This window comes from Chelmon rostratus, chromosome 11 (genome assembly GCF_017976325.1).
Source record: "Chelmon rostratus isolate fCheRos1 chromosome 11, fCheRos1.pri, whole genome shotgun sequence".
Lineage (NCBI taxonomy): Eukaryota > Metazoa > Chordata > Actinopteri > Chaetodontiformes > Chaetodontidae > Chelmon > Chelmon rostratus.
Window position 1 is genome coordinate 1769938 of NC_055668.1, and position 60948 is coordinate 1830885.

The following is a 60948-nucleotide window of genomic DNA, read 5'->3' on the forward strand; positions in this document are numbered from 1 at the left end:
TTGTGTGGAGTCTGCGTACCTTCATCTCAATCAATTTCCTATTCTCAAACAAAATTGGAAAGTGAAACAGTTTTTTTTTAATTAGCAATATTGTAAGTATAATAATATTATATATGGAAATAGAGCAGTTTTCCAGTTAATAAGATAGACTTGTGTTGTTTCCTTATTACAAAATTTCATATAGTGAGCATGCGCAAGGAATCACAAAGGGCTTCTCATTTTTGGTAAAGTAAAAGTACTTGAGTGAGTTAGTTTTCTTAGTAGGTAACACGATAACGTAAGTTACTTTTTAATGGCAGTGATCTTGTAACATGATGAAAAATAGACAATTTACTTGTCAGGGATGATGTTTTTAATGGTTGGACTCTTCCATTTCAGCAGATAGATGTCAGATGAGATTTAAATTAAATTACAGGGAGATTAGACGGTCGAAGGGAACTGTTGGCTGTTGATAGGATCTGTGGCCAATGTGAATGTTACACATGCAGACTCAGTGGGAAATATAATTTCTTTTTAATATATGTCTTGTCAGAGAGATTTGAGAGTAACGCAATTTCGATTCTCTGTTTGTCGTGTACATACTGCAGAATTGACAATAAAACTGACTTTGACTTTGACATAACACAGAAGTCTTTTTTTTCCTAGCTAAACATATTTGAAACTTTTGTGGTGATATGTAAAGTAGTGGATTTGGAAGCCTAACATACTGTGCCCATCGTTTTCATTCAATCATACTAATTTATACAACATATTGGTATATTAACTACAGGTATATTAAAGCACACATATAACATATAAACATGCAAGGACATGAAGAGGGAGTGACAGCACCCGGACAAGGGCTAGAGATCTGACCCACAAACAGTTTATAGTTTATACTAATGTGCAGTGAGGATACAGCTGTCAAATGGAGGAGACGAGCAATGTCTAAACCATCATCATCATCATCATCAAAAGTACCTACCACAGCAATGACAGTATTCGTGTGACTAGTATTTGTAGTAGTTCTTGCAACAAGAAACATTATGTGCTCTCATTGATGAGTGTTTTTATATCATCAGTGTATGCACTTCTTATTTTGCCCGCTGAAGGGGAACATAGAGCCTCATCGCTGTGCTCCTCCCGATTCAAAGCCTGTTGTATGCTATGTTGCATTCACTTGCCGTCAGCAGTATTGTAATTCCGCATTTTTACTCCTTATAGTAATAAAACTAAAATGACTGACACGCATTTTTCCGTTAAAGTTAGGGGTTCGTCATTCGTCATTACTTTTGTATCCTTAAAATGTAATCGTATCCCACACATACTGTACATGTTCCATACATGTTATACATAACTGTGCCTCCTTTTTAGATTGACGAGTATTAATTATACTTATGCGAGAAAGAAACGTGACTTAGCAATCAGTCCCTGCCTTATGACAGGGACCTTTACCAATGATCTATTTTATTAAAAGACTTGTGCTGCTGTGTTTTAACAGGATGAAGGAAGTGCAGGATTTGAGTAAAAGCACGTAAAGGCAACGCGGTTGGAGAGAGGAGGAGGCACCGACAAAGCTCCTGAGCAGAGAGCTAGCTACAACAACCGGACCCCCCCAGCTGAGCTGCGGCGGCGGTAAGTACCTGTGAGCTGTGTTTAGGCACTGAGACAGGTGTGTTACGGCTTCTAGAAGAGTTTGTTAGTCTGACTGCATTGATTGATTTTGGACAAGTCAGCACTGGTCTGACTTCCGCCTACCAAACAGATCGGAATGGGCGGTGGAGAAAGTGGGAAATACTTGATGTAAGAGATTTTCTCAACCGGCTTGGTGGATCCTAGTGATGCCGAATTTACGAGAAGATCCCAGACAAACGTCCTTAGTCGGTTTCCAGTGGATATGTACGTTTTTTGATGAGCAGGGACGCATCCAATTTCAGGATTTTTGAAATGAGTTTAACGTTAATAGGCTACGTGTCGCCCATTCCTCTGTTAGTGAACCCCCCCAGGCAGCAGTACCGCTGCTGCTGTGGTTCTCCGCCGTGTGCCGTTCGCTGTGTGTCGGCTTCAGGTGTTGTTCTGTCGTTAGTAGCCTCGGCCAGCTCTGGAGACAACAATGGCTCCTCGCCTGCTGTAACGTTAGAGCTCTTGTGTTTGGTGTCGGTGCTCGTTGCTGTGGTTTCCTCCACAGTCCCTCTCTGACCGCTGTCCTCTGTGTTTGACAGACAGTGGGTTCAAGCCTGGACACACTGATGTACTGTGTACTGTATGTACTGTCATGTACTGTATGCGTTATTTGAGTAAAACCGAAAATGCAATAATCCAGTGTGCATTTTTGTTTTCACATGTTCATATGGCCTGTAATGACCATATTAAAGTGGAAATGAAAACGCTGTTTCGTTTAACTTAACCTGCTCTGAAGTGGACAATATTCTAATGTTTTTGTTTTTTTAACACAGCTGTTTGCAGGATGTATAGCAATGAGATAATGTTTAAATAATACATAAATTTGGGGCTATGCAAAACTAATAAGTATCATTTGATGATGGTGAAACAAAAAGCAGAGGTTTTGTATGACACACCTGTCCAGGCAACCTGTTCTTGAAGTACAAGTTAACCTTTCCTGTCTGTGTGGGTCTCACCAGGCCTTTAGCTAACTCCATTATAAGCCCACCCCTATTCTCCTATTTTCTTCTATCACTGCAAGAGAAGTATTTGCTCTCCGGAGAATTTTTGTCTTTGTGAGTTGCTTTTTTTGCATTTCTGAATGACCCACAGGCCACACATTCCCCACCCCTGGTTTAAGGATTTAATGTCTTTAATAGTGATCTGCTGAGGTCACTTCTTCTATTCAGGGACCTTAATGTGGCTGTGCACGTGGGTGTCTGCTGCTGGACAACACCACAAAGGAAACCTGGCACACCATCTCAATGGTGGGTGGTGTGAGATGCTGACCCACTACCCCAAATTCTTAGAATAATGAGACAGGAAAATATATGGTGATCCTGGCTGCATTGCAGAAGGTTTGTACCTTTTTAATAATAAACTTGTGATGCTTTCAGTGGGCCAGCTCCTCATGCACAGTGCTAGGTTTGTCTTGACACACATTCAAGGTACAGCAGAGAAGAGCTACCAAGTTACCCTCCTTTGTAGTGGAGTGTAGGCAGAAACCTGACAGGCAAGTATCTCCAAACCTGGATAAATGACACAAAAAGCAGCAGGGTATTTCTCCGATAACAATATTATTGATTTCCGACAAAATACAGAGACATTCTTTTGATGTAGAACTCTCAGTAGCTGTTGGGGTCTCCTCGTACCCAGCCGGGTGCTTCTGCTTGAGGCTGCTTGATAAGTCTGCTGTATCGTCCTCTTCTGTTGGTGCAATCTTCTAGCACTTCTTGCATATTACTGGTGTTTGTTGTGCATCTGATCTTTAGTGACAAATCCAGTTCCACACTGCTGAGGTCACTCGCCCACAGCAGCTGCTCCTCCACCATTGAGCCAGCAGCAATGTTACTTTCACTTTCACACTTGTTGCTGTGCATAATGGTATGACATCATTGCTTTAACAAGTTGCCATATTGCCATTACTGTCATATTAATTTTTAAAGGTAGATTCCTCTTTTTGCCACGTGGAGTGGGCAGAGTGTCAGATTGCCTCGTACAGATTACAGTCCAGTGAAAGGGAAGTGATGCTGCAGAGAGAACAAAGCACAATGCAGCCGGCTTTGTATTCAAACAGTCATCCTAAGGCAGCAGTGTTGCTGCCTGCAGAAGGCAGAGCTCAGTGCCTTCAGACCATTCAGTTTATTCACACTGGACTATTTGACGTGTAATCAGCCCCTAAAGTCAGAGTGTTTTAATCTGTGGTGATGCCTGTGCCAGCAATGGAAACAAGGTTTTAGATGGACCTCTGTTTGTTCCAAACAACTTCAGTACACAAGTTTGTGATCGTGGTCAGATTTATTTGTCTAATCCGCTGTATCACTGCTGTTTTTTGCAGCAGCACTGTGTCAACTGATAGTGTATCTGAGTTGAATGATTACTCGGTCAATCAATTAGACGATTGACAGGAAATGAATTAGCAACTATTGTGACAGTGAATAAAGTATTCAAGTCATTATTGAAGGTGGGTCAATCAATGTGGGACTTTGGACATATTAGTTTTGAGAAATGTGTAATGGGCATGACCACACAATTAACTGGGTTCCCATGCATCCTGGAAAATCTGGAAAACTTTGAAACAAACGACCAATCTTGCAGTCATGGAAAAAGAAAAATGTCCTGGAAAATGTTGTTTCCCTGGAAAATGATTTCAGCATCCTCCTATCTTCCTTCAGCTGAGAATGAACTGCTAGGCCATCTATCAGAGCTCCCTAGCATGGGCGGGAGCTCCCAGTGATCTGCCAATCATTTTTGACCCATATTCAGTTGAATACATTACAAATACAGTACAAGATCATTAATGTTCATTCTGAATTTGATTTCAGAAACATTTCCTATAAAACCCTCAGATGGTCCTGACTTGAGTATATTTCACACAGCTGGAGCTCAATGTTTGTACTTGGTGTTTAACAGACCACTCAGTCACATTTGTGAAAAATCTTTCTTTTTGGTCACTTTTTCATATTTATCAGCAGAAAATGCAGCCAACACTGTTTCTACAAGACATGAATAGATTGCACGATGGTCTCTGAGTTCCTGACATGTTGTGACCACAGCTCCTCCCACGCTGCTGCTGCCGTGGGTCAGCAGACCCAATGGACAGGCAGCGTTCTTCCCCCTTGGTCCGGTGAGCACCGGCAGGTCTGAGCATGCAGTCTTAATGAGATCAGTCAGGTGAGGAGCGAGCATATCGTTACACTGCCTGAACCCAACTGGATGCTGCTCAGTCCTGCTGCTCAGTGATCCCACATCAAGGTGGAGACATTCCACTCACTAAGCAACTGCAAGTGCATACAGTATGTGCCACTTACATGTGTGTGTTCATCTGGATCCGATGTTCACAAGGACTGCCTTATTTATTCACAGCTCTAATCTCTGCATATCTGTATTCCTGGGTGCCCCTAACATTATAATTTCTAGTAATTAAAGCACATATTGTGGCTGTTAACATATTGCCTGTTTAAAGCTACACTCTTATTTTTGTGTTAACAATGGATCAGATGATGTGTGTAGTATGAAAGGTGTCCCTCATAGTACTGAAACCACAGTGTATCACCATCAGCTCTGCAGTTCTACAGAGCTTTTTAGTATCGCCCATCTGATACTGCATTGTTACTGCAATTTCCCAGCTTGGGATAAATAAAGTATATCTATCTTTCTATCTATCTATGTTTGAGGCAGATAGTGCTGTTTACATTTTGGATGGTCTGCCCTTCGGCTGTTTTTTACTGGCTCATGCATGGTTTGTTGTTTGTTCATGGTTGTTATTCTAAATTTCCCAGAGCTGTAAGAGAGCTGTTTTGTTTGACCAACAAGTTGATGATATGAAATACACAAGTAGCAAATCCTCTGGAGCATAAGAATGTGTTTCAGGATAAATGATGAATTGTTTGAGTGATTTATTAGAATTGCTGCCCTTTAGTTTCCTGCTGATGGACTAATTGTTTTAGCTCTAGCAGCTTTGCGTCCCTTGGTTGCGTTTGGGGCTGTCTATGACAGTAGGGTCCACTCGGGTTGAGCCGAGTTTGACTAGAATATTAACTTTAGATAAATGGCACATGTCAGATGTTGTTTCGACTTGTTCTGCAGCCAAATGGATTTATGCAGTTTTAAAGCCTCTAGGTGTATGAAGACAGTAGAATTATTCTGCTCATAGATTCCTATTACATAGTCCCTATGAGAATATGAACTATAACTATATGATCTATGTGTTGCTTTAGGTCAGGTTTTCTGCTTTTTTTTACTTTTCAAGTTGTCTGTGAATGTGTTGCTGTATGTCTTGCAGTAATGTACCTCTTTCCTGTGTCCTTGCAGTGCTCCTGTGTGCTTCAACTGAGCAACATGATGGTCATAATTGAAAAGACACTGGACAAAGAACTCCCCACAGCTCCTTTAAGGTGCATGAACAAAACCAAATGAGCCAGGTAAACCCCTCTTAGAAAGGAAAGTCTTACTTTATAACACTGAAGGTTACTAAATTGTTATGCTCCTTCAGTTGACAGTGTCCTCCAACATTTCCTTTGCCCAATGGAAGCCAAGGGATTCAGCGAGCGATGGAAGATGCATCTGCCAGACTTTAAGCACAGCCGGAGATTTCAGGGTCCGACCATAGAAGACAGTGAAAGAGGCGAGGCAGAGAGAGTAAGAGACAGAGGAGGGCCACAGAAAAGTGTTACTATGGCGCCCACCTCCAGGTATCTGACAGACAGACAATATGTCATGAGAAAGCCTCTGTTCTCTGCAGACCAATATCCATCTATCTTAAAGAAGACACATCCACAGACGCACACAGAGAAGGTGAGGAGGACGGAGAGTGAATTACATCATTTTTTTTCCTACAGTTAATAATACTGCATGTATGGAATTCTAGTTACTACAGACCGTTCCAGCCATGTGCTCTGTTATGTAAATGTGATGGCAGTTTCATGTGTCGGTCTCATGTATGAATCCCAGACCCAGAGTCGCTGTTCTTCATAAGTGACAGCAGCAATCTGACTAAGTCGGCTCTAATAATATTTCCATAACACTTTGAACACTAGTCAGACTCCAGCTCCTAAATACACACACCGATATTAACTGTGTGTCTCGTTCCATCTGCTTAGTTGAATGACAGGTGTTGCAAAAGGGGGCAAAGTACTTGAACTATCTTTGACTGAAAATTTGGGCCACTGTATAATATTTAGGAAGGCTCGAATCTCAAGAAAAAGTCATAATATGAAGAGTGAAGTCTCACTGCATTGTCACTGTTTTAAGGACCCGGCTGCTCTCGCTGAAGTAGTACAATGGACGGATAAAATAAATATCTTATAATATTCCGTTTTCATGTCAAATTAAAACATATTTCTTTCACATGTTCTTCATATTTCTTTATTTTTGAATGATTTTATTTTTTCTTTCTTTTTTTTAGTCACAGTACCCAAATACTCTTAGCACTGTTGTGATAATCAGTTTCCCAAATTATTCACCAGTTGTAGAGTCTGTCTGCCTTGGCAGCAGAATTGTCTGTTGATGAGAAAACGTACGAGTGGATTCACAGTGGAACTCTTGTCTCCATGTCATCACTGTGGAAGTCAGCGCTGTTCTCCAGCACTAACAGCACTCTGTGGAGCAGATACTGAACATCACATGAGCATTCAAACTCTCCCTGTAATACTCCTGTCATGTTTGAATAGAGCCCTTACAGAACGTTCACTTAACAGTATATGTCTGAACTCTAAGAGAACGGTGAAGCAAGCAGTGTTGCTGTGCTTGTTTAATCCTGTCACTTTCTTGCCTTATAGGAGAAACCGTTAGCTGTAAGTAGAAGAGAAGAAAATCAGCAACTCACTGACATGAACTTCCTGACCAGAGCAAGAGCAGAGCTGACCTCAGAGAGCTTCAGCCTCTCTCACAGTGACATCTCATCTCCCTCAGCCTCTAGAGAATACCTCGGCTCACCCATGGCTGTCTCAGAGCCCAGTCTTTGCCATGAAGAATCATTTCCTGGCAGGAGATCAGCTCAGCGGAGCCTCTCGAGCTCCATCCTGGAGGTCCAGAGACTAAACCCTCCTCTGAGGCCGCTGCTGACCTCCACTGTCCTGCATCCTACCTACACCCCTCGCTCAGGGTACTCCAGGCCAGGCCAGACTCAGCTCAGGCTGCGTGGGAGGGAAGAGGGAGTTGGAGGGGAGACCAAACTATGCTCTTCTGGACGACACTCAGAGGGACAGCCAATGTCTCCCCATCAGGCGAACTACTGGGCCTGTGCCGTCCCTAAAGCTTTGCCTCCATCTCCAGACAGGCACTCTGCAGGCTGGGATCCAAATAGGGAGTACCAGGCCCTGCTGGACTACACCTACCCTCTGAGACCTGGAGAGGTGGTCACGGAGTGGGACAGCTCCCCGCTCCAGGGAGACTCTCTACTCCAAACAGATCCCAGCTTGCAGGACTCGGGAATTGAACTGGACCACCTGTGTAACTCGACCAGCATGTCAGGGGCGGGCTTTACTGAGAGCCGCACAGGGCAGGCAGGAGAAAGAAGCACTCTTAGCGTGGGTCATAGGTCACCTGACCTGCAGGCTTGCACCAAATCCTCGGATGGTACCTCCCTCTCCCTTCCAGACCCTGTTGGTTTGTCCTTGGAAAGTCTAGACACCAGTAAGATTGAAAGTGGAACGAAACGTTCCAAAAGTGATGGCCACCATCATCAGCACCATGCACTGTCCTCCTCCACCTCCACTGCTTTTATCCGCTCCACCAGCGTTCTTCCACAGTCCAGGTGTCTGTGTAAGGACGTGGACGAGGAGTTCTGGCCTCTTCCAGAGCAGCTGGAGGAGCTGCAGCTGCTGTCCAGACAGGTCAGTTCAGTGGACACACATGGACCTTTGATGCTGATGCTCTCTACATATCAAACATAGATGTTTTTGTTTCACCATGGTCTGAAAAGCCACCTGCAAGGAGCTCACAGCTGGCTAAAGTAGCTGTTTCCTCATAATGAAACATTCATTGCCAAAAAAAAAGTGACCAAAAAATATATTATCTTGATTATTACAAAGAGATTTTAAAAAGGAGTGTTTCAACAATCGGGGCATATTTACAACATTTGCAGAGCAAACATTCATTTTTCATGGATGTATTTGTAGTGTATTTGTCTATATTAGAGGAAGCATCTTTAGAGCTGCCCTTATCACCAACTGAGTAAACTGTGCTGAACACTGACCACTGGCAACATACAACAGAACTGATGCCTTAGAAGTTGCAGGGGTGGAAGTAACAATTTACTTTTATTCTTTATTCATTTCTCTGTACTGAAGTACATTGCAGCACAAACAGTACAAACATGTCTGTGGACATGGAGCTCTGGAATTTGTAGCTTCTTAGTAGTAGACTGTCGTCCAGTAAAACTGGCTGTGCTGATATTGAGCTTCAGGTGTTTGATGCTGCTCCATGTGATGAAGATAGTCTCTAAGTGAAGACGGCATGTTTCTCACTGGAAATTATTAACACCTTTTATTCTGTACATATATTATATGAGGACAGACATGGATGTAACTGCATGACTTGTTGGTGGAGGCAAAAAACAGCAAGTTTCTAGTTTCTTCCCTGGTTTGAATTCCTCCTCATGGTGTAACACAGATGCATATCCTATTCAGAATACAGTTACAGTTACATGTCTTCTTGATTCTTGACTTAACGCACTATGACATCTCTAAGGCTGTAAGGATCATCTGGACCATCATCAGCTCTGTCAACAAGAGTTCAGACGGACACAGTGGGTCAGTGTTACTCAGCTTTAACGTGCAGTGGTGTCTGTGTGCAGGTGAGGGAGGTGACGGCCCAGCTGAGCCGGCCTGTCACAACCAGCTGGGAGTCTCTGGGGCCAGGCACTACCTCCATCCTGTCCTCCACCACTCTGCCTGAGAAACAAGAGTCTGAGGGCAACAATCATGACACAGATGGAGGAAAATATGAGCTGGATAGAGAGAAGATGAGTGCTGCTCAGACAGGTATTCATTGTATAAGTAGTTAATGGATGTTTGGATTTTGGGCATGTGCACTCTTAAAGGGTATTTCTGTGCAGGTATTTTCTGTTTTCATTAGTCCAGGTTTAGAGAAATCTGTCAGTGAGATTTCTGCCTCCACCCCAACACAAAGGAGGTGTGTTTAGTTTAGTTTAGTTTCTGGTACTAACAGCACTGAAGAAATGACATCTTAAAAATTCCAAAATCCATCAGCAGGTGATTCCAGGGACTCTGATGCAGGGAGGAGGAGTTTTGGAGCCTGGGTGGAGCCTGTTGGAGGGGGACTGAGCCGGTCCAGTCTCAGGGAGGTGGAGGCTTTGGTGGAGCAGCTGTGTGGCCTCACCCTGCCTCGTAGCCAGAGGAGCAGCCAGGAGAACCAGGAGCAAAGTGACTCTCTGATGCAGCAAATCCAGGTAGAGACAGGATCTGATCTGCCATACAACAGTCTGCCTGTCAGAGTGCAGGGGTCTTAGAACTGACAGCACGACACACTGGAACATACTGCCACCTTTGTGACATACAGTCCTTTGACTGTATTTCAAATCTGGAATCTGCAGGGGTGTATTTTTGATCCACACGTTACCATCATATAGTAAAGCCGCTGTGAATGCTGTGTATGTTCCAGGTCTTCTGTTCACACCTGGAGCTGCTCGTGCAGCAGCTGTATACAATATCAGAGAAGATGGAGCTGCTGGCTGCGCCCACTGTGGACATAGACAGTGTGAAGTCGTCTCTGGCTGAATATCAGGTGAGAGCTGAGCCTCAGGGCCCTGTAATACTCCATACAGGCTTCAGCTCTGGGTTTGCTGAAAGAAACTTTGCTCATTTCCGTTTGCCAGCAACACTTTCTCTGCTGGGTCTTAAAATTCAATTATTCTGACAGTTGCCTGACAGTGAAGTGTCTGTCCAGTATCACTTTCACTTTCACATGTTCTCTTTGGCTCTGCATATTTTAACAAGGTGTTGATCAGTACTACGCTGAAGTTATTGTACTGGTTGTAAAATCCCTCTGTAGGGAAAACAGTGTATATCCTCATATGTTGTGAATTAAACACAGCCAGCACTGAACCAGCGTTTCTTTCTGTGTTGGGTCAAGGATCAGTACAGTGGAAAAGAATCCTGTTTCCTCAACTCCACATTATAACTTGAAAAAAAAATCACCTTTCACTCACTCACCTCATGCACATTGTGCTCTGCTGACAGTATAATGTCTTGTTGTCAGAGTTTTCAGAGGGAAGTGAGCAGCCATCAGCCCCTGACCTCCTGTGTTCTTCACACCGGACAGCTTCTCCTCAGCTGCATCGACACCACGTCTCCATGTCAGTCTGTAACTTTATGAACAAACACGAGCTGAAACCTTCATCATTCATCCTCTAATTTCCCCACTAAAGCTTTTTGCACTCTCTCTCCACCTTTCCAGTTTTAAGAGACACCCTGCTGTTGATTGAGAGGCAGTCTGGAGCTCTGGAGAGCCACACAGAACACTTTTTTTCCTCCATCCTGTCTGCCATGGACAGCCTGACCCAGCCCAACCCAGTCCAGCAGAACAGAGAGGAGGACGCAGGCTCCACTTTGTGAACAGACTGCAGGATGCGTTTGTGTACAGCATATGATTTATGTCACTTATTTATTTCTCTGTTGTCTTACTTCCTTTTAATAATTCTGTGTTTTAATACAGGGTTCTTGTTTGTGTTTCACATAAAGCACAACTGACTTTTTTAAGCATTGGCTGGCCATGTATGCCTTAACATGATATTTGCTCATCTTTGTATCGGAGAGATTTCAAAAAGGTTTCATGAAGGAAACATTCAGGACCAGCTTAGCGTCTAAACTGAACTGATCACATTGAATAATACAGGACCTTGAAGTGCTCTTAAAACTCTGCCTGAAGAATTATGTTTTATCATGTCTTAATATTACACTGCCTGTTACTGTCACCATTGTATTTTTTAAGCCCTGCTCTGATCACCGTTTCTATCACTGTAATGCCTGTGTTTAAATGATAAATTAGCTTATTTTTCGAGTGGAATCACACACTGAATCTCTGCACGACCTTGTCTTTCATTTTCCATCTCTCAGTGTGTCTGGTGTGCTCGCAGTCACACTTTGCATTTTGGCATGGTTTTCATTGACGGATGTCTCTTCTGTGTGTGAGCAGTGTGCCACCTGAACCTGAAATGAAGGTAAGGCCCACAGAGCAGCAGCAGGAGCTCTGATTGGTCAGCTGGAACATGTAGGCAGGAGCTGTGTGTGTGTGTGGGCTCAGAGCTCAACAGGAATGACAAAGAGGAACATTTGGAGACCATCACTTTATCATTTAATAATAACAATCATTTTATTTACGTAGCACTTTTCAAGCTTCAGCACAAAGTGCTTTCCAGATTAAAGGATTTACAGAAAATACATATCAGCAACTTGTGTAAGCTCTCCTTGTATCAAGCAGCACTGACCCAAACATAAACAGATGGAAGTGCAAGAGCAAATTAAAGAATTAAGTTCATTTATAATTAAGTAAAATGTGGATGAAATAAATACGCTATAAAACAGGTGGAATTTGAAACAAATAACCACATGAATACAAATAAGATGCAAATCTGAAGGAGATGATGCCAATGGCAATCAAATTTACGACAGATGAAAGTATGCCATATAAACATACTGAAATACTAAAAGAAGCACAATTACGATATGTAATGACTAAGTTAAAACATAAAATAGAATGAAGAGGAAATATGAAAGTGATGTAAGAATGGAAAAGGAAAACATACACAAACAATGTAGGCCATCTTCTCTTGTGACATCAGACAGTTCAGTCAGTGTTAGGGGACAAACAGCTCTGTCTGGCGTGTCCACATTTTAGTCATTTCAACGTATCAGGTTTGCATCTGTCTCTGAAGGGAGGTGGACAGTTACAGTCTTGCACCATGCACTGTAGGAGATGGTTACATGCACTGTGATATGACTTTTTACAACCTGAGGTTCTCACAGGGATCAATACATTTCCAGTGCTATCTTATCAGCTGGTTTAACAAAGTGATCTCATGTGCAGGACAGGTGGTCAGATTTAAAGCACACGTTGGATCTGTTCTCACTGACGTCAGTGTGGCGTGTTCTAATGTGAACAAGCGTGTTAACTCGTCAGCTTTCCCACCCTACAAATAATAATAAATAATACATTATCCCTCCTCTCTCAAGTCAGATACTTTTGGTTTTATTGGTCCAGGTTTGGAGATTTCCGCCTCCACCACAGTACAATGGAAGTAAATGGAAATGAGTCTGTGGTGCTCACAGTATTGAAAAATGATCCACAACAACATCTTTCCAGAATCTGTCTTCTATTACTGTCACTAGTTATAACTCAAACTACTTTCTTCCTAAGATATACCTAAAGACAAAATTGGACAAATAGGAGAACATGGACATGGCTGAATATGTTGAGTTTTTACAATGTTTAAAATCATGTTTCTGTGTCTGCTTGCCATATTGTGTGCTGTTCGTTATGCTCATTTAGTGAAAACTGGAGAGTCTGCTTCATTGACAATCCAATCAGATCATAATTTCAAAGACTTTGGCAAAGACTCCCTTTTGGATTAATAGAGGACGTGCATCATTACCATGCACACTCACACTGTAGTTTAATTTGACTCAGTCACTCATGCTCCTTCCTGCTGCTCCACATAATCACAAGAGCACTGTACGTGTAGTAGGTAATAAAATGAAACAGAAAACCATAACCAAAAAAGAAACATGTCTAATTTCTGTCTTTGACATTTTCTCAGGATTGTGAATGTAACTTTCCTTCACCGTGCGCATGCGCTGAAAGTGATCACTGGCCGTACCTCACGGGAGTGCGCACAGCAAAAAAGTAGATAAAATATTTTAATTATTTGGGAGGAGATTCAGTGTTTACAACAGATGAGAACCTTTACATCTCATCTGTAGCATGTGATGTCCATCCCTCGACGATTAAGAGCCGCCATGATGACATGAGGAGAACCCACACAACATTACTATCTGATTGGTGTACATACAGTATATCCCATGCAGTAGTTAACTTACAGGTATTAAATTACTAATGAAGCTACTGAGATGACCGTGGCCACAGGGTGCCGCTGTACGACGTGAGCGTATCAAATCAAAGAGTCAGTTAGGAGAACAAGAAGGTCATTGGCGCTTTCTCTTAATCATGCATCACGGGGTAACAAAACTATCCTTAAACACACATCGGTGAAGAGGAAACATGATGTGAGGTTTACAGGTTTAATGCAGGAAACCTTGAACACTGTAGAGAACTCTGTGTATGTGCACTGGTTCACTGCGTTTACATTCCGTGTGTCATCACTGATGAACCAGGTAACCACCTCTGATTAACAGTATTTTTTGCAGATTTTTTCTGTGAAATTCTTTAATTTTTAAATTTTAAAAATGCTTTCCAGTTGTCTCCATTGAACCTGCGCGTTCCCCCGAGGTAAATGCACGTTTCATACAAGACTGCGCATGCGTACAACAGAGATATTTACAACAAAATAAAAGTAAGACTTCTTTTCTTGTTTATTAGATATTTCTTTGATATAAAAATAAAAATAAAAACAATTGAATGATCGGAGGATAAAACAGGATGATGCACTAGAGGGACTACAGACCCTATTCCTCCTATTCACACCAACTCGTAAAACCAGTGATGACACTCAAGGCACGCGCATAAACTCAGGAAAGACATTTCTGGATCATTGGAAGATTTAAAGTGCACAGTAGAATTGGATGGTGACCTAAAGTAACCTAGGCGTACTGAGGGCTGGTGTGTCGGTCAGATGTAAGGTTGGGTCGGAAATAACAATAATGTCTTCTCAATGAAAGCCTCGTCATTGAGAGCAAGCAAACTGTACAAAAACACGTCGTTGAGGTTTATGATGAAGCATATCTCCGGAAGTTGTGTATTGTGTGTAGTTTGCCACGGGGTACAAGCGACTCCTCTTTGCCACGTTTCACTAAATGACGTAATCTCTCACTGGGCTTGACAGTTCGCTGTTGCGGTAACGACACACACTCAGCAATCGGGAGATAAAGGGGCCGGTTAGCTAGACTTTTAGTCATATCTCCTGTTTATTCGCTGTAGGCTTCAGTTGTAGAACGAGTTAACTGACTGTCTCACAAGACAAGATATCCATAAAACAGAGCCACGTATTTTTGTGTTATTCCTGACTTGGCTAACCAGCTGGCTAATGTTAGCTGTTTCCTGGTTGGAGTTGCAGCCATTTTGGATTTTTACAGAGAAACAATTAGCCGGCCGTGGTTTTGGGACCAGTGTAAGCTAGCCACCGTTCCCGTTTTCACAACTTAACAGCGCTGCTTATCTACGGAAGGGAAAAGGAGACGTTTCACGAGAGGGGACACACTGTAGAACGAGTCAAAAATGAATCCCGAATAGTGAGTATCACACTCCACGCTGTTATGCTACACTATGATCAGGTAGCTAAGGTTAGCCATATGCTAACAAGTAAGTTAACGTTAGCGTTGGCAAACAACTTGATATTAGCAGTTGAGCTAAATTAGCGGCTAACATCAGCTAACATTAGCCTTAATGTCCACCTGTACCTGCCAGAGATACTGTGGACATTTTCCAGGGATATCTTTGGATGTTGGTGTGAAATGCTTATCAGTCGATTGATATTTCTGACACACAACAACGCGTTCCTGATATCTTTATTACATGATTTGCAAGCTGTTAGGCCAGCGGCAGTAGCTTTACTTATTGGTTTCGGTTCGCTGCATTTCACGCTGAGATGTAACGTTAAATATAGAACAAAGGTGCCTTGTTACATTTTGACTGGTAACTGTAACGCAAGCCTTTTTGTCTTTGTGCTCAACAGTTGTCTTTATTTTGCTAAAATGCATTATTGTCAGCGATATTAGTTAGAATTAGTTAGTTGAATTCATAACATATGACATGGAAATCATGATTACTGTTGAATATGACCCGATAGCAGGATCCGGAGTTATATTTTTTGAAAGACATCTTTTAGCCTGCTGCCGATGTTCATACTTTAATCTGTGTGTGTCATTATGACAAGCTACTTATTTCCTCTCTGCCATTAGTAAACAGATACTAAAGCCGCAGCCATCCGTTGCTTGCGTCCAATAGGTTTAACGCTTTACCTGGTGTTGAGCATGACTCAGTTTTCGGTCATGTTCTAGTATTGCTGAGGCAGCCCCTCCACAGCCTGTCAGTCATGTGTAGGTCACATGCCACAGGACAAGTCATCGATTTCACCACAGCAGCGTTGAGCAATCAGTCACTTCAGCTTTCTCCCTGTATTTGATTTTCCATTTCTAAATATTCACTTGGATGAGATGTAGAATTTTTGGAGCGCAGGTTTTCCTTGTTTGGCAAGATGTTAAATGGTCCTGCTTTTAAATCTAAATACTGTGTAGTCCTTTTTTATCGTGTCATTATTATGAATAGTGATACTTGATCTCCACTCCCCCTGCTGCTGACTGCTTAATCTTGGGTTAATGATTCACCTCTTTGGTATAGACTAGCTACTCTTACACAAGGTCCAAGATCTTACTCAATGACAGTCAGTGTCAAAGTGAAGACGAGGCATCTTTGCCCCACATTATGGTTTAGAGTATAATTCAGTATGCTGAAAACCACACTTCCAGTTGAAATGACAAACAATTGAGAGCCTGTAGGAATTTCTAAATTGTGGATGTTTCTGTAGTGGATACAACTGTGAATAGACCAGAATTAGGAGTGTGATGGTAATTGGTATTTGCACATTTGAGGTCAGAGAAACATGTTGCATTGAGTAAGGTAACAGAGTTGACTTGTTAAACCCCAGATTTTTTCAGTCTCTTGTTTTTGGTCAACTTGGTATTGTTGTCAGAGTGCTCAGCCTCGCACAGGGACGTCCATTGTCTACAGTCACAGGCCTAATAAAGAGGGAATGACTGGAATTTATTACAAGGAAAAGTAGAGGAACTGAGATGGTCCTGGGAGGCAGGATAATACTTATACTGCAAAGCTTAGCTGAAGTGTGAGAGTTAAGTCGTACATTATTGCTTTCCCTCTGCTGATATCGATGGTGCAATATCAGTAGGTTCACTGCCAAGGGCCAGTTGCTACTTTTACTACAATAATTTATCTTGCATGATTACCAATATCAGACACGCTCCATCACTAGGCTGTGTCTGATATAGACATGGCTTGAAGATCCTTTTTCTGGAAATAATAATCTGCTGGAGAAGTCCTTGAAACTGAAAGAAAGGTGTAGAAGTTGTTGTTTTGTAAAGGCACAGGATCTCTGCTTATGTTTCTTTTTAAGTTTCTAGCAGTGTGGCACTGCAGAGGATCAGTACAAAAAGGAATAAACAGAACAAGGTTGAACACTACCAGGTTTTGAACAAACCAAATATTAGACAAGCAGTTTTTTTTAAGTTTGTATAGCTGCACACACAGATATTCCCCTGTTAGTGTGCGTGTTTTGGGGAAGTTAGAGATTATCATTATATTGCTTAATTTTACATGCATGTAATTGTAGTTGTGCAGGATGTAGTTTAGACTTATGCTGGCTGCAGGCTCTCTGGACTCGCCTTGTTGCATGGTTGTTTTAATATGTTTTAATATGGGTCATTGGGATAAACTTGCGCCACATCCACACTAACGCCCGGAGCGCCGTGGGCTACCTTGCTGAACTGCTGTGTGCACAGACGGTGTTGCTGCTGCAGCCATATCTTTCTACATTGAGTTAGCCGGTATGTCAATATGACTATTAACTGATAATTTTTACAGTCTGTTTCTGCTGAGAACCATGCACGTCACTAGTCAAAAATGACGAGACTCAGAATCTTTAGATGATGTGTGGTTGCAGCTACACATGAGCCACACTGCTCTCAGGTGGCTGCTGTATCCTGTTGACATGGGCGCCGAGATGGCAGTGTGTCCTGGGCGTAATGCGTTTCCATTTTAACACTCATAACTTTTGCTATGTTTATGCCTAGCATCCTCACGACTTTTAGAAACACTAAAACTGAGACTTTTGGAAACACTGCTAGTCCTGGTGTAGTTTGACAACTGTGGGATTTTGTTTTAGTCTGGAGGGATGGAAACAGAGACTTTGGAAATGATGATGCGGATGCCCATGGTTTCTTCTTGTCTTATCCGTCGTGACGTGTCCTTTTCTAATTTGTCATTTCCCTATCACGTGACCTATTTCCAGAAAAAAACAAAGACATCAGCCTTGACTGCCAGTGGTTAATTCAACATAGATAACAAATTATAGGCGTTGCTGACCTTGTTGCCTATGCTAGCAGCTGCTGTGCAGTTAAATTCCTCATTTTATAATGCGACTACTGCTTCCATGCACAGGAGGCAAGCTATTATTTGAGTGATTTGCAGCAATTCCTTTGTCCTAGCATTTATCAGTACATCTAGATACAAATGTATTATTAAGTTTTACAGTAATAATACATTAAAGAGAAAAGGTGATTCTGCTGTAAAGCAAATACAACTCAAATGCAGTTTAAAGAATAGCCCAACAGGGCATGCAAGTATGGATGCAGATTATTTCTTAAATGGTGCTAAAATGCCGCTGGTTGGAGATGATTTTTGTTTTAAAACAGGGCTGTATGTTAACCTTATTGCCAAAAAATTGTAGACTGTGTATAAAAATCTGTTACCATCTCTATAAATGACCACAAGTAGTGCAGTGTCCAGACAAGACATTAATGTTGCATACACTGCAATGTGCAAACCTTAATAAGAAATGTTTCAGACAAACATTTTTCTTAAATTGCGCATAATGGTTAAATGCAGGGAAATGCACTTCTTGCTAAAGAAAATTAGATAAATAAATCACACAGAAATTACATGGAATATCATATATATTAAATTCATATTGATAGTTCAGTATAAAGCTGATTTTGTTCTTAAGATTGTAGCCATACATTAATAATTTTTTGATACCACATGTTTAAAATGATGATATATACATGCACACACACACACACACACACACACACAATCACATGATCAGCTGGCTTCCTGCACTTCCTTCTGAAAATGTGTCTTAGGGTTCATTGTGCTGAATGCTGACTTTTCAGCCATTCCGCCAAATGATGGAGTGACAGGAATGCTGATGAGCATATTTGCCTCTAAAACATTAAATCAAAGATTATTTTTAAGTAAAAGGCCCATCACTGCTTTGAATAAACAAATCAGACTTCTGTGTTCTCAGGCCCTTGCTATTGCAGCCATTTATTTAGTTGAATGGATAATCTGTAACTCCCATACTTGGTTTACCATTTGTGACTGTCCTGTAACTAAAGTTTTTTTTGTTTGTTTTTGTGTTCTCTCACAGTGACTATTTATTCAAGCTGCTCCTGATTGGTGACTCTGGTGTTGGAAAGTCTTGCCTTCTGCTTCGATTTGCAGTAAGTTTCCCCATAATAGCTCCTATAATTTCTTTATATTAACTATGTTTTCCCCCAGACAGGATTCAGTCTTACAGTGCTTTTAGCTATGCTGAATGTAGAAAGCTGTCGCTAGTTGAGCAACAGTATACTGTATCTTAGCTATGTAAACTGGTTTTCTTAAAGGTGTGTGAATACATTTAATATATATGTGTACATATTGTGTGTGTGTGTGTGTATAATTCTTAAATGTTCACATTTTTATGTGTGCATGTACACACACATATACATATGTACATATATATGTGTATGTGTGCATTGTGTATATAGTACAGCACTAAGTGAACAGAATGTTTGAGCCATCTAATTCTAATTTCTCTCTGCAGGATGACACATACACAGAAAGTTACATTAGCACTATTGGTGTGGACTTCAAAATACGAACCATAGAACTAGATGGAAAGACCATTAAACTTCAGATTGTAAGTAACCTACTGCTTCATTTTAGCTTTGCAATGTGCCTTCATATCAGTTTCCGTTAGCAAAACTTGGCTAACTCAGACAGTTTAGGACAGGAGAACTGTTTTTTCTTTATTCAGCATTTGTAAAACTGGAAAACTTAAGGGATAAGCTTTCCATCCATGTTTTCTTGTTAACAAGTCCCACATAAATACCCACACAAACAATGTGTTTGTGTCCATTTTTCAATACTATTCCTTCTACGTCTGTGGCTCTCAGCGCCAGCTCCACTGGTTCCTACTGAAGCTATAAACTTTCAAAAACGTGTCAGTAATTTTCTACAACAGCTGCACACTGTAGTTTTAAACAAACGTTACTGAACAGAAGGAATAGCTCTGGCTCCCTTGTAATTCATATGAGTTTTTGGGACTGCCTCAGTGTGTAAATGGCTGCCCCAGACTGCTTGCTATGCACACCCGTGCACCATATGATACCTTACTGTCTAACAGTTGAATTGGTTTTCCCTTTGTTGTTGACTAAAGGCTCTCTTTCCATCACTTTGGCTCAAACTGAACTAAACATGCCACAGCCTGGCTGAAAGTGAGTTTGAGCTTTTAGGAAGGGCCAAAGTACACCGCTGTAAAGGAGAGGGGTGTGCTGGATTTATAACACAAGTGAAAACGAGAGCATCATTACAAAACAGAATGCAGTACAATAATCATTCTATCTCTATCTTTGATTAAGCGCCCTACCCTGGTGTGTGTGGGATTAAGTCAAAATAAACAGATGCAGTCATTAGCAAACAAACTGTTTACTGATAATGGTCTATGTAGTAACATCCTTTATGCAACATGTATTCACAAAGTGGTAAACCTCACTCCGTCCTTGTTTGTGAATGACTGAGCCTTTTGACGATGCCCCTTGTAATACCCAATCAGTATACTATCTCCTGTTACCAATCAACCTGTTTACCTGTAGAGTGTTTTAAACAGGTATTTTGGAGCATTCCACAACTTTCCCAGTCTTTTGTTGATCCTGTCCCAACTTGTTGGAAATGTGTTGTTAGCATCAAAGTCTGAATAAGCAGATACTTCCAAAAAAAACAATGAAATTAATGAAGTAAAACATTTATTGTATTGTCTTTGTAATGTTTTTAATATGTCAAAAATGATGAGTAAATGATCACATTCTGTTTTATGTGTAATAGTTTTTGGACAACAGTGGGGCTCTATTGCAAACAGGAGTAATATATCAGGCTTTGATACACCCAGTACTTGTTAGTAGGATAATTTCAGTGGTGGTTTGGCTCTGCATGTGAGAAGAAAATAAGTAGAAATAGCCATGTGAAGAGTAGATAAATTCAATGAACTATGAACGCTGCATTAAGTTGTTATCATGGCTTGGTGGAGAATTGTAATGTTCCTGGAGACTTTTTGGCTCACAGGAAAAATAAAGAAATTCTCTTTGGAGGCCATTAAGTAACTACTCTTTCCTTGACAGTGGGACACGGCGGGTCAAGAGAGGTTTCGAACAATCACGTCCAGCTACTACAGGGGTGCTCATGGTATCATTGTAGTGTATGATGTCACAGATCAGGTACGTATCACACTACACTATGTCATACCTATTAATTAAGAATACATGTTATTTTTTTAAGTAATTGTTGCACTTGTTACCACACTCATGAGACAGAATCTAATTGTCCACTTTCTAATGAACTGAAATCCAGAGAAATAAGTCGTTCTTCATTTTGCTGGGGTGTCCTAACACGTGGAACTCTGTTAGATGACACTATTAAATTTTTTTAAGAACTCCAAGAGAAGAGCAGTCTGCTTGTTTCTTTCAGTAAAAGCTGCGAGTCTGTAAAAAACCAAAAAAAACAGCAAGTTATTTCCATTTGAGAAAGAAGCTGGTGTTCAGCTTATTCCCTGATGAGCGAAATAAGTCATTCTTCCTTTTCCTCAAGACATTCTTGGTTTTTGAATGTTGGTGGTGCCAAATATGAAAACTTGAAACACTTTGTGCTGTCAAGGTTTGTTGTTGCTGCACTGGAAATTAGGGATGTGCGATCTGACCTAAAATTTCTTTCACAGTATTTTTATTTTGTTTTTACCGTGATGATATTCTATCATGGTATCACAAAAATAAAAGGGATATTCCACTCCACGGGTCTGGCTATGTGAGACTATTCAAAAAGCTGCATGAAAAAACAGTTTCCCACATTCAAGCTACTCCTCTGGTTATTTAATTGGCTTAAAATGACACTTAGCATTCACAGTTTCCCTTGATTGTCCCTCAGTATTAAAAAGTACATGCTACCAGCCACATAAGCCACTGTGCATGCTAATGGAAACTTCAACAGGCTTACCCTACAAAATGAATAGTAAAGCAACATGAAAATGTACAGGTTTTAAGTTTGGGTTAGGGTTATTTTCTCTATCTTCTCTATTGTAATACTTTACTTAAAATTACATCTGTAGTGTCAGTGTATTGCCCAAAGTTGTTCAGCTGTGGTGTCATTCTGCAGTGTTTTCTGATTTGCTCTCTTGTGTCATGTTCTGTTCTTGCAAACAAAAATCACATCATTATTAATGGCCATTATCAAAGGCAAACTAGGTGTAGAAAGACAAAGCTGGCAGTAGCAGCAGCAGTGCTATCTGTGGACACCACATCAGTTCAGCATGGTAACCGCACGCAGAGGTAGAGGTCGCCAGTGTTTTCTGCCAACTTAAATTCGTCTCTGTGAAAGCTTCTGATGTCCCGTAGCAGATTTAGAATGGTACTAATGTTTGTCTGTTTGCTTTTGCCAGGAGTCCTTCAACAACGTCAAACAGTGGCTACAGGAGATTGATCGCTATGCTAGTGAAAATGTCAACAAGCTACTGGTTGGGAACAAGTGTGACCTGACGACAAAGAAGGTGGTGGATTACACAACAGCAAAGGTAAGGTACTGGGGTATTTAATCCCACAAACAAGCTATTTCATATGAACTTTTTTATGCTTTTAACACTTTTTGTTGAGGATTTCCCCTTGTTTTCTGTGCTGTGTGCTGTCTGGTGGCAGGGAGTCAGTAACCCCTATTACTCAGCCTGTATAAGGCAAGAATGTTGTGCTGTTTCGCCATTCCATATAAAACGTATTAACATGGTATGGGGGGCGTTGTTATCACTTTAATGCGGCAGTTGAGGTAGTGACAGAGCTGAATTAACGTCTGTAAAAAGGGTGAGCCAGCAGGACAGCAGATGATGCTGTTGTGTTACATGTTCACTATCGGTTGTGATTGTGATTTAAAATCTGTTCTTATTCCACATATCCATATAAAGCTTTTACATCATTAATTCCTAATGTTATCATCTCGAAGTATGATTCGAATGAGCCGAGCAGCAGCGTCCCCTGTTGACCGGTGTGGAGAAATGCACTTCTGTTTTCAATAGCCAGGCTCCTGCTTGTGAGAGGGTTGACACAGTGTTGCGATGCTCTGGACTCAGTGTCACATTTCATCTGTATCTGGAAGGCCAGCAAGCTATCAACGCTGGTCTGTTTAGCTTAAGGTTCAAGGTAACTTTATTGATACCCGTAGGTAGATTTGTTTTGCAGTCTGGAGAGGGCATCTCAAACATTATGCACAACATTTAGAAACACAGGACACATACGGAAGACAGATTAACAGCAGACATTGACAGGTACTCCCAGCAGCTCACTGATCATGGTTAGAAGACTTAAATAAATAAATAAAATAAATAAAAGTAATTAAATATCACTAAAAATGCCAAGGTAAAGACCTGTTAAGAGCATGCTAAGAAAACATAAGAGCATGATACGAGGGACAGTAAAACAATAATAAATAAGTAAGTAAGTTAAGACCACGTTAAAATAAGACAGACCTCATTTAAAAGAGAGACAGCAGCAGGAACAAAGCTGTTCCTGTAGCGAGTGGTCCTGACTCTCGGGACTATGAATCTCCTTTTAGATGGTAGCTGCTGGAACTCACTTGCCAGGGGATGGGAGTCATCAGTCGAGATGGAGCTGGCCAGTTGCTGTACCTGCTTCGGGTACAGCGACTGTAGGCACAGCTGTGACTCCCCAATGAGCCGACCAGACCATTTAATGATCTGGTTCAGTGAGTTCCTTTCTTTTACAGGCGGGTTTCCAAACCATGACACAAGTGAAAAAGTTAACTCAATAAACGCACGATAAAAAAGTGTCATCATGGTCCGATCGATGTGGAAGCGGGACAACTTCCGCAGACAGAATAAACGCTGGTGTCCCTTCCTGCTCACAGCTTCACAGTTTAATTTAAAATTCAAAGTGGAGTCGATGATAGTCCCAAGATACTTATAAGACTGAACTTGCTCAATGGCTTTTCCCTTGATTGTGATGAGTTCAGGTGTATTGGCATTTTTCCTAAAATCAATGGCCATGTCTTTTGTCTTGGCTTCATTGACCTGTAGGTGTGAGTCCTCACACCACTTGACATAGTTGTCAACGTCAGGGCCGTGACTGTTTTCTGTTCCTTGGAGCAGGCTAACAATAACCGAATCATCTGCGTATTTTAAAATGAAACGATTTTTAAAAGTGCTCTGACACATATTAGTGTACAGTATGAATAACAAGGGTGAGAGCACGCACCCTTGTGGTGAGCCAGTGCAGGAGCACACCTTGTCAGATAAAAAGCCATTAACTCTGACCCTCTGTTCTGTTTGTTAAAAAATCTAAAATCCAGCCCACAAGGTTATTGCTCAAGTTAAAATGCTCTAGAAGTCTCTGTGTTAAAATGTGCGGTTGAATTGTGTTAAAAGCAGAGGAGAAGTCAATGAATAAAAGCCGTGCGTGACACCCACTCCCTTCGGGGTGTTTAAAAAGCAAGTTAAGGAGAGTGAGTGTGGCTCAGATGCTGTGAGTGGGGCTGTAAAATTAATTCAGCATTGTTTGGTGGTGGAAGAGTTTGCAATGCCTGTGTGTTATGTTTGTGTTAGGAAAGTAAGTTATTTAATGTATTAATTATAGATGATGAATAGAGCTGACAACACAAAGCCAAACTGCTTTCACTAACTCAACCAGCCCAATATATACACTGTCCGAAACAGCACTGCTGTTCTGCCCCTTCCAGGCTACAAACTTGAATATGCTGTATTTCACATTGTGCCACTTTCAAAATAATATTAGAAATAGATCTGAATAACACTTGTGGCGTCTGTTATTTCACACAGTCAGCAGCATGTTTCAGAGTATGGAATGATATTATTTTAGCAAACACCTGTGTGACAAACTGCTATGTCTGAAACCACCTGCTTCACCCTCCAGACTGTGGTCAGGAAGCACAGGAGACTCCTTCACTGCTTCAGGGTGAAGTTAACTAGCTAACTTCAGGGCTGTAACTTTCACATCACCACACTCAGCTGCTGATAAATTCACCTCTGAACTCTGCTTGGTTCTGCAGAAGCTGTGGCATTTACTTTCTGACCAACTGTAGCTCACATTGAACATTCACTGTTTTGTTCATGGTTAACTGTTTTTCCTGACTCCATCCAGCACACCTGCCAGCCCCGAGCTGCAGATACACTGTCTCCCACCTGCACACTTGACACACACACACACACACACACACACACACACACACACACACACACACACACAGGCTGTTATCTTCTACTGAAGCCAAAGTGGCCCATGTAACTGACATGACAATTTTTTTGTGTACCAGCCCTCTCTCATCTGCACACACCAGTGTTTTCCCTGTTATTGCATGTGGTGTTTATCTTAAAATTGCATCTTATTTTGTTTTGCACTAATGTAAAATAAAAAGGTCACTGAAAATACGATTCCTAAAATCCTGCTCTCTGTCCCTCCTCCATTGTGTCCAGGAGTTTGCAGACTCTCTTGGCATCCCCTTTTTGGAAACCAGTGCCAAGAACGCCACCAATGTGGAGCAGGCTTTCATGACCATGGCTGCTGAAATCAAGAAGAGGATGGGCCCTGGGGCCACAGCTGGAGGAGGAGAGAAGCCCAATGTGAAGCTGACCCCTGGCACTACTGTCAAGCCTTCATCAGGAGGGTGCTGCTGAGAGAGAAACCACTTCCACTTTGACACCCCACCCTCTTAACTCTGCAGGCCTGTCAGTCTGGCCGTCATCCCCTCGAAACTCCACTGTGTCCCTGCAAAGCCCCACCACAACCAGACAGGACAGGGAAGACATGCTTCACAACATGTCTATGTGAGAACAAGATGAAGTTGCCTGTATTTGTACTGTACATAATATAGCCGCACTACCAAAAGCAAATAAAGCATCCTTCTTGTCATACTGTCCTATTATTGATGACAAATTGTAAGGATAGGTTGTCATTCAACCTGGCCCTGACTCCCCATCATCCCTTATCTCAGACCTTTCAGAGACTCCCTCTGAATGCAGGTTCATGAGGAGTGTGTGTGTGTGTATGTGTGAGTGAATGAGAGAGAGAGTGATAGAATGTGTCTTTCTGTTTCTCTGCATCCCTACAGTGGGGTTGGTAAAAGAATCAGTTTCACTAAGGTTTCTGTTTATATGGACCTTTTCAGTTTCTCTTTTCCTTTAGTGATTATTTTGCTGTTTGTATCAGCATTTGTATGTCTGTCCCCATTTGAAGGTGTTTTTTATTTCCCTTGCCAGTCTCTGCACAGCAGTGTCTAACAGTCCAGCATCTAAAATCTAGTGCAACAGTATGTACATAAACATTATGTATATATTATGTTAAATCTGATTTGCCAGTTCTGTAGTGTTCAATATGTTCTTAGGATATTGTCTTGACTCTTTATCTCTGCATTAAATTTGTGGCTGAAGACGACTTCAAGTTTGTTGCTCAACATGTAACACTTCAACTGAAAATAAATATTGTACTACCAGACTGTATGAAATGGGAGGATCTGTCTACGATTTTTGGTGAGATGTGTAGAAAACCTGTTGGAATTATTTATTCTTCATTCATTTGGCATATCTACTGCCAGTTACATAGGGTCTGTTTGCAAATTGCTGTGTAATCTCAGTACAGAATTACATATATAAAACACAATGTTCTCTTCTTTTCATAATAAAGGCAACTGAATTCAGTTTGAAAGGAACTCTGGGACCAGTCTTTGCTGTATGGATGAGAATGTTAGAACAGTGCTCCATTGTACAGCTATATATGAAGGCCAGGTCATAACAATGTGTGTATGTGGGAGTATAAGCCTATCCCTAGCTAGTTAACCTCAATCCTAAACTGCTAGAATGTGGCCCACTTTCTACTGAACAAAAGGCAGCCGATTTCACAGGAAATCACACAAAGTTCTAGCTGTTGGTTTACATAACTGACTGAAAGAATAGCCTGAACTGGAGTGTCAGTTAACCTAAGGAGAGAGGATGTATCAGAGCCAGCACTTCAGAACACGACTTCCTAAATGTTGCATGGAACACGTCACCAAAGAGAAAAACACTGACCACATCTGATCAGACTTCCCAGAAAGCTTTAACGCAAGCTGTTCACCCAGTGTTTAACAGTTATTCCTGCTTTTAGAATGTACATAAGGTTAAATGGGAAGTTATGCTGAACATTGTCAGAGCAGATACTTCCTGCTAAAGACAGCCTGAGGCAGTAGTATGATTCATAGGACTAGTATGTATGTTGCAAGTACTTTGAAAGGGATAAGACAGTTAAAATTCTTTATTAATCCCAAGAGGAAAAGTTGTATCAGCTATGTCACATGAACTACAAGAACAAACTACAGGTAGATGTTAAGTATGAAACAAAGGAGGAAAAGGGTAAAGGTAGTTTGAGAAAGAAAAGAGGGAAAGGAGACAAGGAAGAAAAAAGGAAAAGAAAAGGGACGACAAAGAATGGCATGAAGAAAATTAAAGAAAAATAGGATGGAAGAAATGGGACAATGGGGTCAGGTGAAAGGGAAGAATGGACGGAGGAAAGACAAGGGAAGATTGTACTGAAAGGACAAGGGAAAGAAACAAACAAGGGGAAAATGAAAATGGATGGGGAAAGAGGAGTGTGCTATTCGACAAGCATCTACATTGTACATGGATATATAGACCTATGATAAGTCATTTTTCTTCATGTTTTACCATATGATCTGATTCTAGCTCCTCATAGTGACAGATATCATCTAATCTTTAGGGACCTCTGTTGGAAACAAGCAGAAACTGCAACAGCACAATCAGCTCAGAGTGAAGCCTCAGCTGAAAAAACTGAGAATGCCAACTGATCATCATGAGGAGATACAGAGTAGACAGCATAGGTATAGTAGCAGTAGTAGGGAATGGGATTAAAGGGGCATTCCAGCAGTTTAGTATTGTACTTCTGTCACGTGCACAAGCAAAGCAATTTGTTTTTACGCAGCGCATTCTGATAATTAGACTTAATGTACTTTACATTACATTTCTAAGACAAACTACACAAGAGCAGGGATGGAAAGAGTTCTGGAGAATTGTACTCAACTAGATGAACTTGTGTGTAGTGAGTGGTCTGTCATTCATTTATAGATATTTATAAACACTTCTTTTTTTTGCAGCTCATTTTGAAATCATGGAAAATAAATGAATGACAAATACTTCAAAACCAGTCTGAAATATGATGACCTTAATAACCCTATACATCCGGCAGCCGACATTCGCGGCAAATATCAGATTAGGTGGTTCACATATTTCCACTCAGAGGGGTGGCTGCCCCAAAATGTCTTCTCTGTGCGTGAAATGCTCTGTAGTGTGTTACATTTTTTTTCATTTAATTTCTAAATGATTTAGACTTGTCAACTGGAGTCTGATTGTGGTATTTAACGTTACTTCTAAAATACACTAGAATCTACACCTTAATCATATATTACCCTGTTGTATAAGCAGTGGTTTCGTCCCAACTGGCGCGAAATGAATAGCCCCTCCCACAATCAACCGCCTATCTGCGTCAAGTGAGCTGAATTCTTGTAGAAAATGGCCGAAGTAAAGCGATGTTGCCTTCAAAATAAAAGATAAGAGCGACCTCTCCAACCAATTCTCAGGTGTATTTTGAGTGAGTTCTTTTATTTTGAAAGGTATTTGCCGGAGATACATGCCTTGTTTCTCTGTACATACAATAGTGTAAGACACACGCCGTGCTATCTGCAGAGTGAACACTATCCTGGAATTCAAGCGAGCTCTGTTATACAAGTTTGCACAGTTTTAGCTAAGGCAACATTTTCGGAATCCATACGATTCTGTGGTCCTACACACTGAAAAACTTAATTGATAACCACTAGCCAGCTAGTTTAGCCTGTTACTTGAGAAAGTTAACGTTGTATGATTGCGCGAACAACCTGCTTTTGTAACTGAAGTTGCTGATTCGTCGATACGTTTTCTATCAACGTTGGATACTTAGAAACCTTGAGATAGTCATATTAACGCTATCGTCCACTGCGCTGTCGGCAACAATGAGCTGGTAAGTTAAATAATGTTTCACAGAAGACGATATCACATACACTTGACGGAGTGTGGGATGACTTATTGTCCTAGTTTTGATTTTTCACGTTTTATTCATCAACTTTACTGTAAATCTCTTTATTAAATTTCCTCACATGAGGGTCTAAATGCTGAAAGCCTCATTCACACTATCCTTTTGCTGACCCTGGAAGTAGTTCCATCTAATTTGCTGTTTCTATAGATACAATGTATAGATGTATTACATACCCACCATGTGTTGTGCTTGCAGAACGTTAACGTCGTCTTACAGAACCTCACAGACGGTACAGCTCTTCGTCATGTTCTCGCTTAGTGCCGTACAGATTTAGAAAAAAAAAGCCGTCTTTGAAGCTTTAAACGTGTGGATGGAGTTAGTGAAAGCAGCAGGAAACGTTCACCTTCTGGATCTCATTTGTGTTCTTCCGCCTGCTGATAGCGCGAAGGAAGAAAGTCGAAGTGCGTCCCCTCACTGCCCGAAACCAGACGAATCCGAGGAGCCGCTGGGCACAGCCATGGAGACTGAAGCTGCAAACGGTCAGTCACAAAGGACCCCAGGCCCAACACAGGATCTGACTGGGGGATTTCATGAGCTAATCCAAGTTTGATGAATGAAGTCCTGCTGTCATGTCCTTTAAGACTGAGAAAACGAGGGAATGATGCTGTTTAGACTGGAGGCTTTAACAGCTGTCCAGTAGGAACAGGGCACCTTGTCACTTCATATCTAATGAAAGTTGATCAACTTTGAAAAGATAGAAACTTTATCTGGAAAATAATGAAATGTGGGGTTCGGAGTCCCTCAGATGATAACAATCAGTGTTGTTTCTTTGAAGATGTCAGTGTGAAATCTGAGAACATGAAGTCTGAAGTGGTCATCACGAAGGAAATGGAGGAGGAAGAGAAGCAGCTGATGGAGGAAGGGGAGAGGAAAGAAAAGGAGATGATGGAAAAGGTGTGTTGCTCATTAATGCTTTACGTTGGATTGAATGCTGGGTCATGTCTGGGGCTGGGTATTGAATTGTCTACAGTACTATCGATAAATGTCAACAGCCCAAAGCAGCAAATGTCCAGATTCATGATCTTGTTGACTTATTCTTTGATGAAATAGTTCCTATTTAAATATAACATTTGCCAATTAAGTTTTCTAATTTCAGACTGTATGTTATTGAGACGAAGTTATTGTGACAACATTTAACATCTGAGGATTTTGTCTTTTGTTAAATGAGAAAAGGTTTTGTTTAATAGGGGAACATATTCTTCAGAGTCAGGCATTGCAAAAAGAGTGGTTTTGATACAGGTGCAAGGAATTGCATGGTATTGTCACTAGTATCAAAACTGTTCAAACCCTAATGTCCAACACAGTCTCTTTCATTCATGTATTGTTTTGCAACGCTCACCACAAGGCCCGGGAGTCATTGGAGAGGGATTCTCATGACATGCGCTTCAAGAGACTGCAGCATTTACTTCAGAAGAGCAACATCTACTCTAAATTCCTGCTGACTAAAATGGAGCAACAACAGAATGAGGTAGGGTTTGTGTGAACACGTGAAACAGTAACTACCTGTGATGTATTTGCACCTGCTGACTACAGGCTGAATCACTACTAACACGGTGTTTTCCTGTCGACTGCTTCAGGAGAAACTCAGGAAGGAGAAAACTGACAAGAAGGCGAAGAAGGTGAGGGGAAAAACATTTTATCTTAGCACGAAAATGCAATTCAAACCCTGTTCATACAAGTATGTTTTTCTTTTAGATGCAAAACAGAAATGGTGCAGAGCCAATGAAAGGTGAGTTGATCTTCTGACGTTTCCTCTTCTACTACAACCCAGATTCAGAAAATGCTCTGAATAAATAAGTCAATAAAACAGAATGTCATAATTTGGTAATCCGTTCTCACATGCACTCAAAGACAATATATTTAATGTTCGACACCGTCAGCCCTTATTCTGAACTGAGCAGCAACACGTTTTAAACAAGTTTGGACAGGATCAAACTGAAAGCAAACAGGTGATAGTATCATGATTGGCTATGAAAGGGCCTCCTCAAAAGGCTCAGCTGTTCACAAGCAAGGATGGTGGGGGGTTCACCACTTTGTGATGAATGATTGTATAAAGGGCAGTACCACAAGGATGTCAGGAAACACAGTTCATTCTGTTTTATTTACATTTTACACAGCGTCCAAACTTTTTTTGCTATCAAAATACCAAATACAGCACGAAAAGCTGTTCTTTAAGTTAGTTACTCTTCCAGTAAATACTGACATTTACAAGCAGTTTAAATGCGAAACGTTGGTTATGTAAGCTTCCAATCTAAATATGTCTTAATATGTGTTAAGTTTTTGTCTCTATTCCTTGTTGAACTAGATAAGAAGAAGAGGAGGAGGGATGAAGACTACAAAATAGCAGATGTCATGTCAAAAGAAGTAAGGTCTTATTTGACTGTTTGTGTGTTTTGCAGAGTTGTCTTTTACAGATCTGCTCACATTAGTTCTGCTTGATTTTGTCTTCCAGGAAATAATGTCCCAATCTAAGAAAGCAAAAGTGGAGGAAGAGGTAATGGTTCATTTTTGTCTTCCTCTGGGTAAATGAGACGTGAAGACACTTTAATAATCCAGAGGGGGTAATCGACAACAGGATAGATTTTAAAATCAATATATAAGTTGCCGCTAGTCATTGAACATAGCACATCCGAGCACACTTGTCCGTAACATATCAATCATTTGATATCAGGAGGAGGCACTGACCCAGAACAAACTCAAAGCCGAGGATATCGAGAAGATGAGCGATTCCAACCAAGACATCAAGAACCGTCTGTCGGAGACTGTGCGAGACAACGCCAAGCATCTCCTGCACCCTCACAGGAAGGTGAACGGCCAGCCCGTCCCTGCCCAGCAGCCAGAGCTCTTCACCGGAGGGGTCATGAGGTGGTACCAGATTGAAGGCATCGAGTGGCTGAGGGTGAGTTGGGCTTGATCGATGTGGGATTGTGGGAAATGATTTATTCATTTGTTTGTTTTCCTCCCTCCCCGTGCAAAGTAGATAATGTTTCAGTGAAGTTAATGGTTAGTTAATAAAACACTTCAGAGCCTTTAACAGATTAAAATGAAGCTGAGGTTCAAAGTTAATTTTGACCCTGGAAACAGCTGACAGAACAGTCCACCTCAAGTTGTTCTGGAGCTTTCTCTGCTACAACAGGATCTTCCATTAGAGATGGAGTGTGTCCAAATTTCCTTTTTTCCTGAGCTCTCTTAAGGACATTCATGTTGGCTGTAAAGGTTGAGTTTGAAAGTTGACTGAGGTTTTGCAGACAGTGAGGTCCTGTGATGTCTTTCACTGTGTGTTTTGTAGTAAAAAGCCTTTAGTACACTGTTAGTTACACCTGCAGACTGCTCCCATGATCAGTGCAATTAGTCAATGTTGGTCTTAACAGACTTTTGTGTGTGTGTGAGTTTGTAGACCAGCAACCCCTGTTGTTCCCTCTGTGCTGTCAGATGCTGTGGGAGAATGGCATCAATGGGATCCTGGCTGATGAGATGGGACTGGGAAAGACCATCCAGTGTATCGCTCACATCGCCATGATGATAGAAAAGAAAGTAACTGGCCCCTTCCTGGTGGTCGCCCCTCTCTCCACTCTGCCCAACTGGATCAACGAATTCAAGCGCTTCACCCCAGAGGTAGGAGGACGGGTTGGCCGTGGTCTCGTCCGGCTCGTGGAAGCTTGAATCACTTTATTGTCTGACAGGTCCCTGAAACACATAAAACTCACCAGTGATGAAATTAAATTGCTTTAGGCAAGTTTGCAGCTAAGTTTCATTGGAGATGTGACAGGATTTTACTGTTTAGTAAAACATGCGAATGATTTCACTGATCCAAACAGTTACCTCATCAACCAGCTGTGGTCTGAATGACAGAGACTGACCACGATCACTGAGTGTGTTCACGTGCAGTGTCTGAGCAGTGTCATGTGTTTGTCCCAGCTGTCAGTGCTGCTTTACCACGGCCCCCAGCCAGAGAGGGCCAAGCTACTGAAGCAGATCCGCAGGCCCCAGGGGCCCCTCAGCATGTGTCCTGTGGTCGTCACCTCCTTTGAGATCTCCATGATTGATAGAAAGTTCCTACAGGTATGCTCTCTGCTCATCCAAAATAAAAATAAATACCAACGTACACACGAGTTAAACATTTTACAGGCCAAAAACATTTTGTTTAATCATATTTCAATTTCAAGCGGTCAATTTTTGGAGGTCCTGAATAATGGATTCAATAATGATGCATTATTTTAAGTACTTGGACCAGAATTTGAAACTGCACGACTTTGTTTTTTGCTCCAGCGCTTCCAGTGGAAGTACCTGATAGTGGACGAAGGCCACAGAATCAAAAACCTCAACTGTCGGCTGGTGCGGGAGCTGAAGATGCTGCCCACTGACAACAAGCTGCTGCTGACGGGCACGCCACTGCAGAACAACCTGGCTGAACTCTGGTCCCTCCTCAACTTCCTCCTGCCAGAGGTCTTTGATGACCTCAAGAGGTATGGAGCTGTGTGTTTTCTGAGTGCTGGTCACAGTACTGCTACTGCTCAGACCGAAGACGCATTACAAGGTTTTGGCCTCTGAGAACAGCTTCATGTTTGTGAAAACTAGAAAATCAGGACTTTCGTATCAAATTGTAGCCAAATGCATCGTTGGTTTTAAGACTAATTTAAAGGGTAACTACACATGACAAATCTGCTAGCTCCCTCCAGTCTCAGCATATGTGACAGATGCAGGACAACTACTGGAGGCCATATGGCTACATAGTGTTGCATACATTTCTTCAAAACAAACAAAAATAATATTCATGGAGAAACAAAAATTTACTATCAAGGAACATGTTTTGTTTTCCTCCCATGCACTCTGATACAAGTATTGTATTTGGTTTATTTAACCACAAACAGCGGCAGACTAATGGGAAGATCATCAAGTCTGCTGTTTGTTATCTTTCTGATGTCTGAAGTACAGTGTGCATCAAAACTCTGAGAGAAAAACAGAAGTCTCAAAGATGCTATTATGTGTAGTTGTGACATGTATAATTATATATGTTGCTAAATGTTCAGGTTAAATTAATTACTAATGATTAACCTCTTGTTAACATGCTTGCTGTCTAGCTTTGAGTCCTGGTTTGACATCGACACCCTTGGTGAGGCTGAGAATGTGGTGGCTACTGAGCGTGAGCAGAATATCCTGAGCATGTTGCACCAGGTCAGTCCTCCAAACCATCACCACACAGTGCACTCATTAAGCCATGTACAGCCACTTCACATCGTGGAGTGTTCATTTGGTGTGTTTTAATGTGGTCATTTAAATAAAGCAACTTAAAACTTAAAACATTTTATGCAGACTTGCACCATCCTATTTATCACCTCTAGTCACTCCTGTCACACCTGTTTGGCGTTTGTTCTCAAAAGCCAGTTTCCTGACTTATTCCAAAAATATATAAACATCAGTAGGCTGTCGGACTTCCTCTTACCAAGCCCTGTCTTTAGAATTGTCTTCCTACCAATATTTGACAGGTTAACTCAGTCAACCCATTTAAAAGTAAACTCAGAACTCATCTTTTCACATGAGCCTTGAACCTCACATAGTCGCCTTAGTGTTCATTTGTTTGGGGGACGCAGAAAAAAAACCTGCATTTTCTAAAGGTTTTCTGTTGTTTCAGATTTTGACTCCATTCCTGCTGAGGAGGCTGAAGTCAGATGTGACACTGGAGGTTCCTCCTAAGAAAGAGATCATTGTTTATGCCCCTCTGACTGCCAAACAAGAGGCCTTTTACACTGCTGTGGTCAACAAAACCATTGGCAAGATGCTGGGCCAGGAAAAGGTAACGCCACGCAGCATTTGCTAATATGGTGACAGGTCTGGACTGTAAAATCCGTCAGTCACACAGTGGAGTCTCCACAGCATACAAGGTCAAATCTGTTCAAAAACACCAGATTTAAAACATGTTTATCAGTCTGTGTATTCAACCTTTTGAGCTGAGCCTGGCATATTGCAGGTGCATCAGTGTTTACGTCCCACTCTGTAGATGTTGTCAGTTGGTCCCTAAGTAGACACTGGTATCATTCAAATCCTGTGAACGTTTTTTATAATATCACCGTGTATTTGTTTTATGTCTTTATGTCTTTGTATGTCTGTGTAAAGCACTTTGAACTGTGTTGTTGAAAGGTGAGCTAACAATAAACCTGCCTTGTCTCATTTGAGGAGTTTTTAAGTAGTTGAAGCAACAGGTGACTGAGCTCTGCCTCATCAGTACAGCCTTCTCCTCTCTGTCAACTCCATCATGTCAGAGGTTAACATGAGAGATTAATAATGGGATGGGGTCACTTTCTACGTGCCTACTGGTCAGTTTAAACAGTTTAAAGTCACAAGTGATTGAACTTGTCTGATCTTGTTTCATTTAGACGGAGGCTCCTGTAGCGTTGACATCGAGCGGCAGACCGAAGCGTCGCAGTCGAAATTTGGTGAACTATAAAGAAACAGATGGGGACTCGCCGTATGACCTGGAGAAATATCTGGAGAGGGTCCGGGAGGAGGTCGAGCAGAGGTAAATTTAATTTTGCTACCTTAGTAATGTCACTTGCGTATTTATTTTCATTTATCTCAATAGTCAGTTTTTGTTCTCTGCTGTTAATGTATGTTGCAGTCTTTGTTAGAAAGTTAGAAAGTTTTGAAAGCATGTTCTCTCCAGAAATGACCCCCCTCACTGCATGAGAAACACAAACTGTGGCTCTGTGTCAGGCTAACTTGAAGCTGCTCACACTTCGTTTCCTGTCATCTCCTCCAGCTCCCCTCCAGTGCTGGAGGTCCAGAGCCCGCTGGATGCCCAGATCAACCTGAAGCTGCAGAACATTCTCATGCTGCTAAAGAGATGCTGTAACCACCCCTACCTGGTGGAGTACCCCCTCGACCCTGCCACACAGGAGTTCAAGGTAAGCCACAGTCACCAGTCCTCCTTTGGTACAGCAACGTTGGTGCTACAGCTGCTGTTTAACTTATTCCCAGTGTTTGTGATTCTCAGCTGTTGCTCAGAAGCATGGCTGGTACAATATGTTTTTCAGTACTGATGCTAAAGCAGCACAGTTAGTATGACTCCCAGTTCATTGTGGTTCTCTTCCCTGTTGTGTTCCTCACATACTGTATGTCCTCTGGTCTTCCCTGCAGATTGATGAACAGCTGGTGCAGAGCTCTGGGAAGCTTCTCATACTGGACAGACTGCTGCCTGAACTGAAGAAAAGGGGACATAAGGTGAAAAAGCACACTAGGAGCCGAATATGTTAGGACATGTCACTTCATCAGCAAACAGGAGGATTAATGAAGTATTTTAAACTATTGGCTAGTGGCCCTGCTGAGTTGGCACCAAAGTGCTTATGCCCTTGTCTGATGGTGTCTGGTGGTTAACATTATTAACCTACCTCTAACCCACCACTGATGATCTCCTTCAGGTTAAAACACACAGTGGTACACATGCCTTCCCCCCGGCTAACACAAAAACCATTGAGGTTGTTGCTGTTGGTGGCAGCAGGTGAGGGCCTATAGTGTTTCAGAGCTACTGGTCACCCTTTCCAGGGCCTCTCCGAGGCTTTCTGGAGCCCTAACTCGGCTCACAGTTTGGTCATATGTCTGCATATTCATGACTTGATATTAAGAAAGCAGCTCATTACGCAGTCAGCTCCTGCACTGATCAACCTCCACGGTCCTGCACTGCCAGTGAAGGAGAGCTCAGAGGTGGGATTGCTATGAGATCACTAAGCTCAGAAAAGAAACAACATGGTGATTTAGATTCCAAAACATTTATTTCAGCCACAGTTAACTCTACCCGAGAAAAGCCACTACTATTACTCAAACTTACGACATTTTATCCTGTAGCATATATCTAATTGTTGAAATGTAGGAAACATATTAGATAGCATACAGGAAGCAATAAATATGTTCATGGGAAACAAAAAGGAAATAAAGTGATAAGACAAATCAGAGGTACACAAAGTATGAAAATTCTGTTTCATGCATTGTAGATGATTCAGTCCTGGTAAGTCTGACAAAGGATGAACTTCAGCAGATTAAATATGTGCCATCTGCCTGCCAAATACTTCAGAACGTTCCAAATGTCAGGGAAATAAGTGTCACTTTACACTGGAAACACATCCAATACAAATTTGTTCAGAATGCAATTATTTCTGGTGGTATTTATAATGCATATGCACGTATAAACGGTGCTGCTTTGTGTCAGCAGTCCTCTACCCACGCTGTTGCCTTTTGGTTTATTCTGTGTCAGCCTTCCTCTGACGTGTATGTGTGATGGCTGTTGTGCTCCAGGTTCTGATCTTCAGTCAGATGACTTCGATCTTGGATATTTTGATGGATTACTGCTATCTGCGGGGCTTCCAGTACAGCCGACTGGATGGCAGCATGTCCTACTCCGACAGAGATGAAAATGTGAGTTTTTAATGAGTTGAAGAAGAGTCTCTCTGTCTCTGTGTGCGTGCTGCTTTTATGGTTCCCACCTAGGCTACGAAATGTCCATGCTACTGCATCACCAGGTTCTTCTTCTCCCCCAGATGACCAAGTTTTCCAAAGATCCAGAGGTGTTCCTGTTCCTGCTGAGCACCAGAGCAGGAGGGCTTGGGATCAACCTCACAGCTGCTGACACTGTCATCATCTTTGACAGCGACTGGGTGGGTGCAGATTAAAACTCGTGTGCACTAAACAGCGTTACCATTCTAAGTGTTCCCTGTACATGTACTGTGTTTAGTCAGTGTGTGGTGATGTTTCCTTGCCTTCTCAGAACCCTCAGGCAGATCTGCAGGCTCAGGATCGCTGTCACCGCATCGGGCAAACCAAACCAGTGGTGGTGTACCGCCTGGTCACAGCCAACACCGTCGACCAGAAGATCCTGGAGAGAGCTTCAGCCAAGAGGAAGCTGGAGCAGATGGTTATCCATAAGAGTGAGTGGCTTCACTTCAACACAGTACCTCCCCTAACTCCATGCACTGCAGGAGTAGATTAGTCTTATTTTTCTGTGTACGTGCCGGCAGCGGCCGTGACCCGAGGCATTATGTTTCCAGGTGTTCCGTACGTATGTTCATCCATCCATCCCATTCTCGTGAACACGATACTTCAGGAGCGCCTTGAGGAAATTTCCTCAAATTTGGCACAAACATCCAAATGAATTGAGTAGATTTTGTTGGTCAAAGGTCACTGTGACCTCACAAAACACATTTTTGGCCGTAACTCAAGAATTCATACACACACACAAATGCCAATTAGGATAAAATGATGAAGTGATGACATTTTGTATCCAAAAGGTCAAAGGTTAATTTCACTGTGGCATCATAATGTTCTGCAAAAGCACTTTCCTTGGCCATTATTCAACACCATAACTCAGGAGATTGAGACCATATTTCCCAGTTGGTCAGATATTGAATTGGTGACACTAATCTTGGTTGCCCACCTTGTGCTTGAGGTGGGTGGTGCCTGTCGAAGCAGGACCCGAGGTTATTAGTGGTATTCACTTCTCCTGTTCTGGCTGATCGGTGTTTATGTGTCTGGACAAACATGAATGTAAACTGCACCTTGACTGGCTCGCTGAGGCACACAACCACGAGACAGTAATTCTTGTCTGAAACACAAAGCAGTCTGATTTTATCTTGCACCACATGTTGGATTGCGAGCACTGGATCACTGGTGGTCTGAAATATGTTGCAAGTGTGAACTTCTGATGATAGCTTATTTTGTTTTATTGCTTTCCTCCACAGATAAGTTCAAAGGCGGGAAGGCAGAGTTGAACCAAAGTAAAAGCTGCATTGATCTGGATGAGCTGATGGAGCTGCTCAAAGCCAGAGGCACTGAGAAGTAAGAAATCATCCCTCGCTCCAACGACTTGTAATGTGCAGAGAATGGACGGGTATTTACTGGGACTGAACTTCCCAACACACTGGAGAGTAACATTTGGCTCTAACTTGTGTCCACTCAGGGAAGTGAAAGCATCAAGGGGGAAGGTGATCAGCGACAAGGACCTGGAGATTCTGCTGGATCGCAGTGACTTAAAGGGTGAGGAGACAGACCATCAGCAGGTTTCAGTGGCACTTCCTGAATTACTGTGGGGCAACACAGACCTGACTATCATCCTGTTGATTTAGTCTCCCCCGTCAACTGCCAACAATAACATCTGTGTAGCTATCATCAACAAATGATCTTTGAATTACTGCAGAAGCACCAAAATGTAATACTTTAACTTTGCAAGGCCCTGAAGTTTACAGAATCCAGCTCATCTTAAATACAATCTCACTGTTTGCAAGACACAAAAAACACTAAAGTGTAAAAGACACAATGTTTAACTTCACAACTACACTGAAAGAAATAAATGATCCCATTCCTTGTCAAAAAGCCTTCTAATACGAGATGTCGTATTTTTCTGTGAATGATGGGTCATTTTATTTATTCCACGAAATGGATAATAGAAGCCATTTTTAACAAGTCACAAACACATTTTCTCACCTACCCTCACCCGAGCAGACAGGTTTGGATTTATTGTACAAGATGTGTGTCTCTAATGGCTCTTCTAAACCAAATAGATCCATGTACTGTGGTGCCTCATGATCTTAACTGTGGAACACAAAGCATAGCCATTACAACAAAGAGTTGTGTCTTTATTTAGTGATCCACCGGCACAAAAGCCAGAACTGTACAAAGGTGAACACAGATTTGCGCAGGGCATTTCCACTGAACAGCTGTTTTTTAACCAATTTCTAAAAACCAATCAGGCAATTTGGATTGATAACAGATCTAAGAGACCAGTGAGCAACATTCAGTGCTGCAACCGCCATCCCACTTTCCTGGTGTCCGAAACTAAATATTGAATATATTGGTTCCTCTGAGTCTCGGTCAAAAGCAAGTGAGATTGTGGACTGTAAGATTTAATGGTGGCCTCAGTACAAAATTGGACGTCAATAAATTTTGTTTGTCCTGCTCATAGTTTCAAGAGAGAACAAGATTACTCAGTAGGATTTTGTTTTATGTACCAGTACCAGTTACTCCACTTGTTACAGTTACTCACTCCATTGTCCTTTAAACAGTGAGAGTTAAAACAAGTTCTTGTTTCATGGGTTAAAAATGTGTGTTCTCCATTGACACCGTCCACTTTATGTTTACATTGATATTTACTTGCAGGTATAAATTGTGATACATCTCTTATCTATATTGACCATGATATAGGTTGTTGTCTTTTCACGGTTTAACGAATGCCCTGAAGTAAAGCACTATTTGTATTTTCAGACAAAGAAAAGGGCGGCATGAAGAAAGCGAAGGTGGGAGTCTTCAGAGTGATTGATGCCGAAGAGTCGTCAGAGATCACGTTGACCTGAGAGCTCTGGAAATATTCAGATATGAACTTTTGACCACAGTCCTTCTGCTGCACCTTGATGGCTCAAATCTGCTGTCACTTGTAGTAAACTATCCTGAAACTGCTGTTAGTAGACTTGAGTAGTGTATTTTTTCTTTTTCTTTCTTAACTGCGTTCATACTTCTGTTTATTGAGCTGTTTTGTTGTTCTGTTTTTGTATTGAACATAGTCTATGGTGTTCAGCCACTGTACCCGTTTTAAGATTTGATTGTCACTTGGGCTTTTGAAGTCTGTCAGAATCATTTTCAGTCATTGATCATTTTCATGCCAAATGTTTTGACAGCTTTACGCAGATCCTTCAGTTTACTCTCTCTGGTAGTAGCATTAACATCACTGGACACTTGAACCTTCCAGTGAAACCCACAACACATACTTTTCGTGAAGAGAAGTCTTACACCTTCACTCAAATTGTCCTCTAACATGTACATGGTCTATGCATCTGTTAAAGAGACAAAGCTATAGTGACATGATCTAGTTGGGTGTGTCCTTGATTTTTATTTGGCCTTTCAAAACAGGTTATCTTTAACAACGCTGTAATTAAAGCACTTTCATGCAGGTAAAGCATACATGTTCTTTCTTGTCTTTTTATATAAATAAACTATGATTTGATAACTTTATGAAACGTGTTCTGCTACAGTTCTATATGAAATAGAAGAAAATGCTCTCCATTCTCCTTGTAAGCCCATATTAAGTTCCAAAAATGCGATAAATTACTTACAAAGCACTTTGAATTGCTTGTCTATGCCATGATGCAGATAAAATAGTTTTCTCTCCTAGAATAGTTTTTTTCCAAAATGTTCTTCAGAGTGGGTTGATGTGATGCCGGTCTGGTGTGGTGGTGTACACAGTCTTCAGAGCATACATGCCATTTTTAGCATTTAATAATATGCAGGGGTTCCCTAAGAGGTGAGTCTTAAGTTAGTAACTTAACGTCATTATCTGCATGGACAACTAAATTGAAGGAGCCAGGGGTTTCTGATTAAAAAAAAGCGTCTCTGATTTTTAACACAAAAAGAGATTTCATGATGAGGCCTTTTTTCGCTCATTGGGCCAAAAAAAAAGCCAATCACAATTATTTCATCAACAAACGAAGCCCGGAGCATTTTAACCACTCAAAGATCCACCATTTGTACCCCCCTTCATCGGATTTGAATGAAGGCATCATGAGTTATGAGCAAATATGTGATACACCACTTTCACTTGCACCAATCAACATGGCGCTTCATATTGTGATTAATACTTGGCCCCAGAGCATCAACTCCGAAATATGTGAAATTCTGTCCCTTGGATTTTGAGGTGTTTTTGGTGTTTGTGGCACCCCCTGTATCACCTTAAGAATGTGTTTAAGCTCCAAGCATTCAGTTAAAAATTGTAAACCAAACCACGTGAATGGCAGCCAAGTCAGTGGTGTAAGTGAGTGGATGAGTAGGAAGTATGGGGAGCAGGTGCTGCTGGAAGAAATGATCCAGGAACCAAACAAAACACATGTATTGAGTGCCCCCTAGAGACCCAAGGTGACAGCTTTTATAGCACATATGTCAAAGTGATTCCATAAAGGGCCGTGTGGCTGCAGGTTTTCGTTCCAACCAAAGAGAGCACACCAGGCCAACCAATCAACATCAAGGGATCATTAGTTATCAGCTGAAGACTGAGATCAGCTGATTAATTGATTCCAGCCTGGTGTGCTCCTCTTTGGTTGGAACAAAAACCTGCAGCCACACGGCCCTTTATGGAATCACTTTGACATGCCTATAGTGACCTGGAGCACTGGATCCAGGTACTCCCAGTCAGCCCATCTGGACTGCCCTGCCTACCAGTTACACAAACCTGTGATAAAGGAGCAAACAAAGTACAACCAAACAGGCCAGAGGGATTCGCAATAAAAATATACCAGAATGAAAATATACTAAAGCAATAAAAAATATACTAAACAATAAACAATAAAATATACCAGTGAAATGTACCAACAGCAGATGTGATGACTTATATGCGTAAGTCATCACTGGAGGGCAGGCTAGCACCAGTGATTGTCTCTGCGGTCTTATCTGTTGCCTGTAGTCTGTTCATGCCCTGTTTGATGGCTGATCCAAACTAGACAGTGATGATGAACAAAGAACAGATGGGTGATAGCAGTGTAGAACTGGATCAGCAGCTCTCGAGTTAGGTTGAACTTCCTGAGCTGGTGCAGAAGATACATCCTCTGCTGGCCTTTTTAATGAATGCATTGATGCTGGAGGCCCTTAGCTCCTGGGAGATAGTGGATTTCAGTTCAGTTTGAATTTTATTTTTATGTTGCCAACTCATAACAAGTTACCTCAGGATACTTTCCATGTGGAGAAGGTCTAGACCATACTCTTTAATGTAGAGAGACCCAACAGTTCCTCCATGAGCAAGCACTTGGCAACAGCAGTGAGGAAAAACTTCCTTTTGACGGGCAGAAACCTCGAGCAGAACCAGGCTAGGGGTCCACAGACCCAGTGTTTCTCAACCAGACTCCTGGTTGTCCTAGACTGCCCTGCCAGACCACCAACACTATTATTCTTAAAGGATGATTGCTACTTGTTACAACTTAGTTTTTTAGTATTAATTTTATGTAATAATCACATTGCACTCACATTTACTAATAGCTGTAAATGTGGGAACACAGCAACCCCACGAAAAGATGTCTGACAGGGAAACTAAAATGGTCACGACCACAACAGTGGTGGTTGATTGACCGTACAGGTTGGTATTCTTTCCATTGAGCTTTAGGCCCAGTCATGACACAGTCTACCAGGAAGTACTGAGGCAGCTCCTTTTCTCTTTGTGAGCGCTGCTTTGACAGTGAGGCAGGGTGTGGTAACACAGCTCTGTCATCTGGTCAGGTGTATTCATGCATGCTCAGACTGTCCCTGGATCACTGCAGGACGCACTCATTGCTGCTGTATCCCCACCTAGGCTCAGGTTGTTTGCTGAGACTGCTAACACTGTGGATTTAAGACTTTTCTTCAGAAAGGATTAGTTCATATTGTGAGGTAAGGTGAACTATCTGGGGTTTAAATGAAATAATCAGACTTCATGAAAGATTTTCTTCTTCAAAGTATATTTTCACAGAATTGATTTTCACAAAACATTTCACGGAACGATTTCTGTTCTCATCACACAGCAGCAGCTGGATCACCTTGCTGTTCCACTTCCTACTCACCACGCTGAACAACACCCACAGTATACTATATTTAAAATATGGAGCGTCTGAAGTTAGTCCTGCAGTACTTCCAGTCCAACTCTGAGTCCATCTCCAATGGGATCTGTATTATCTTGGCCCTGGTCAGCGTCAAGCTCTACACCAGCTTTGACTTTAACTGCCCATGCATTCCTCAGTACAACAAACTGTACTCTCTGGGAGTGATGATCATTCCACCCATCATACTGTTCTTCCTGGGGGTCCTGGTCAACCGGCATACAGGCGTCATGATGGATGAGTGGATGAGACCCATTGGGAACAGATCGAAAAATCCTGCTGTGGTTAAGTGAGTCACAGATTTACTTCTTTACTTTAAGACTGTCTCATACAAGCATGGAGGATAAAGACTTCTTTTGACATTAAAATCACTGACTGTAAACTACTGTCACTTTCAAGGTCATCATCTTGTTTTGGATCACAGACAGTTCTTACCATTACATTGGAGTTCACAGTTAATTGAAAGTACACTAGTACTAGAAAGTATAGTAGTACCAATGACGTGATATGATAATCAATAAAAGACATGGTGATTGCAGGAGAAAGCACTTATTGATTTCCCATTCAATCTAGTCCAATCATAATATTAAGTAAAAAAGTAGTAAGTAGTAAACACATATTTGCAAGTGTAGTCTGTCTTCAAAGTTGTAATGGACAAAACAAAATCAAGTAGCTATTGCACAGCAAAACTGAACTATTTACATATTTTGCAAAAGTGTCCATACTTGTTTTCTTACATAATAAGTAGAATAGTGGAAGAAGTACACAGACATTTGACGAAAAGTGCCAATACAACAAGTAGTAGAACTATTATCAGCTTCACGTAGTAAGTATCGGTAGTATTAGTAGTGGTTGTGCAGTAAAATGTCTCCTGTGACTGTTTATTATTATTTTTATTATTAGATTGCTAATAATGATCAATCAACGCGTTAGCAGCATTTTACTGTAGTAGCTGCTCGAGGTTGATCTAGTTTTATGCAGGCCAGTTCAACACCACTGCAAACTACAACCTTACTAATAAACATACAGTTAAATGAATACTTCTTTGACAGTGTCAGTCGAAACCGAACATCATATCTTTGTTGACGTAGAATTTATGGCAGAGCTGTTATATTTATATTCACACTTTTTTTTTACTTGTAGCAGGAAACTGTTACAGGCTAAGGGTAATATTTGAGGGTCAGTCTGTTGAAATTGTGAGTATAAAAAGTGGTCTTATATCTTCCTACAGGTACCTGTTCTCAGCCATGATCCAGAGGGCCCTGCTGGCACCGATGGTGTGGATCCTGGTCACTTTGCTGGATGGAAAAATCTTCATTTGTGCCTTCAGTGTTAGTGTAGACCCTGCACTCTTCTCAGGTATCTGCACAGATTCTACATCACATACATAAATAAATACATATTCAATAGGCATTCTTACTACAGTCTATACCAGGGCGAGGGACCTTTGGCCTCTGGGTCATATATGGCCTGTGAGACCATTTGATGCGGCTCACGGGGCGACTCATAAATACAAAAAAGCAATGACTGTTTTTCAGCGATAAAGAAAAAATACATAAAATAACACGTTCTTCTGAATGGTCCCCAAATGAAATACATGTAGCAGTTAACATCACATCATGCTGACAAGTAGGTAGATTGTCATACTTTCCATGAGGAATGGACAATGATTCGGTTTTTTTTTTTGCTGAAGTGAAAGGCAAGCAAGTTGGATGTCCAACAAGCAGCTTTCACAAGACCACATTCTGACAGAGACAGTGTTACACAGGCAAGTTTTATAGTGAGCGAGCTAATAGCTAAGAAGCTGAAACCTCATTCAGAAGGAGAATTTGTGAAGGAGATCCTTGTTGCTGCTGTGGAGCTGCTAGAACCAGACAAAGTAAAACTGTTCCAGAGTGTCAGTTTGTCTGGAATAATTCACAGAGATGAAGGGAAAGCTGACGCGGAAACTCAGTGACAGCAAGTGGCTGTGTGATTTGGCCTTCATGTTGAACATTACCGATAACCAGTGAACAAAAGGAACTGAACATATTTGCTATTTAATGTGGAACCAGCTGGTGTGAACAACATGAAATCACTGAGCTGCAGAGCAACAACCTGCTGCTGTGAGCAAAGACTCAGTTCTGCTCAAGACTGACTGACCCAAACCTGGAAAACCAGTAGTCTGTGTGTGCCACTCCTATGAAAAGCCACTGACTGTGGTCTTCAGAGGATGCTAGACAAATTCAAGCCCTTGATTGGAAATAGGTTCCCCACCTCTTGTCTATACTGTTACGTATAGCATATTATTAGTCTGTATGCTATATCAAGTGTTATGTTTCCTCAGGTTTGCCAAACAATACAGGTATGGATGTGGTCAAAATCATGGCAAAAGTGCCCTGCAAGGAGGACATCATCTTCAGGAACAGCTCTTTCCGCAAAGCAGTCTCTCGTTACGTTCGCTGCTATTCACAAGTAAGCTTACAACCTAAGCATGCATACACATACAAACACACTAACACATCTTTGTACCTTCTCCTTGTGAAGACCTTCAATCAGTGTTGTGTTCTGTCAGGGATAAATGGATAAAGAACAGCAACTTCAGTTCAATACAGGGAGGGCAAATACATTCCTTCGCAGTGACGTGCCCATGGGTTACACTGCTTAGACCTGACAAAGACAGACCTCCTCCTCTCTTCTTACTGCCCTGTTTTACACTGCACCAGTGTGAAACTGGTAAGTTCAACCAGGCTGTCCACTATGTTCCTATTCAGCCATGCCTCCATGAAGTAGAGCAAACTGCAACAATCTGTAAATGCCCTGGCTATTCACCAAGGCAGTTAGTTCATCTGCCCTGTTGGCCAGTGACCTCACAAAATAAATAATACCTTTCACCAATCACACCACAATTAAAAAGTTGTAGCTCACGATGCTCTAAGGTGGTCTGTGTCTCACTGTCACTGAAAGCCAGCTGGCAGAGAACAACAGGTGTCACTGTGGCAGGATTAGTGTTCTGCTTTTCTATGATTAATCCTCACATTACGTTCACAAGGATGTACATAACCTTGAAGCCAGACATCTCGCAAGGGCTTACATAACATAATAATTGTTTTGTATGAATCCCTTAAATTAACTTCTCAGTGTGATCTGGTGGACAAACTCTGTAATAGACACACAGTTTCTAAGTGACCTTAAACATATACACATTTGCTATAAGGTAATATCAGCTGATGCATAAAGTGCCATCAAATTTGCACATCAGCTATCCTGGCTGACAGTGGAAATGTATGGTGGTGCAATTATGTGCATGTATGTAAATGAAAGCAGAAATCTGTAATTTACATAAAAGATATATTACAAAAATATAAACATCCATCTACTAAACAGTAGTTCTGGTTTGAATGGACCTTGAACAATAACTACAGTTAAAAAGCAGCAACATCAGTAAAAACAGGTCAGGTAACCAGAGCGCCTGGAACAAACTCCCAGATGAGAGAAACTGATGTAGAAGAGAAAATGAAGGTGAAATGTAAAATAATTATCAAAACATCAATCTCAGTTTACAGATCCACTTCCTGCTTCAACTTTAACCAACTGTACATACTGTAGATGTGTGCACACAGTTTTCCTGAGCGATGAGGGGTTATAGGACCATTTCAGGTGTGCTGACTTTTTATTTGACCTTCAAATGAAGTGGTTTAGATAATCAGATGAATCTGTTATGTGATCGTCTCACTGCTTGTCTCGTGATGCGTTTGACTTCCTGTAGTGATGACAGTATGTTCGGTGACCTCAGATATCAAAAGATATTTGAAATATTCAAACGTTGCTGTGTGTTTATGTACATATGTGTATTACTTGTTCCATCTGCCCATGCAGGCAGTGAAGAAAATACTTCCTAAAGCTATTCCAATGTAAGAGACTGAGAACAAAAAGCTAGTCCTCGTTCTCAGTCTTGCTAGAATAAAATCTCTGTGCTGTGGCTTTTGGTGACTTTGTGTAGCTGACTTTCCCTCTCCTGTCCAGGCAGTTGGCTGGTCCATCCTCCTCTTCCTGATTGTACTGGGAGCACTGGGACGCCTCATCAAGCCTTGCTTTGATGACCACGCCACTTTCCTGCAGACGCGTTACTGGAGCAACTACCTCGACGTGGAGCAGAAGCTTTTTGACGAAACCTGCGTCCTGCATGCTCGTGATTTCGCCCGCAAATGTGTGGTGCAGTTCTTTGAAGACATGAGAGAGGACGCTGTACTGCGTCTGCCTCGCCCGTCCTTCATCACAAACTCCAAAGACGAATGGGAGGATGAAGAGGAAGAGAGACTTCATGGGATATCAAAGCAGGAGCAGGTGGACCAGCTGCTCAACAAGTGGTACTACAGTAAACCTGAACTGGATGTCACCAGGATAGCCCACAGACCCAGGATGTTTGTTACCTGGGAGGATCTTGATGGGAAGACTTTATACTCTGATGTGTAAGACACACTGGATGGTGTGTAACTGTGGGATAAATCATGTCATGATCAATGGTTTCACTAACATTACACTATAGCAACGTGTCAGATGTAGGTCACCTCAGTGTAGCAGTAAGCTTTGCTAAAGCCAGACTGGTCTCTAAGCTCAGAGGTCCACTTACCAATGATGCAGGGCTTTCAACTACATCTCATGATCTTCATTTGGCAAATGGAGGTGTCATCACAGGACATAATTGCGAACTTTCAGTCATGTGATAACAGGTATTTGTGTATCAGTGGAGATGGTAACCCCTGTCTCTGTTCAAAGATGGCCTCTGGTATCACATGGGAGCGATCTTTTTGTGTATGTCCATTCACTCCTGGCTTATGACCTGTCTTTGAGCATGTACCTGTAGAGATGTTAAGGTGTTGAATGGTTTATGGAAAAATGCTTACCTGTCACACGGAAATTCCTGATAATAGCAGTCACTGTTGAACAGAAGTATGCTGCCAGAGGAGTTGACGGTTTCCAAAATCACAACAAGACATGATGTGAACCTGACTTCCAAGCTTATAGGACACAGAGAAGAAAAAGCATGTAAATCTTATACTGACAATATATAGAAGTAAAAAAGAAACAGACACACGAATGTCTCTGGTTGCCTATGTGCAGGATCATGTGCAAGTTTTATGATGTGGAAGGATTTGAATAATCCATTCCTCATGGAGGACACTGACATCTGACACCAGACTCCATCTTTGAACAGAGACAGTGGTAGTAATGACTACATACCTGTCAACACTGGGATTTAAGAATACACACATACGCGCCTTTTGGGTGCGCTTCTGTTTGGCAGATTTGTAATGCTGGCTCATGTTGGTTTTCCCTCCATGTGATACACTAAAATCCAACATTGCTCTTCATCAAGTACAGTAAGCCTCCTCCCGTTTGGTAAGGTACCTGCACAAACTCTTTTTGGCAGGTACTCCATCCCTCTCACATGCATCAGTCTTGTTCTTGTTCTTGTTTTATTGCCATGCCATTTGAGAGAATGACTCCTCGTCAATAGATGTTACAGCAAACGTTCTACAAACTTGCTATACAGGAAGGGAACGCAGCAAATACATCAAATAGGTGGTTATGCCTCCTCTCAATGTTATAGCCAACCTTTTTTGTAGAAAGGTTAAAAATGATGTGGGAGATTTATGGGAAAGTATTTAAATGGGAGGACAGTGGGAAAGAAGAGTAAAATACAGGAGAAACTCTGGAAAAATGAGAGGCTTGACAGGTCTGTATGACCACACTTTCTACTTTTAATGCTTAAAGGCATCCAGCTCACACTGGAACATGACATATTTTGCACCACTACATGTGCACAGATAGGTGTGTATGAGTGTGTTAATGGTAACATTCACATATATTTGTGTATCCAATGCAGATGACGTACAGTATCTAAATGCCAGTTCTGTCTGTTTATATCAGAATGAAGGGCTTTGATTTTATTTTTTTTGGACTGTTAAAAAATAGTTGCTCTCAGGGGTAAACCATGTCCTGAGGGTCATTTGACTATGTTAGGGTTTGGGCTGGCTGGTTTTGCATACAGGTTGTTGACATGGAGCTCACCCACACAGACTGATGGAAACATGCAAATAGACATTTGGAACTATGTGTATGTGTAAGATGTTGCTCGTAGTTACAGACCCACAGAGAATTATCACCAACCACTTCCTCTCAGTGCTATGGAGTGATTTAGTCAGCCCACAAACTCTGCTGTCATCAACACGCTTTCATTTCAGACATTCTTACTCAATCTGACAGAATTTTAGTCACCCAGGAGGGCAGCTACTGCTCTGTCTGCTCTGTCCTGTCATTGTGGTGGTGATCACTGTCTAATTAAACTTGAAGGGACACTAGTCTGTCCTTGTAATGTTGGTGCTGCTGTATTCACCACTTGCCACATTGGTCTATCAAAGGCATTTGGTGTGTCTGTGCCAGTGGTCCTGGCAGCTTTCACTGCAGTGGCCATTTAAAAAATTACACCATTAACTTAAACGCAGCCCTTCAATTTCTGCTGGATTCAGTTGCAGCTCTTTCTACCAAAACGAGACAGTCAATGAGGTTTACAGCCTGGTGTACTTTAGAAACATAAGCTCTTAAGCAGCCGAATGAAGCACAAATGGTATAAATCAATTTTGTACATTTCATGGTATCAAATCATCATGGATCAAATCACAAATTACAGGGCAGGGTTTGCATGAAAGTTTAGTGACACCTGGTCAATAACTTGTTTGCATACCGTGTTGTTTATAAGGATGAAAAATGCCCAAAAATGACAGAGGAACAATGGTATTCAATGGTATGAAAGAAAATAAAGTGACAATTGTTGTGAAATGAAAAAAATATTAGATAATTAGCTGATGTAAACGCTAAATATGATGGAAAGATGTTAGTATACTAACAGGATAACAGCATTATAAAACATTATTTAATAAATCTAGCCCCTAGGCTATATACAGTATAGCTAGATTCAAAGATACTGCAGAGTCCTGCAAAGTTTCCTGTAAAGAAATAAACCCCAAATTAGCTGAAATTAGCTGGACTGGAAGAGGGACAGATGATGTGACCATTTACATTTCCAAATCGCCAAGAACACAGGAAGATGTACAAGAACAAAGCTCTGTCACACTCCGCAGTTCCTGTGATTGTATTTACCCCTCGGTCTGAAAGGTCTGGACTGGCATGAACCTGAATCCAATTTATAAATGCAGTGTTTAAATTCTTGTAAAGAAGAAACCAATAATATGTTAGTCGTATTGTTTAATCTCCAATATTATTTAATCCTCTTAGTAAAACTAATTGCAAAAAAGACATTCATCTTAGTCATGTGTGCTTCATTAGCAAAAGCTGACTGAATCTAGAGCCTGAGTTGATGTGAGCTAGTGGTGGTAATGACAACAGGGTTAAACACTGACAATGCTTCAGCATTAGAATTACTTATTTCTGATTTGCAAGTGTTTAAGATCACACATGACCTCCAGTACTCTTACAAATTGCGAGAGGTTACCAGGTTATAGTAGTCCTGAACAAATGCGCTGACAGGATTGTAAACATATCCATGTATATAATAGGAAATAAAAGTTGTCACTTTACACTGTATAACATACAATTTCACAAGAAATAAAGCCATTGAATGAAAAGAAGAAAAGTACATTTGTTTTGTTTGGCTTTTGAATTCATACAATTGGTACAACCACACTTGGACTGAGACCCACATTTCCATGAGGTTTCATTCAGCCTGAAGGCTAGTCCTAACTGCTCTTCAAGCCTGGTGTTTCAGATCAAATATGCAAATCAGCCCTGAAATACAGACAACACCTCAAACATAGCTGTAGCAACAAATAACTAAGACACTGATGCACCAGCTTTACAGAATTATTACTAACATAGGCCTACACACACACACACACACACACACACACACACACACACACACACACACAACTATATCCCACCCAACGATTCCTGTACACAGCTCCTTTAAACCCTCTGCCCACACAAACACACAGACATTCAAAGGTTTCATCACAGTTAATGTTTTGTTTTTTGAGAGCTTTTCCTTCCCATGTTTAGAGGGCAACAGGAAAAAGGCAACATCCGTGATGCTATCTGCCAACTACAGTCAGATTGATATCCTCACGAGTGCTCAATTACTGGATGGACATAAAAGGCCTTCAGAGCCGATTAGCCTAAGACCAACTCCATTTAGAGCAGCTTACTATTGTGGGTGGGAGGGTCAGACTGGAAGGTTGTTAAAATGTTTTGATTTGTCCCCTTCACCTCCCTGTGTGTGACAAGCCATCATCTTTCAACACAACTTCAATTAAACCAGTTCCTTCCACTGTTTTGGAAGATTTTCACGTGTTTATCCTGAGCTTGCACCAGAGTTATAGAGATGTTTTTACTGATAAGCTGGCAGATACTGCTTTTATTTTTGAGAATCTGAGTCTGGTGTGTGGCTCTTTAGATAGCAACAACTTCTATGGCCTAAGTGTTAGCGCTGATCTAAGACAGCTGCCAATTGTATCTGTTTGGTGCTGGCCTGTATAATTAGACTTCACAGTTTGGTCTAGAGTGGGAACATTTTGATGCAGAGATATTTTCAGTGTTTGCTCATGGGAATGTCTGCAGGGAGAATAGCTCATTTGGCCTCCTTAATAAAATGACTAATAAAAAGGCAGATTTGGGTCAATTAATTTCAATCACTGATAACTAATACAGTAATGGGTACAATCTGATTAAAAATTATTGAATGAGTTTTTACATTTCACATTAAAATAAATCAGTCAAATCAATGTGTGTCCATGATCCTGCAGTAAAATGATGCAACGATGCACACAGTGAAGCTGGCATGCAACCACACACTACAAAGTCTGTGTAGCAGGCAAAAAATCCCCGCTTTGCCTTGCCTACGTGATCTGTGCCCCATGTATTTCTGCAGTAACACTGACATTTCATGTCATCTCAAATGTGATTTACTGGTTGTGAAAGTCAGTCAATATTTGGAATGTTGGGGGGCTGAAACCAGTGTTTAAGAGGTTTGTTGTGTGTGTTTCTCTTTTCTCAAACATGGGACCCTCCCTTTGTAAGAGCAATGAGCTACCCTTGAGGACCCTTCAGCAGATCCATCAGCCACAGCTAGTGTCTACTGACCATCTGCCTATCCAAGCATACTAACTCATTACTGTTGCCACATCCTACTGCAGGATGACAACCTACCCTGTGCCTTGAATAAGTTTTACTGGGTGTATACTTATGACTTGCAGTGTTGAAGACTGTGAGACGATTCAAAGTGTTGGCACTTATTTGCAAGCTTCAGGTTTTGGCCTAAATCAACTCAGCATGTATCATTAAACCTGTATGCAAACAGCCTGACCTTGGTGAGATCAGGAAACTTTGCTGTAAGGCATTCTCTATCTGACAGTCAGGACTGTACCTGTATCTGCAGTCAAAATAGCTGCCAGCATGCCAGCAGGCTTACTGTCTTCGAGGTGTCTTGTGGGAGAACATTCTTCTGGTGATACTTGCATTTGTCTAACCAGACTTAGATGACAATATAACCACCATCAGTGAAGAAACTGATGTGACACTGGAGACTGCAGCATCAGATAAGGATACTGATGTACAAAATGACTTGAAATTATCTAAGTCCAAAGGTCCTGCAATGCTATGCAGCTACTTTTGTCACACAAATGTATTCTTCTTCAAATGTGACTTTAAGGACTGTAACCTGCATAAAAGAACTAATGGACAGGACAGTAGATAGTCTTCAAGCATTTAATACTTAAATGCTGAGTATACTGTCAGTACCACAAGACAATGAAGTTGTCTCGTTAATGAAAGACTTTGATTTGATGATTTGGCAAATAACCATATGCCTTCTGTTCAATTCCACTGACACAGAAACACACAGTTCTGAGAAGACAGTTGAACCACTCTTAGATTTCTGTAATGTCATGGTATAGAAGTTGAGATGAAAGGAGGATCACACTTACTGTCTGTAACAGTGGGCCTGTACTGACAGTGATGAAGATAAATTCATGTTTGAATACTTTCATGTAACAGAAAATGTAGGTGTTGACATAATGCATGACGTTCTTGAGGGTGTTGCACCTTTAGAGGTAAAGCTACTACTTCAACACTACATTTATGAGGAAAAACTGTTGTGCCTGGAACATTCAAATGAAAGAAGAGTCAGCTTTGATTATGGGTATATGAATGAGAAAAACAAACCAAGTGTCATCCTCAATTTGAGGACATCCGAGCCTGCTATTAAACAGACTGCAGCGCATACAAACCATACCTTTCCTTCTTGGAGACTTGGTGAATCCAGCGCCTACACTGGCAATTATTTCTATTGCTGTGTGAAATTTACAGCAACATTTTTACAGCATCATTTCTGCACCTGTTGTAACCACAGAACTCACTGTAGACCATCAGAGAATATTCTTGGAACTCTATCCAGAGAGAAACCTCACCCCTTGGACTGCAGCCAATCAATGGTGTGCAAGGTTTGAAGCCAAGTACAACCCTCTCAAAAGACACTGATCTACAAAAAACAGGTTCAGCCAATGCATTGTTGGAGGATTGGTCAACCACTCGGTAGCAAAATGTGGGCTCAAATGCAAATTCCGGTTATTGTCAGATGCCTTGACAAAGGGGAATAGTTGATTGATAACCTTGGGTCAACCCTTGAAGGGGACAGCAATGTACATCTCTCAAAAGGCCACTTTGTGTGTACATACAGAATAAAGGCTGTTGTGATAGCAGCAGACACTAAAGATAAATGATTATTTGGGGAAATAGTTCTCCTAGTCTCCTCCCACAGGTAGACAAAGGCACTGTTTTTGCTTGTACAGGTGTATGCCCACCTCTATGCTTGTGGAGTGGAAAGTCCTGATAAAATGAAACTTGTACAGATTTCTGGTGATTTGTTTGACTTTTGACCATACAAAAGAAATGTTTTAAGGGAAACTTGACTATTTATGTTAGTATTTACACACTATTGTCATTGAATCTCTGTGTTAATCTGACACTATGTTAATATCCTCGACACACTTAATGTGTTACAATTAACATGCAGTCCCAAATTCAACTTGATGGTGTGTAGGATTAAACAACGGTTGTGCTGATACTGACACAACCTTGGTCAGAGTGTACAGCAATATCAAATAAGCAAAACTGATGTCGTAGAGGACTTAACTTTCTTAATCGTATTTACAGAGTGCTTAACGTGATCAGCGATGGATTAAAGATACCACACATTTCACACAATATAACCGTGCTGAATAGCCAGATAAGCTTAGTCTGACAGACTCTTTCAGTAACTTTAAGCCACCAGAATGACCATAAAGTTGAATCAACACCTCTCAAAGACATTAAAAAACTGAGCAGTATAAAAATGAATGACAGAATTTTAGGCATTTGAATGTATTAGTTGTGGTTAGGTGTTGACACTTCTAAATTGTGCACTTCCTGTGAAAACCTCCCCATCAGATCAGAGGTTATATACATTTTGAAAACACTTCTCTCAGCCTACACAATTAGTGACAGTCATTTTCTCCCAAGACCAGCGTAACTGAATCACTACAAAAGACTAATGCATCAGTGAATGTTTCATTTATGCTCTCAATAGGTTGTCAGCAGTGAACACAAAGAAATCATTTCTAATTGTGGTTTTGGAGCTGGACAGTAGAAGAAGTGGATGACAAACAGTTATGGTATTTTCATACAGGGAGCGGCTGCCACCACAGCCTACGTCTGATCCTACTACCAGCCTGTACCGTACACTACAGATGAATCACATAGTCAAACAAGTGGGCTCGAACTTGAATAGAGAAACTGGTGAGCTGTATGACACACATTTACAATTTAGTATATGTCATAAGGTTTGTTTATTGGCTCAATCTGCATGATAAAACTTTTAAGCTGATGTTGCTCCTAAACCATTTTATTAACTGGCAAATCTATGGACATGTACCTGGTATGTGACTGTTTTCTCTCCGCTTCATACACCGCAGAACCAGACCACATGCACAGAGGAACAGAGGACTGGGAGGCTTAGCTATAGTTAGGTCAGGTCCAGTGTTTTGGATTGAGTGGTATCTAGGGGTTAGGAACAACTGAATACCAGGGCTATTTCAACACAAACGTATTTTACTACACATTACAAAATATTGTTCTATACTGTGTTGTTGAACTATTCACTCGTGCTAGCTTGACATACATGTCATTTTCAATCAATTGAAAGTGACATTGTGTAAGTTTGCAACTGGTGCAGGTCCATGCATCCCGCAAGATTTTAATGTCCTGGAGAAACAGGATGAATTCAGATCATATACTATCTGATTATTGAGCCTGTTTTGCAATGTTTTTTTTTTTTAATTATATATCTGTCTCAAGTTTTTTTTTTTTTTTATCCCTGGACAACAGAAACTCTGATTTTGTGACTCTTGTCTGTCATGCAGTGCATTCAGTACTATAACGCTGGCAAAAGCGCAAGGTTCTGGACTCAAATGCACGACTCAGACACTTAACTGAAGACACAGGCTCCAGGCCGATTTAACAAACAAAGGAGGCTCTTAAAAACAGTAGTAACTCAGGGTGTTCAAAAATAAAGTACAACAAAAAGCGCTAAGGATCTTCTTAGGAAAAATGCAAACAAAAGACTCTTCTAAACACTAGGGGTACAAGAAAAGAACGCTGGACTGACATGTAACACCAGGTAGGCACAAGACAAGGGAGACAGACAATATATACTGGAGGTAACAAGGAACAGGTAGAGACAATCAGGGCGGGGCAGACAGACAGGTGTGAAACAACAGGAAGTCAAGGGCCTGAAACGAGGGGAGAATTAGTTTTCACAATAAGACAGGAAGTGCGAGAGACACCAGTGAACAACACCTCCACAGACCACATAACAAGTACATCCACTAAAGCAGTGTGGCTACACTTGACAAAATCAAAAGTTTTGAAGTCACATATTTATCTTGTCTTAATTGGTGGACAATTTTTCAAAAATGCAAAACATCAAAACAAGTTACACTGGATCAAAGCACTCAGTATTGAAATTGAAGCTGTCTTGTGTCCAGTCGAACTGTCACGGCTCAGGTTCAGAGGCCCAAACGCGGACAAAGACACAGCAGACAGAAGTGTCCAAATGAAAATATTTCTTTACAATCAAAATGTTAACACAGGGAGTGGTGGGCAAAACTACAAAACAAAGCTACCTGCGCTCACTAGCAACTAGGCAAAAAACTACCAGAAAACAAAACTAGAATGGAGAACTGAACAGATTAACAAGGCTAATAAACTAAAGATCCTATAAAGGCTGAACTGAAACGATCAACAAGAGATCAGAGCTTACTCACAGACAGAAATGGGAAAGGAGAGGGAGTACACCCAGGGCTGGGTGGCATGGCAGTGTGGCTGCTGTGGCTTGTAATTGAAGTTGAGTGAAGGCAGTTTCCAGGCAGGTCAACCAGAGGCAGATGAGTGTGGCAGGAGGGATCTTCAGGCAGCAGAGAGGGTCAGAACTAGGCAGAGAGAAAACAGGGTTACAAAACAGAATTTTCAGAACTCGAGTCAAAATTACCAACAGAGCCAGGGTGCACTGACTGGAGGTCGTTTACGGACTGGCGTCGAGTAGTGGTCTGCTGGAGTCTTTTATACAGGCTGGGGAACGCTTCAACTGAGGTGACCACTTCCCGCCGCGGCCGGAAACAATCTGGTGATTGGGATGAGCTGCACCTGCCCTCCACCAGCGTGGCAGTCATGCTCACACTGCCAGGGAAAGAAGGGAGGGAGAGGTACTGCCACTAGATGGTGCCAGAGGTGGAGGGCATGACACGATCATTTTTCCCTTGTGACTAAAAATTAACAAAAGTATCATGTAGTATGTGAAGTAAAACATGAGCTGTAGCCTCATACTTGACTGGTTTGAAACATTTCAATGGATTTGTGCTTTGCTCAGCTAGTACTAGCTAGTATATTTTCAGTGCTTAAGACTATGAGGTTGCCCCACCAAATGTACGCTAAACGTAGAAAGTGTTGGGATCTGCAGTTTCCCCTCCTTTTTGTCCTGTTGTGTCTTGTCCCGTGCCGTTTCTTATTATCTTTGTTTCTAACACGGGGGATGCATTGCAAATTTCGTTGACATGTCCATGCTCAATGACAATAAAGGCAATCTTGGACCCTGTCTGTGTGTCTAACTGCAGGCTGTCTCTGGCAGGTCTGGTCCAGCCTCCTCCTCTCCTGTCCTCACCTGACACCAATCAGTCAATCAAGACTTACCTGCTGCCACAGTATAAGAGCAGCAGCCTTCGAATCCTCTATTCATCATGATTTCAGAACTCTGTATAGTGTTTTGCTCTTTTTGCCTTGTCTGTCCTCCAGACTCCGGTCTTTGTGCCCAGGTGCTGACCTTGTGCTCCAGTCTGCGCCCTGTCAGTCTGTGTTGTGGGTAGTCTAGAACTGGACTCTCTTCCTGCCATGATTCCTCTCTGTCTACTCACCAGCTTCAGTGTGTGGATCTCCTGAACTTGTCTGTTGCACATTTTTTGAACCTTCATTAAGCCATTTTTTTTTACATACTTCTGTCTCCATGTGTGAGTTTCAGCATTTGTCTCCTGCTCAAAACGTAACACAAAGATAAGGCTTGCAACAAGTTTTCACAATAAAGTTTGAATGGTCAGTGTCCTGCAAACGTATTACATCTGAGCTTTAAAATGTCTTGAGTATAACCTGTTCCAATTCTGACTGTTCCTGGTAAACAATTATTGTGAAATAGCGATTTGCAAGATCATGATGACAGGCTTACTTTGCACGACTGAATAAGCCAGGGGTCCTCAACTATGTTTGTCCAAGGGCCAGAATTATTCGAAGCAGGCACTGTGGGGACCAGACTTTCAAATTAAAAAAATAATGTGTTTATTTAGAGCCTAATTAGCCTGCAATTGTTTAATATTTTCACTGTCTTACAAATTTGTTATTTGTATTATATCAGTGTTAACAGTTACCTAAAACAGATGGAAAATCCATAATAATAACTAGAAAATGCTCTCAGACCTCCACCAAGGAGGCAGTCAGTGCTCAATACAAAACCCACAGTTCAACTAGCAATGAATGAGTCCTTATATCAAGAAAAACTCCTCTTCAGCATCGGGAAGGAAACAAAAACACTCAGTACAACAGTTGGCCAGTGAAGGTAAACCCAAGTGATATTACAAGCAAGTGACTCCAACAACTTGTAGTGCAGCCAGTGAGCAGCTGTCAGCTCCAGGGAATGAACAGCCTGGCAGCTCAGCGGTCTGATGATGGTTCCACAGAGTAGAGAGGATGGAGTTAGAGAACAGGTGAACTACTATAGTTAGGTCAATTAGTTAGGTGAATTAAGCTGATGTACAATCACTCCCAGGACGGACTCTCACCTCTTCATCTGGTGAGTAATATTAGATTTGCATATTTTCTGAATTCAGCAACGTACTGCAGGCTGGATGGGAAGCTTTGGCAGGCTGGATACGGCCCACAGCCCACCAGCTGACCATCACTGACGTGCCTTCTCGGCTGAATGTGGACCGAGGTCTGGACATTGAGAAGACTTCCTCTATGTTCCCTGTGGAGAAAAGGAGGGCTGATTTTTTTAGCCGCAGCATTCCATCTGCATCCACCGACGGGTAGGACAATTGATTTAAGACATTTTGTGCAGTAATTTCATATTTTTGAGAATGTGTTGATAAATTTCATGGTTTGTTTTAGTGAGATTTGTGGATCCAGTGCACATAATAAGGGAGAGTCCAAAGAAAATCTTTAATAATCTCAAGATAGGCCTTGCTCTCGTCATTATTCACCTTGGAGAAGACAGCACAGCTGATAAAACTGTGGCTACATCTGAGGAAAATCTTCAAAAACTCAAAAGTCAAAGGTTTCCGTTCCTGACCATGTTCCTCACATGCGTGCCTGCTGTTGGCCTTAACAAGGTTTGTCTCAGTCCATCTTTGGTGTCTAACTAGGGTTTTTATTATCAAAAGCTGTGCTTATGTCCTCGTTTACCCTGGTCCCTGCTCACTGAGCAGTTTATTTTATCAGTGGCTCACTCTGCATCTCTGACAGGCTGTGTAGATAAAACAGGTGCACTCAAAGACTCCCAGGACAACCACACTAGATGTTACTATGCTGAGTCGTTTCCATTTGTATATAAGTATATAAGTTTCCCTTAGATTTTCAGATGGAACATGAATTACAAAAGGTCATCCTTGTAATTAATACTGTTTATATTTTTTCAACCCCAATCCAAATCCACTCACCTGCTGATTTTCTCTTTAGTGGGAGAGCAGCGGGGCCAACCCTGTCTGCTAGAAATTCTGTTTGCATACAACTAATGTAACATGCCAACATATGTAATGTATGAAACTTGTGCTTGAGCTCACAGCACTTGGTTAAGGTTAGGAAAAGACTGTGACGTCTGTTTAATACAGAGAAAGTCTGCAGTGGCGTACATCAATATGAAACATTTAACTGACTCTACAATCTTTTCCTAATTCTGTTCACCTAAACCTCACCACAGATGGCAGTCTGCCTGTATGTGAACTCCCATCTCTGGTGTCACAGTCCTGTGCTTTGTACAACAGACTGGTTCACACCTGCAGCAGTGAAAACAGGAGAGGCCTGTGAGAGGTGTGTGTTGCTACAACCCGATCCATATGATGTAACGGCCTTCAATCAAGAAGACGTGTGAAAACAATCCCTGCATGTGTCTTCCCTGCTAGTGTGAATGTTTCACTATTGCTTCATTCAGGCGCCACCACGAGCATTCCTCAAAAGACAGAGATGATTATTTTGGAGGTAAAAGTGAACACTGTGACAAAACATAATGCAAAGTATAATGTTCCTCAGTCCGGACGCAGATCAACAATTATAGATGTAGAAACCGAGGCCCCATCTCAAAAATGAACTTCAGCACATAGATGGTTATCAACTATCAGTGAAATACAGAATTTTCATTTTCCAGCATTCTGAATAATGTTGTTTCAAACCGTGTGAAACTTTGCAAGATAGTTATGTAACAGAGCAAATGTCAGTCCCTGCAGAGACTGTTCGCATTTACATTAGCTAAATCATTTTGACATGTGTTAGTTGGAGAGCTTCAATGCAAACACATGTTATTGACTGACTCTGTATCAGCACACTGCAGCGTGTTTAGCTTTGCTTTGTTAGTGCCCTGATCACATTTCCATTATTGTTGGCACAAGTGCTTGTATGCATATTCCATTATCTGTGCTCTGACAACTGCTGCAGCGAAGACCAGAGGGCGTTTGTATCCTCATGTTAGCAGGACCACAGAGAGCAGATCT

The 60948-nt window shown here is 41.5% G+C and overlaps 5 protein-coding genes across 7 annotated transcripts in view; all 5 read left to right on the plus strand.

The window, feature by feature from the left end:
* Window positions 1-612, plus strand: part of sdhaf4 (succinate dehydrogenase complex assembly factor 4) — a 4161-nt gene extending 3549 nt beyond the window's left edge. Inside the window, exon 3 of the mRNA XM_041947913.1 lies at window positions 1-612. This exon is cut by the window's left edge and continues 701 nt beyond it. The gene's annotated coding sequence lies outside the window, so the exon portion shown is untranslated.
* Window positions 613-1503: 891 nt separating this feature from the next.
* Window positions 1504-11675, plus strand: cep68 (centrosomal protein 68). 3 transcript variants are annotated; one of them, XM_041947699.1, is made up of 9 exons: window positions 1504-1614; window positions 5956-6065; window positions 6137-6438; window positions 7422-8477; window positions 9440-9626; window positions 9855-10054; window positions 10267-10389; window positions 10864-10960; window positions 11062-11675. In XM_041947699.1, exons 3-9 carry the CDS (start codon window positions 6169-6171, stop codon window positions 11217-11219), a joined length of 2091 nt encoding a protein of 696 aa, XP_041803633.1. In that variant the 5' UTR covers window positions 1504-1614; window positions 5956-6065; window positions 6137-6168; the 3' UTR covers window positions 11220-11675. The 3 variants fall into 3 exon arrangements, with proteins under 3 accessions (XP_041803633.1, XP_041803635.1, XP_041803634.1); XM_041947701.1 differs by having other exon boundaries at window positions 9858-10054; XM_041947700.1 differs by having other exon boundaries at window positions 5956-6038.
* Window positions 11676-14649: 2974 nt separating this feature from the next.
* LOC121613640 (ras-related protein ORAB-1-like) lies at window positions 14650-26603 on the plus strand. The gene is made up of 6 exons (XM_041947166.1): window positions 14650-15068; window positions 19001-19073; window positions 19439-19534; window positions 21012-21107; window positions 22322-22453; window positions 25376-26603. The coding sequence occupies exons 1-6, from the start codon at window positions 15055-15057 to the stop codon at window positions 25574-25576; spliced, it is 612 nt and encodes a 203-aa protein (XP_041803100.1). The 5' UTR covers window positions 14650-15054; the 3' UTR covers window positions 25577-26603.
* A 2031-nt stretch (window positions 26604-28634) lies between these two features.
* On the plus strand, window positions 28635-40952 carry hells (helicase, lymphoid specific). Its single transcript, XM_041947319.1, has 23 exons — window positions 28635-28943; window positions 29400-29497; window positions 29794-29912; window positions 30364-30486; window positions 30596-30637; window positions 30714-30747; window positions 31324-31382; window positions 31471-31512; window positions 31690-31917; window positions 32451-32633; window positions 32937-33080; window positions 33288-33484; window positions 34100-34193; window positions 34651-34812; window positions 35393-35535; window positions 35776-35920; window positions 36153-36236; window positions 37305-37424; window positions 37547-37663; window positions 37774-37933; window positions 38744-38840; window positions 38962-39038; window positions 40263-40952. Exons 1-23 carry the CDS (start codon window positions 28936-28938, stop codon window positions 40349-40351), a joined length of 2565 nt encoding a protein of 854 aa, XP_041803253.1. The 5' UTR covers window positions 28635-28935; the 3' UTR covers window positions 40352-40952.
* Window positions 40953-43611: 2659 nt separating this feature from the next.
* calhm3 (calcium homeostasis modulator 3) lies at window positions 43612-48064 on the plus strand. The gene is made up of 4 exons (XM_041948174.1): window positions 43612-43898; window positions 44841-44968; window positions 45936-46063; window positions 47615-48064. Exons 1-4 carry the CDS (start codon window positions 43612-43614, stop codon window positions 48062-48064), a joined length of 993 nt encoding a protein of 330 aa, XP_041804108.1.
* The last annotated feature ends 12884 nt before the right edge of the window (window positions 48065-60948 follow it).

What these genes read in the sequence shown, in the direction of transcription:
- calhm3 (XM_041948174.1), top strand. Translation starts at nt 43,612, where the DNA reads ATGGAGCGTCTGAAGTTAGTCCTGCAGTACTTCCAGTCCAACTCTGAG. An exon ending in AAAAATCCTGCTGTGGTTAA is followed by an intron (nt 43,899 to 44,840) that starts GTGAGTCACAGA and finishes ATCTTCCTACAG; the next exon opens with GTACCTGTTCTCAGCCATGA. An exon ending in AGACCCTGCACTCTTCTCAG is followed by an intron (nt 44,969 to 45,935) that starts GTATCTGCACAG and finishes ATGTTTCCTCAG; the next exon opens with GTTTGCCAAACAATACAGGT.
- cep68 (XM_041947699.1), top strand. Translation starts at nt 6,169, where the DNA reads ATGGAAGCCAAGGGATTCAGCGAGCGATGGAAGATGCATCTGCCAGAC. An exon ending in CGTCTCTGGCTGAATATCAG is followed by an intron (nt 10,390 to 10,863) that starts GTGAGAGCTGAG and finishes TCTTGTTGTCAG; the next exon opens with AGTTTTCAGAGGGAAGTGAG. An exon ending in CATCGACACCACGTCTCCAT is followed by an intron (nt 10,961 to 11,061) that starts GTCAGTCTGTAA and finishes CCACCTTTCCAG; the next exon opens with TTTTAAGAGACACCCTGCTG.
- LOC121613640 (XM_041947166.1), top strand. An exon ending in TGTATGATGTCACAGATCAG is followed by an intron (nt 21,108 to 22,321) that starts GTACGTATCACA and finishes TGCTTTTGCCAG; the next exon opens with GAGTCCTTCAACAACGTCAA. An exon ending in TGGATTACACAACAGCAAAG is followed by an intron (nt 22,454 to 25,375) that starts GTAAGGTACTGG and finishes CATTGTGTCCAG; the next exon opens with GAGTTTGCAGACTCTCTTGG.
- hells (XM_041947319.1), top strand. An exon ending in GCAGATGGTTATCCATAAGA is followed by an intron (nt 37,934 to 38,743) that starts GTGAGTGGCTTC and finishes TTTCCTCCACAG; the next exon opens with ATAAGTTCAAAGGCGGGAAG. An exon ending in AAAGCCAGAGGCACTGAGAA is followed by an intron (nt 38,841 to 38,961) that starts GTAAGAAATCAT and finishes GTGTCCACTCAG; the next exon opens with GGAAGTGAAAGCATCAAGGG.